This window comes from Aulonocara stuartgranti, assembly GCF_965226115.1.
Source record: "Aulonocara stuartgranti genome assembly, chromosome: 3".
Classification (NCBI taxonomy): Eukaryota; Metazoa; Chordata; class Actinopteri; order Cichliformes; family Cichlidae; genus Aulonocara; species Aulonocara stuartgranti.
Window position 1 is genome coordinate 67,041,012 of NC_138941.1, and position 70,325 is coordinate 67,111,336.

General features: G+C 40.9%; 4 protein-coding genes across 5 annotated transcripts in view; all 4 read left to right on the forward strand.

Moving 5' to 3' along the window:
• LOC309694968 (uncharacterized protein) overlaps positions 1-11,643 on the forward strand; it is a 23,508-nt gene extending 11,865 nt beyond the window's left edge. The window contains exons 6-11 of the mRNA XM_082515280.1: positions 1-229; positions 308-499; positions 646-735; positions 5,321-5,416; positions 7,739-7,822; positions 9,905-11,643. The exon at positions 1-229 is cut by the window's left edge and continues 17 nt beyond it. Coding sequence (XP_082371406.1) covers positions 1-229; positions 308-499; positions 646-735; positions 5,321-5,416; positions 7,739-7,822; positions 9,905-9,948 — 735 coding nt within the window. The 3' untranslated portion in view covers positions 9,949-11,643. The remainder of the gene's footprint in view (positions 230-307; positions 500-645; positions 736-5,320; positions 5,417-7,738; positions 7,823-9,904) is intronic.
• A 10,815-nt stretch (positions 11,644-22,458) lies between these two features.
• On the forward strand, positions 22,459-28,292 carry LOC309694811 (Fc receptor-like protein 5). Its single transcript, XM_082515034.1, has 6 exons — positions 22,459-22,773; positions 22,900-23,163; positions 23,243-23,488; positions 23,575-23,763; positions 25,980-26,091; positions 27,604-28,292. The coding sequence occupies exons 1-6, from the start codon at positions 22,704-22,706 to the stop codon at positions 27,608-27,610; spliced, it is 888 nt and encodes a 295-aa protein (XP_082371160.1). The 5' UTR covers positions 22,459-22,703; the 3' UTR covers positions 27,611-28,292.
• Positions 28,293-33,330: 5,038 nt separating this feature from the next.
• Positions 33,331-41,413, forward strand: LOC309695874 (sodium channel regulatory subunit beta-4-like). Its single transcript, XM_082516843.1, has 3 exons — positions 33,331-33,529; positions 38,871-39,200; positions 39,439-41,413. Exons 1-3 carry the CDS (start codon positions 33,460-33,462, stop codon positions 39,561-39,563), a joined length of 525 nt encoding a protein of 174 aa, XP_082372969.1. The 5' UTR covers positions 33,331-33,459; the 3' UTR covers positions 39,564-41,413.
• An 8,609-nt stretch (positions 41,414-50,022) lies between these two features.
• On the forward strand, positions 50,023-59,716 carry LOC309695188 (uncharacterized protein). Of its 2 annotated transcripts, none has more exons than XM_082515691.1 (7): positions 50,023-50,058; positions 50,185-50,767; positions 50,846-51,028; positions 51,181-51,270; positions 52,680-52,778; positions 58,022-58,108; positions 59,339-59,716. In XM_082515691.1, exons 2-7 carry the CDS (start codon positions 50,563-50,565, stop codon positions 59,380-59,382), a joined length of 708 nt encoding a protein of 235 aa, XP_082371817.1. In that variant the 5' UTR covers positions 50,023-50,058; positions 50,185-50,562; the 3' UTR covers positions 59,383-59,716. The 2 variants fall into 2 exon arrangements, with proteins under 2 accessions (XP_082371817.1, XP_082371818.1); XM_082515692.1 differs by having other exon boundaries at positions 51,184-51,270.
• Positions 59,717-70,325: the final 10,609 nt, after the last annotated feature.

Here is a 70,325-nt window from a genome sequence, read left to right on the forward strand (position 1 = left end):
CAGAGTCCTGTCCTCCCTGTGATGGAGGGAGATGACGTCACTCTGCTCTGTAAAAACAAGACTGGTCCCTCCAACCTCCCAGCTGCTTTCTATAAAGATGGCTCCCTCATAAGCAACAGGACTTCAAATAATATGACCATCCAGCATGTTTCCAGGTCTGATGAAGGCCTCTACAAGTGTGACATCAGCGGTCATGGAGAGTCTCCATCCAGCTGGATCACTGTCACAGGTGACACACTCACCTTTCTGTGTTTCTGCAGCTTTCAACATTCACAATAAACTAATGATTACATGTTGTTTATTTCAGGGAAACCTACAACCACATCTCCATCTACTCCCACACCTGTATCTACATCCACCTCTATCCCTACATCAGCTACTCGCCCTGGTTCTTCTGTTCTTCTTCATGTGTTAATCTCTGTTGGATCAGTGTGCGTTTTGGTGCTACTGGTGTTACTGGTTCTACTGGTGAGACAATGTAATCACAGAAAACCTGAAGGTGAGACTTTCTGATCTTTCATGCAAGGAATTTGATTTGTTGAATAATCTAAACATTTATTACGATTACGTGTTAGTGTTTATATTGTGTTTCTGTGCAAGTAACTTTTAGTTTTTCATACAATATTTATTACTGTTAAATTTCAGCAGATCAAGGCAAAGCTGCACGAGATGATGTCACATACAGTGATGTCAAAATATCACATCGCAGACAGCAGCCTGTGAAACACAGCAGAGGTAATAACGTTTGGTGGGTGATGTGGTTTTCCAGTGTGGAGAAAACTGTGTTTATAAAACGGTATCACTTGAAATTTTGATATTTTGGAAGAGTTCAGAGAAATGCTGAGTGGAAAACTACAACACTAAGAACCAATATTGATGCTGTTTGAGTGACAGTTTCTGTAACATGTAATTGTAGTAAACATGTTGGTCAGTGAACTTACAAGACTGTATATCAAAGATGGAAAAGAGCACCATGACTTCATATACTGGTTTCAGAAACTAAAAGTTAACATTTTTTAACAGCATCATGTTAGCTTTTATAGCCAGGAGAGACTCTATTTATCAGCTATCAGCTAATGTTAGCTAGCTTGGTTATCAAGCTTCTCCATAGACTGTATGAGACAAACAGAAAGGGACTGATAGCTGCTAATTAGAGCTCAGTAACATCAAAATAAGATCCTAGAATTCCACTCAGCAGAGGTGCAGTTCAGGGACTCCAACAGACAAATAGGCCACACCAAGGGCTTGGATTTGGCATGGATGGTAATTTGATCTCTTCAAGTAAAGAAAAACAAAACCCATAGAAAGAAAAAAAACGATCTGTCAATGTCTCAATCACCCAGCGGTGCAGAAAGAGTTAAATTACGTTCTCTACTGGAGTACTACATCATGTGACAAATATGGCCAATGTGATTGGCTGTGCCTCTCAGGGAGCTCTGTTTAGTTTTAGCAGCGACAAACCTGCACTGAGAAGACCTGCAAGGAGGAGAGGAGGATGGCAGCAAAAAGGAAGAACCTGGATATAAGAAAGTATTTTTCAAAGAAGATAAGATAAGATAAGATAAGATAAGATGACCTTTATTAGTCCCACAGGTGGGAAATTTGTTTTGTTACAGCAAAAGTGCAAAGTTATGTAGCAGAAATTAGAAAATACTGGAATGCAATAAAATAAAATAAAATACTATATACAATAGAATAAAATAGAAATACAAATACTATATACAACTGAGTAAGAAAATACAAAAGTACAACTTTGTCAGAAGAAGAATTGTACAAGAATTGCACATATAGCAGTCTTATTGCACATGTGAGGGTTTGATCAGCTGCAAAAGTCTTTGTTGTGGAGTCTGACAGCAGTGGGGAGGAAAGACCTGCGAAATCTCTCCGTCCCACACCGTGGGTGCCGCAGTCTTCCACTGAAGGAGCTGCTCAGTGCTGTCACAGTCTGCTGCATGGGGTGGGAGATGTTGTCCAACAGTGATGACAGCTTAGCCGCCATTCTCCGGTCACTCACCACCTCCACTGGGTCCAGAGGGCATCCTAGGACAGAGCTGGCCCTTCGGATCAGCCTGTTCAGTCTCTTCCTGTCCCCAGCAGAGATGCTGCCGCCCCAGCAGACCACACCATAAAAGATAGCAGAAGCCACCACAGAGTCATAGAAGGTCTTCAGCAGTGGGCCCTCCACTCCAAACGACCTGAGCTGCAGGTACAGCCTGCTCTGCCCTTTCCTGTAGAGGGCGTCTGAGTTATGAGTCCAGTCCAGTTTGTTGTTCAGATGAACACCAAGGTACCTGTAGCTGTCCACAGCCTCAATGTCCATACCTTGGATGTTCAGTGGTTGCAGTGGAGAATGCTTGTGCCTGCGGAAGTCTACCACCAGTTCCTTGGTTTTACTGGCGTTGATCTGGAGGTAGTTCAGCTGGCACCAGTCCACAAAGTCTTGGGTCAGACCTCTGTACTCCTTGTCGTCCCCATCAGTGATGAGGCCGACTATTGCAGAGTCATCAGAGAACTTCTGCAGGAAGCACTGAGTGGAATTGTGGGAGAAGTCTGCAGTGTAGATGGTGAAGAGGAACGGAGCCAGAACCGTTCCCTGTGGGGCCCCCGTACTGCAGACGACCCTGTCCGACACACAGCCCTGAGTCCTCACATACTGTGGTCGGTCGGTGAGGTAGTCCAGGATCCAGGTAGTGAGGTGATGGTCCACTCCAGAGTTCTCCAGCTTGTCCTTCAGAACCGAGGGAAGAATAGTGTTGAAGGCACTGGAGAAATCAAAGAACATGATTCTCACAGTGCTTCCAGCGGTCTCCAGGTGAGCGAGGGAACGATGTAGGAGGTGAATGACGGCATCATCCGCTCCAATGCCAGGCTGGTAGGCAAACTGAAGTGGGTCCAGTGATGAGCTTGTTAGGCGCCGAAGCTGAGCCAGGACCAACCGCTCCAGGATCTTCATCAGGTGGGATGTCAGAGCCACCGGCCTGTAGCTGTTGAGGTCCTTGGGGCGTGAAGTCTTTGGCACTGGTACAACACAGGAGGTTTTCCAGAGCTGTGGGACTCTTCCCAACCTCAGGCTCAGGTTGAAGAGGTGCTCCATCACCCCACACAGTTGGTCCGCGCAGGACCTGACGACCCTCGAGCTGATGCCATCTGGGCCCGCTGCCTTCTTGGCTTTAATCCCCCTCAGTTCCCTCCTAACCTGGGTGGTTGAGAGAGACAGGCTGGAGCCTTGTGTTGAGTGTGTATTGGATGCTTTTGTTGGGGGTGTTGAGGAGTGAGCAGGGTGAATAGAGGTGGTGTGAAGTGTCTGAGGTGTCAGAGGTGGAACAGCAGCAGTGGGGTGGATGAGTCTGCAGCCGATGTTGCAGACTGCCTCATGGCTGAATCAAATCTGTTGAAGAAATGATTCAGTTCATTTGCCCACCTCAGATCCCTCCCAGGCAGAGAGTTCTGATGTTTGTGGCCTGAGATGGTTCTGAGGCCTCTCCAGACTTCAGAAACTATGGCTGTAATGTGACAAAATGTGGAAAAGTTTAAGGGGGCCGAATACTTTTGCAAACCACTGTAGTTTACAGAGGCTGTTAAAATTATATGTTGGTGACACAATAATTTCACCCCAATGGTACTGACATATTCATAGGGTTAATTTTTGAGACAAAATATCATGAGGTAGTCATGAGTAACGTCATTTTTGCGGAAAATGTACTTTTTACTTGTAGGCCTTAAAAGCCTACACTGGTGTTTTTATAAGTCATGTTTGACTTTCTGAATAGTTTCTGGGATGCTTAGAACTCAAATTGCACTGCTGGAAATATTTTATTTTGATGAACCTGCTGCTTTCTTTGCAAATTTGCATTGTTTTTCGTTTTTCCTGCAGTATATAAAAATTGGTGTATCTCAAAAATAAAACTATGAAGACACTCAAAATAAATTTCCTGTTGTTGTAAACTATGTTTTGCAACTTTTTTGTATTTAAAGTTTTGAGGGATAAACCTCTTAACCCTGGAGAAACCATGGGGTCAAATTTGACCCCATAGTTTCTCCAGGGTTAAATTTCTCCAAGTAGAAATATATGTTAAAAAAAACCAAAAATGATTTTCAATTTCTTTGTAGTTTATTGCACTTTTTTGCAATTTATGTCGTTACTATGGACTTAATGCAGACATATTATTAAAATTTGGGCTATAACGGTTGTATTGATGTATAGCAACTTGAAATGCTCCCAAAAATGGCACTGCAGCATGTAAAAATATAAAGATGAGCTCTGGCGGCCTTGGTTCTATGGTAGGTGTACCTGATCTATATGTTATATGGCTGAAGTAAACTAAAGCCTAAAATACTTAGTCATGTGTTTAATAGTATTTTAACATTATATAATTCACATATAAAATTGTAATTTTAAATGGTTTAAAAGCAGGTAGAATAGCATATGTAGGCAAGTATATTTACTTCTCTTTTTTTTTATCAAGAAGCAAAGACAAAAGGGGGGAAAAAAGAAACAGGGAAGGTTTCATTGGTTGAATCATCCATCCTCACCAATGCCAAAACCAAATCTACACCCTTGGGCCACGCCCCTAATTATGCAAACTTTAAGCCTCAATAACATTTAAACAGGTCAGTTATAACAACAATCACCTCATGTACAGCAAATGAATATCAGTCTGTCTGTAGATTTTCGCACCATGTTAAGTTCTGTGTTTGCTGAACGGTGTGTTTGTCGTCTGTGGTTAACACTAACGAGTCTGCGACTGTTTCTGAGGAAGGAACAATAAGAGCTTCATCTGCAGGTGTTTCAACACAGAGGTGTGAATGTTAAATAGAGGAAGAAACACGTGAGTTATTTGTAAGAGTATTTCTGTAAACTCACACAGGTCAGACACTGTTATCATATTCACAAAATATGAAAGACTTAATTATTATTGTAAATTTTCTATTATTGTAAACTAATTTCCTGCAGTATTGTTCACAGTTTTCCTTTTAAGATTTACTCTTTCATATTTATGACACCAGCATAAGAAATTCCTTCTGCCTCACTATCTAAATTCTGAATTTATCTTTTATAAAGTCAATAATTTAACAGTTTGTCTGGCGTCCTGTTATTCTGATCAGCTGACATGTCTGGCATTCAGTTCGTCCTTTATCAGGTCTCTTTACCTCACATTTTAATTCATGTTGAACTATTTTAAACTTTTAAAATAACCTGAGCAGTAACTGAAAACACTCTGAGTGTTTTATATAAAGATTTGTGAGTGGCAGCAGTTTCATGTCTGTTATCAGCTGTTCTGTCTGCAGTGACGTCCTCTGTGTGTGTTTTACTGTGCAGACGCTGATCCAGCTGCAGTTTACTCAGCAGTGAGAACTGAAGACGTCACTTATGGAAAAATCATCACAGACAAGAACAAACGATCACAGACGAGAGGTAAAGCTGCTCTTCATCACTTCTGCATAAAAACGTCCCGATGATGTTCACGTGGTTTTTATCCTTCTGTGTTTGAGTGTGCTTCTGCAGTCGCACAACTTCAGCTGCAGCTCACACACAGGTTGTTAAAAGGATGACTTAGTTGTCAACATGAGTCCTATAAATAAGGCCAAACAGACCAAAGAGTGTTTTCAGCCACACTGTCCTTTAATTCAATTTTACAACATTGTATTTTAGTTTTTGCAAACCACAACAGAATCTTCCTGTTGTTGGCTGCTCTCAGTCTGAAACTGCAGCCATGTTTATCTGCCTGCTCGTTTGGAGCCACCTATAAGCAGCTCTTGAAGTTGACAAAAACTAAGCATAGATTTAGAGGAGACTGTGTGACTGTAGCTGCCCCAGAGTTGTGCAATGATCTGCCCTTCCACGTTAGGCCTCGTCTCTTTCTGAGTTTAAAACTTTCACACTTTTTAAGAGGTTGACTGTAATTTTTTTCTAATTCTCTATTTTAAACCTGATTGACTTCATTTTCTGTTCATGCTTTTTGTATATGAACAGCACTGTGTGAACCCTGGTTTATTTTAAAGGTGTCATGGTACGAGTCTGACAACACTGATGAGAACATGTCACCTTTCGTGCTTGTGTTTAGTGTGTCAGTCTGCACTGAGAGAAGATGGCGGCTTTGCTTTTAGCACAGACACCTCACAAATCTATCCTTTCACTGATTGGCTCACAGCAAAGGTGCTGAGAGGAGAAACTGTGACGAGCAGTTTATAAAAAATCCCCACTTACTGTGTGTGTGATGCTTCATTACAAATACTGTTTACACACAGTAAGCGCTGCAGTGATTAAACATCATCTTCTTTGTCTGAACACAAAATATTTAATGATGAGAAGTTTCCACATTACTAAAGCTGCTTCTTTCACACGAGGATGGACTCTTGCTGCACCAAGGCCCAATGTTGGATTGAAGGATTCTGAACTGTGAATTATTCCCAATCAGATTTTCTGTGGAACATGAAGCTCAACTTAAGTTTCCCACACTGAAAGTTGGAGCACCAACTTCCCCTGAGTTAGTAATCCAAGATGGCAGTACTGAAAACAGCAGTAAAAGTGTAAACTTTAAATCTGTCCTGTCACTGCTGTGTGTTTGTGACTCGCTAAATAATCCAAACACAGAGCAGTGACCAGGCTCTATTCATTAAAGTGTTTTATCAGGACAAATAAGTCAGTATTGTGCTGTTTGCTACTGATACCTGAACGGCTCTAAGAACCAAAATAACTCCTTTATTTTTGTCTCTTTGGCTGTGAAGTGTCTGGAGCCCAGCATTAGTCTGATACCAGCTGCAGCACAAACTGCTTCAGTTAATAAAAGTGCAAGAAGGTGTTTGTGGTTCACAGCAGAGGTGCAGAGAGGAGAAAAAAAACGGTGAAACCCCAAATACTCCCCCACCCTCCTCGCACACAAGTGCAGCCTCAGCATCATGGAAACTATTTAAAAACTGTAAACTATATAATGGATAAAAACTAATGAACAAAGACTAAAGCAACCTTTCTACGTTCTCCCAAACTGCACAGCTCCTTAGTGCACAGAGCTCATTCATGTCGGCACTGACTGGTGACACAGCTCTGCAATAAAAACTGTTTTCCAGTCTGTTTGTCCTTGTTTTAATCGTTCGGTTCTGTCTGTCTGATGGTAACAGTTCAAACATGAGCACAGTCCAAAGAAGCCATGATGATGATATTAGCCTTTTTGAGGCAGCAGGAACTATGTAGGTCCTCCAGAGTTGGGAGAAGCCATCCAGTAACCCTGTAGAGCTCCTTTTTCTGTGCAACAGCAAAACCACACACAAGCAATACACTAACATGTGGAGCCATGGTATGGGGATCTTCCTGAGGACCCTCAGGAAAGTCTCTGCTGTGATGTCTTTACCCAATCCGTGTTTAGACCCTGGGTCATTTCTGCTTGAAGTAAACTTGCAGAAACAGGAAGTCCTGACCCTCTCCTCGTGGTCAGTCGGTGATCAGGTCGTTTGTCCTGGACACTGTGGTGTCATCAGGGTTCACCAGATTATAGAGCAGGGGCTCAGCACACAGCTCTGTGAGGATCCAGTGTTGAGCTGCAGGGCTGTGTCGGCCCACTCTGACCCACTGTGGGTGTTGACAGCAAGTTATTGATCCAAAGATACCAGGTGTGTGGCAGTCACAGAAACACACACAGTGTGTGTCTGACTATTATCTGTAACATGTTTTGTCATAGCTGTAATGTGTCAGCTGTTCTGTCTGCAGTGACAGTGTGACTGTGTGTGTTTTACTGTGCAGAGACAGATGCAGCTGCAGGGAGAACTGAAGACGTCACTTATGGAAAAATCATCAAAGAGAAGAAAAAGCGATCAGACACAAGAGGTAAAGCTGCTCTTCTTCACTTCTGCAGTCAGGTATTTTTTTAGAGCTAAACATTAGAGTGCTAATGTTCCCCTGGAGCTGTCCTGGACACGTCAGGGGATAAAACCTTGGGATCAGGAGGAAGATGACTCCATGTGATCTCATGACCTGGTGGAGCTCCTACCTCCGTGTTCATAGTAACTGAGCTCTGAAAACAATGTTTGGAGATAAACTCTAATAAGAAGTTTGTGCGTAACTAAAGCTGCTTCTTTCACAGTGAGGATGAACTGAGGTGCTGCACCAAGGCAGATTAAAATATTGTAAACTGTGTCCAAAGCTGCACAGACAGACAGGTTTCAGAGTCTGCTGGTGGTTCCTGTTTTTTAAGTAAATGGCCTGTATTTGTATAACGCTTTACACATCCAGTCATCCACCCATTCACACACTGGTGATGCCAAGCTACATTGTAGCCACAGCTGCCCTGGGGCGCACTGACAGAGGCGAGGCTGCCAGAGACTGGCCTCTGACCACCACCAGTAGGCAACGGGTGAAGTGTCTTGCCCAAGGACACAACGACCGAGACTGTCCAAGCCGGGGCTCGAACCAGCAACCTTCTGATTACAAGACGAACTCCCAACTCTTGAGCCACGAAGTCTCACAGCTCAGCCTGTTGAGGTGGAGAGAAGAGAGACTTAAGCTGATGAGCTCTGTGGGTTAAAGGTTTGAGTTTTGTTTATTTCATCGATGTCTCACAGCTAAACTTTGTGGAGCGTGGAAGTGCTGTAACTTGTTGCTGAGATGGTTTCCAGTAAAGTCTGACTTACGTGTTTTCAGCTTGTCAAACAATCTCTGCGGTAAAGTCTTGAGCAAAGTTTGCAGCTCGGTTGATGGCACCTTTGTTTTTCTCAGAAACACTTCATAGTTCTATCCGATCAGTCATTGGTTGACAGCACAGGTGTTAAGAGGAGAAAAAAACTGTGAAACCCCCATCAGTCATTAAAGTACTCCGCCACTCAACTGTGCAATGATCCATCACAACAGTCATGACAACTACTGAAGAAGTTTACAAAGAAAAACACCTATAAACTCAAAAGTTATCCAAATTGCACAGCCCCATGAAGCACATGCCTAGCACGGGAATAAAAAGGGTAGAAGGACACCAAGAGCCCTTATCCACTTGGACCTACTCAGGTCACCTCGACTTGGGGTTTTCATTTGGTGGAAGTCCCTGGTACTGTTTATTATTATTATTATTATTATTATTCTGTTTTAGCACCTGCTAGAAGCCAGAGTTCTAAGCAATCTGAAAAGAAAGAAGAACAAAGAAAGTACAAAAGAAAAAATAAACAGTCTCAGGGGAAAATATTCTTCATGAGGACCCTACAGAAGTTAAATCTCTGCTTTGCCTTCTTAACCACACGTTCAGGCTCTTGTTGTTGTAAAATCCCAGAAACTGGACGTCTGTGACCTTTTCCACACAGTTCCTGCTGATAATTACGTGCTTAATCACAGTGAAGTCCATGGTCCTGTCTCGTGTCCTGGACATTTTGGGGACCAAGTTGTTGTCTTTAAACCACTGAGACAGTCGCTGGGTAGACTCATTGTCCCCAGAAATGACACCGACCACCGTGAGTCAACTGCAAATCTGATGAATGTGTTGCTGGGAGGGGAAGAAAGTATGGAGCAGGGTGCTCAGCACAGCTGTAGAGGTCTGAGGTCATACTCTCACCCTCTTTGTGCATCCTGATGGGAAGCCGTCGATACAAAGTCATAATATGTGGCGTCATTTTCACACAAAAAAATAAAATTCTCTAATAATAAGACGGAAACTTTGCTTAAATATGAGAACGAAGCTGGAAGCAGCAAATCATTCATCTTTTAAAATGTGACTTAATGCACTTTCTTAACAAATTGTTGCAGCTCTGTGGGCTCCAGGCTCAGTTCTGTGAATCAAACAGGCACCTAAAGTGTGATTTGTATCTGAACTGGTTCCCAGTAAAGTCTGAACTGGGACTGTGTGTGATGCAGAGAGGTTGGAGGTCTTTATTGAACTGCAAAGCTTGTAATCATGTTTCCTGTTGTTTGAACTGTGTTTGTGTTCAGACTTTAAACCAGAGCCAGACATCATCTACTCTTCACTGAAGTAGTCCACCAGTCCAACCACTGATGTCCAGCTGCTGGTCTCTAACTGGTCCTCCCAGCACCTCAGAGCAGAGGACATCCACAGATTTCAGAGATTTTTACATGTTTCACTTTCATTTCTCTGTTAATTCGACTCAAACAAGTCATACTTCCTTAGTCTACGAGAAACAAACCATAAAGCAGCTGACATGAAAAAAACAACAGATTTAAAAGTTGTCAGTTTCTGGTAGCAGCTGAAATGTTTTCATGAGTAAAAACTAATTTTTTCTCCTTTTTGTATTTGTTTGTTCTAAACAAAAACAGCAAAAAAGCCTAATTAAAATGTTACAATTACCAGTAAAAGAGGAGAAAACCCGGCTTCTGTCACCACGTGGTCGCCACTGAAAAGGTTTTTTTTTAAATCTGCTGCCATCTACTGGCTACACTGAGTGTTACAGCAGAGCGGCTGCTTTATAAATGAAAAACAGAACAAGAAACCAGCGTTACTCTGCCATCCAGAGGAAATATCTGGCTGTGCATCATGTTTCTGAGATTTTTACAGTAACCTCAGTTTTCTGTGAATTCCTTTTCTTTTGGATGTTCCCTTTACTGGTCTCCATAGTGACTCGTCAGCCTCCATCCCAGCATCCTCCTCCTCCTTCTAACCAACCCTCTGTTGTATTTCTATTCTCCTCCTGCCTGCAGCTCCATCTTCATGGAACGCCAGGACTGCCATAATGAATTAATTAAATACACCATTAAATAGTTAATTAAATGTGGCAATAATTAATTAAAATCAGAAATAATTAATTACATAAATATTTACGACACATGTAAATAATTAATTATTGCCACATTTAATTAACTATTTAATGGTGTATTTAATTAATTCATTATGGCAGTCCTGGCATTCCATACATCTTCACCACCCTTTGCCCAGTATATACACTCTCCTTCCTCTGCACACGTCCAAACCATCATAACCTTTTTACGTCTTTAAGATGTGGCTGTAGTTTAGCTAGCTTGATGTTTTTCTGTTAGTATGTTGACACAGGTGGACAGTTCCAACCTGCACTGAACTCTGTGTTGTAATTGTGATGGTTTTATAATTTCATTTTCTTAAATTTCACACATGGCATCACATCTGAGTAGTGTTTACCTGCCTCGTCCATCTTTGTCACAGCTGCAAAATGAAATAGATAAACACCGTGGAGCATGATGCAGGGGCTTTATTTAAGAGGTCAGTACAGGTGTCAAAGCAGGTTATTTATTCAAAACTAAAATTTGTTTTCAATCCCACTGTTGTGTAGTTTTCTCTCAGTGAGAAAACTACAGGATACAATGATATGCAAGGCTCTTAAATTTTACTTACAGTAGAACATAGAAAATATCAAATTATTAATCTGAGATTTTTGTTCTGTTTCAAAAAAAATATGAACTTATTTTGAATTGATGGCAGCAACACGTCTAAATCTCTGGATCCAACATGCAGGCAGGAAGTAGTCTGAACAGGGCAAGCAGCATAATTAGTAAATAAACATACTTTTTGAGGGTCCATGTGGACCTAAAATGTGGACACTGACTGTAAGGATGTTTCTGACTATGTGCTGCCCTCTAGTGCCTGAGACCAATTCGGAGCTGCCTTGTTTTGCTTTATTAATTTATAGTTCTGTTCTACTTTGTAATTCGTGTTCTCTTTATTAGTAAACCACACTGACACAGCACTTGACTCTCTGTAATTCTTACCTGGATGATAACTGGAACCTGTAAAACTTTATAAGAAGAGGTGGTCGTCGAGTTAGTGGCACACTTTTTACTGTGGAAACAAAGGCAAACAAGCAAAGGATGAAGAAATAAAAGATAATAAACACTAAATCTGAACTCGTTATGTGCTGCGAGGGTCTCTGAAAACACTGAATATAAAAAGTTAAAAATATAAATATTAACCTGCAGCTACGGTGGCCTGAGAGGCCAAATGGACTGCAATGGACTGTTTTCTTAAGTTGCAGGTTTTTTCCCCGTTCAATGCCTACAGTCTACAGCTAATTTCAAACAACTGCTGTGATATTATTGGCTTAAAAAACAAGGTCGACCTTCTGGGTTTTTTTCTTTTTAAAAAACAAGTTCATATTTGATTTAAATTCACTTTGCAAACATTTCATTTCTCTTTCACGATGTTTATTCCTTCTTATTTAAACTTCCAGCCTTTTGTGTGACCTGTGAAACCTCAGTTCACACAATCACCAACAGGGGGCAACGATGAGCTGACCTCATGGGCCAAAAGGTCACATTGATTATGAAATCGCTCCAATGCGACACTTTTCCATCTGTTCAGATCCAAAATAACTTCTCACTGTTGTGTAATGATTCTTCATCCCCAGCAGACGAGAGAAACGCTGTAACAAGAAGGTTTTACCGTCTGTGTCAGTTTCACTTCCTCCTTCCTGTGACGGTGTGAGGCCTGCATCAGCACCACACTGCAGCGGCAATGATTGATAACACAAACACTCAGACAAACATCCTCAGCAGCCTGATAACACAGTGTGAAACTACCCACAACTGTGAAACAATCAGTCTTCATTGTTTCATAAAACCACAGAAAGATTATGAAACAACCTCCGTCTGAGTGACACACCGAGACATGAAACACACCGAGACCCGAAACATCAGAGCTGTGAAATGTAGAGAAAGGGAATTCCCGACATACACTGAAGGGGTTAAATCTGTAGATGGTGCAGGAGGAGAAGCTGGAGATGACTGATATGCAGTGATGGGAATAACGGCGTTACTTTTTTCAGTAACTAGTAATCTAACTAATTACTATTCCTATCGTTACAACGCAGTTACAGTTACTAACAAGAAAATGTGGTCCGTTACTATTTTTCAACAAACAGACGGTTGAAGCTGTGTTCAGCTTACCGCATCATCACGATCACTGTCTAGCACATGATCAACGGTTAATTACGGTACCGGCCGGAGTACCGGGAGCAGTTTGGAAGAACAAAAAGACGCGGAGACTGTTCTAAATTGTCATCCCAAACTAACTCAAAGTTTATTCTTTTGTGCAGCAGTTTTTATAGGCAGAAGGGTTCGTGTGTCAACAAGTTTCAAGTTACAACCATATAAGGAAGTTCCCCCTAGCTCTGAAAGGGGCCTTCTATAATCTCAACATACCTTTGACAGGTCCGTTAAACACTAGACAGTTAGAATCCTTTAGTGATATAAGTTTGCACATGGTAGAATACTGCATGTAGTTATTTGCATTAGGAAATGTTTAACCATATATACCTAGAGGCACACAATCAATTGTGTGTGATCTCTAGCAGGCTGCAAGCTTGGTGTGCACTCCAGGAATGCACCCCCACGTCCTGTGAGCATGAGAGCTTGCACCTTGTCCCATTGTTCCACGGCAGGATCAACGCAGAAATGCCTTCTTTACATATAGATCAACTGTTGGATTTTCCAGACCAGCAGGCCAAGGAAAGTCGCCCATGGGGTCACAGCAAGAGGAGATGAGGTTCAAACAAAGGGCATTGCAGAAACAGGGTCCTTTGTATAATATCATCAAAAACAATACTCAGCAAATGCTACCATGGTATCAAAATATCACAACAGTTACAGTTACTAACAAGAAAATGTGGCCCGTTACTATTTTTCAACAAACAGACGGTTGAAGCTGTGTTCAGCTTACCGCATCAGTTGCAGGCAAGTACAGTGGGGCAAAAAAGTATTTAGTCAGCCACCGATTGTGCAAGTTCCCCCACTTAAAATGATGACAGAGGTCAGTAATTTGCACCAGAGGTACACTTCAACTGTGAGAGACAGAATGTGAAAAAAAAAATCCATGAATCCACATGGTAGGATTTGTAAAGAATTTATTCGTAAATCAGGGTGGAAAATAAGTATTTGGTCACCTCAAACAAGGAAAATCTCTGGCTCTCACAGACCTGTAACGTCTTCTGTAAGAAGCTTTTCTGTCCCCCACTCGTTACCTGTATGAATGGCACCTGTTTGAACTCATCATCTGTATAAAAGACACCTGTCCACAGCCTCAAACAGTCAGACTCCAAACTCCGCCATGGCCAAGACCAAAGAGCTTTCGAAGGACACCAGGAAAAGTATTGTAGACCTGCACCAGACTGGGAAGAGTGAATCTACAATAGGCAAGCAGCTTGGTGTGAAAAAATCAACTGTGGGAGCAATCATCAGAAAATGGAAGACATACAAGACCACTGATAATCTCCCTCGATCTGGGGCTCCACACAAGATCTCATCCCGTGGGGTCAAAATGATCATGAGAACGGTGAGCAAAGATCCCAGAACCACACGGGGGGACCTGGTGAATGACCTGCAGAGAGCTGGGACCAAAGTAACAAAGGTCACCATCAGTAACACACTACAACGGCAGGGAATCAAATCCCGCAGTGCCAGACGTGTTCCGCTGCTGAAGCCAGTGCATGTCCAGGTCCGTCTGAAGTTTGCCAGAGAGCACATGGATGATACAGCAGAGGATTGGGAGAATGTCATGTGGTCAGATGAAACCAAAGTAGAACTTTTTGGTATAAACTCAACTCGTCGTGTTTGGAGGACGAAGAATACTGAGTTGCATCCCAAGAACACCATACCTACTGTGAAGCATGGGGGTGGAAACATCATGCTATGGGGCTGTTTTTCTGCCAAGGGGACAGGACGACTGATCCGTGTTAAGGACAGAATGAATGGGGCCATGTATCGTGAGATTTTGAGCCAAAACCTCCTTCCATCAGTGAGAACTTTGAAGATGAAACGAGGCTGGGTCTTCCAACATGACAATGATCCAAAACACACCGCCCGGGCAACAAAGGAGTGGCTCCGTAAGAAGCATTTGAAAGTCCTGGAGTGGCCTAGCCAGTCTCCAGACCTCAACCCCATAGAAAATCTGTGGCGGGAGTTGAAAGTCCGTGTTGCTCGGCGACAGCCCCAAAACATCACTGCTCTCGAGAAGATCTGCATGGAGGAATGGGCCAAAATACCAGCTACTGTGTGTGCAAACCTGGTAAAGACCTATAGTAAACGTTTGACCTCTGTTATTGCCAACAAAGGTTATGTTACAAAGTATTGAGTTGTATTTTTGTTATTGACCAAATACTTATTTTCCACCCTGATTTACAAATAAATTCTTTACAAATCCTACCATGTGGATTCATGGATTTTTCTTTCACATTCTGTCTCTCACAGTTGAAGTGTACCTCTGGTGCAAATTACTGACCTCTGTCATCATTTTAAGTGGGGGAACTTGCACAATCGGTGGCTGACTAAATACTTTTTTGCCCCACTGTAGCTGTAAGTAATCTGGGCGCTACAGCTTTAAGCAGCTGCGAGCTCCCACGGACGGTAATCACGATCACTGTCTAGCACTAGCATCTAACACCTGGAGCTCAGGGGGGCAAAACAATCGCGTGAGCGCTGCTGTTTGACTGAGGAAGAATAAAGTAGTCGTGGTAAGTCAATCACATGACCACTTAAAGACAAAGCAACAAGGTGATAGATACCAGTTTGTAAACTGTGTTGATAGGCCACGTAAAACCAGAGCCATGATAAACAATACGCTGCGTTTTTTCCTCAATAGTTTCGTCACGTTTACTGTCGGCAACCTGCGGCTCTTTAGTCCTTATAGTACAGAACCTGCGGCTCTGCGTGGTTTGGGAAAATAAATTAGAAGTATTTAGCTGAAGTGTAATTTATTTATGTTAGTTCTTTTTTTAACTTGTAGTTCTAAATTGGAAGATTATTGTGATATTGAAATAGAAAAATAAAATTATATTTTATTTTTCTATTATTTTTTCATCGCTCAAAATAAGCGTCACACTTGCGGAAGCCAATTATGGATCTTCGGATCCACATTATGTCAGCAGCTGTTCTCCACCGTGAACTATGTTAAAAACAAACACCGCTCACATCTCACAGCTTACAGTTCTGCGTGAAGATGAAAGTGACTTCGTACAGCCCCGATTTGCAGACGCTGTGCGCAGAGGTTCAGGAGCAGAAGTCTTATTGTAAACGGCAGACCCGACGATGTTTACATGAACTCGCTTTTCAGCATCTCTTTATTGACCACTTTTCACACACGGTTGCTGTACGCATACAGCCGGCTGTAGCTTTTCAGCTCACAGCCCGACACACACCAACACAACAGCAGAGAGAGCACAGACGTTAAGGCGGCGAGGCATGATTGCTGGTGCCGCTCAGGTGCGTCCGCCTCCCCTACAGCGGCGCTGCAGACTGCGCTCCGCCAGACACACTAAACCCTGGTAAAATATATATTTAAAAATTCTATTATGAATAATAATATATTATTATTATTATCTATTATATATAATAATATATTATTCATCTTTTAGCAGCATAGTGTTTTTGTTCCAATTATTTTTTAAAAGTCAGGTCAAGGCTCCAACAGCCCAAAGGCGATATAAGGGTGGTGGCTCACAACAGTTTTGTTTGCTGGATCATTTTAGTTCAGCATCTTTCCTTTTGTTATATCTCTTTAAGAGTTCAAAATGTGTTAATTACATAAATAAAATGTAATTTTCTCTGTAGCACTTCATGGATTTCAAAAGCAGCACACCTTAGTTGTTCACACAAAGCATAAAAAGTAAAAAACAATATATACAGTGTTATCTTCATTTTAGATGTCAAAAAGCCCGGTCATATGCTCGGGCTGTGACTGCTGGCAGTAAAGAGGAGCAAGGAGATCTGGATGGGAGCTCTGCGGAGCAACAAGTAGCTGGTTTCTTGCAGTCGAAAGGGATCGACCTGGACTGTAATAACATCGAGGCATGCCACCCCTTGCCCAGGAGAAATGCTAGTGATAAACCAGCTATCATCATAAGATTTGTAAACAGGAAACACAAGAATGCACTGCTGAAGCAGGGGAGGAAACTAAAAGGATCGAACGTCTACATGAATGACCATCTAACCAAATCCAATGCTGACATAGCGAAGAAAGCACGATACCTAAAGAAACTGGGTAAAATTCAGAACACCTGGACTGCAAACTGTAAAATATTTATAAAGCTCAACGGTACACCGGAGGAAGCCAAGGTGCTGGTCATCAAATGCATCCAGGATCTGGAAAAATATTAACAGGTCACTTGACTACAAAGGCAAGGAGCGGGACAAACAATCTACAGTCATCAAAGCAGGTAATAGAAGACAACAACGGAAGCTAAAGCGTAACGTATTCAAGGATGAAACAATCAATTAATTCATTATCTGGGAATTATACATTGCTACCACAAAGGATTGCTAATCAGGAGATAAATTCACCAGTAAACACGGAATACAAAACACACTTCACAGAGCAGGACATTGATCCAGAACTGAACTTTTTTAACATCAAAAATACCTGCTACTATCATACTGAAGAACAATTCAACAAAACTGTCAAGGTCGACGGCAAAATATCTATAATCCACTTTAATAGTAGAAGTTTATATGCAAATTTTCACAAAATAAGGGAATATTTAAGCAAATTTACACATCCATTCAGTGTGATTGCAGTATCTGAAACATGGATTAATAAACAGAAAGGAGAGGACTTTGTAATAGATGGATATGAATTAAATCTTACAAATAGAAAGAATAAGAATGGCGGTGGTGTGGCCTTGTTTGTGGATAAAAATTTAAAATACAAGGTGGTAGAAAAAATGACGGTGGCGGTAGATAATATATTAGAGTGTGTAACAATAGAAATTAGTATGGGAAAAGAGAAAAATGTCATTGTAAGCTGTATATATAGAACACCAGGTTCTAATATTGAAATTTTTAAGGAGTGGGTAGATAAAACATTCATTAGGACAAATCAAAAAGTCATGTTCATTTGTGGGGATTTTAACATAGATCTACTAAATCCAAACAAGCAGAGAGCGACAGAGGAATTTATTAATACAATGTATAGCTTGGGACTTTTTCCAGTGATCACTAAGCCCAGCAGGATTACAGCACAGTCGGCAACCCTAATAGACAATATATTTACTAATGAAATAGAAAATAGAACCATAAGTGGTCTCCTAATTAATGACATCAGTGATCATCTACCTGTTTTTATAGTGTATAACAGCAATTACAGGAAGGTTAAACAGCAAAACACAATAAAATACAAACGAGTGAGAACAGAAGAGTCAATAAACGCATTCAAAAGTGATTTACTCAAGCAAGAATGGGAGATGCTGTATAAGGAAAAAAATATTGATAAAGCTTATGAGATTTTTTTAGGAAAATTTAAACTGTTATATAATAGTCATTGCCCAGTAAAGAAATATAGTAAAAAACAAAAATATGCAGAGTGCCCATGGATTACAAAAGGATTGCAAAATGCATGTAAGAAGAAAAATACCTTATACAGAGAATTTATAATGAACAGAAGCACAGAAGCTGAAAATAAATACAAGAAATATAAAAATAAATTAACGAGTATTTTAAGGTCATGTAAAAAGGAATACTATGAAAAATTACTGATTATGAATAAAAATAATATTAAAGGGATCTGGAAAACATTAAATACCATCATCAAAAAGGGCTCGGGGCAGGCAGACTATCCTTCGTATTTCGCAAATAATGATAGAAATATTACTAATATGAGAGATGTGGTAAATGAGTTCAATAAATTCTTTGTAAGTGTTGGGCCAGACTTGGCTGAAACAATTCCTGATATAACAGATTCTGTAGAGAAAGAAACTAGACTCATTGACCGCAATCCTCATTCAATGTTCTTAACGGTGGTGGAAGAAATGGAAATCATTGATATTGTTGGGAAATCACAAACAAAAAACTCTACAGACTCTGACGACATTGATATGGAAATCGTTAAGAGAGTGATAGAGGGCATTTCCAAACCCTTAACACACATTTGCAATTTGTCCTTACAAACTGGTACATTCCCAAAACAAATGAAAACAGCTAAAGTAACACCACTGTTTAAAAATGGTGACAGACACCAATTCACAAATTATAGGCCTGTCTCTCTACTTTCTCAATTTTCAAAAATACTGGAAAAAGTCTTTAGTAATAGACTTGACAAATTTATAGATAAACACAAAATAATAACGGATAGTCAGTATGGTTTCAGATCAAATAGATCAACATCATTGGCATTAATGGAACTGATCGAAAATATCACCAACAATATAGATAAAAGACAATGTATAGTTAGTGTATTCATTGACCTAAAAAAAGCTTTTGACACAATTAATCATGACATATTACTTGATAAACTGGAGTACTACGGCATTAGAGGAGTGGTGTTAGAATGGGTAAAGAGTTATTTGAGAGACAGGCAGCAATTTGTGAAAATTGGGGAATATCAATCAGAGTGTATGGACATTGTTTGTGGAGTTCCGCAGGGGTCAGTATTGGGACCAAAGCTGTTTATCCTCTATATCAATGATATATGCAGAACATCAGATATACTACAGTTTATTCTATTTGCAGATGATACAAATATTTTTTGTGCTGGAGAGAACTTACAGCAGCTTTTGGAAATCGTCACACAAGAAATGATTAAACTGAAAACATGGTTTGATAGAAATAAGCTATCATTAAATTTGGAAAAAACTACACTTATGTTATTCGGAAATTGTAAAAAAGATGCAGGAGCAAAATTATTAGTAAACAATGTTGAAATAGAGCAAGTTTCGGATACAAAATTTCTGGGTGTGATAATAGATAACAAAATCTGCTGGAAACCTCACATAAAGCATATACAAGCCAAACTGTCAAGAAGCATCTCCGTACTAAGTAAAGTTAAATATTTTTTGCCTTCCAAATCACTCCGGGTACTTTATTGTTCACTTATATTGCCATATTTGGAATACTGTGTGGAAATTTGGGGAAACACATATAAAACTGCACTTCAACCAATATGTAAAATTCAAAAAAAAGCAATCAGGATGATTAATAAAGCAGGATTTAGAGACCATACTAACATCATGTTTTTGAAATTAAAAATACTGAAGTTTATGGATCTTATAAAATATAAAACTGCAAAAATTATGTACAAGGCCAGATACAATATGTTACCAGGAAATATACAGAGGATGTTCTATGACAGAGAAGGAGACTATGAATTGAGGGGGAAATTGAATCTAAGGATTCTTAAAGCACGGTCAAAGGTTAAAACCTTTTGTGTCACTATTTATGGGGTAAAACTGTGGAATAGTTTTACTATAGATCTACAGCAATGCTCAGGAATTAGTAAGTTCATGAAAATACTTCGAAAACTGATTTTGGAAGAATATGATACCGATAAAGATGATCACCCATTGTATGTATAAAAAATATCAAATTATATCCAAATTATATCAGTCACGGTAGCCAAGTTTATATAGGTTCTCCTCGTGTATCGTGTGGAGTATGTGATGATGGGAATTAGGTGAATTATGTGGGATCAATAAGATGTTGAGCAGGGGTAGGAATTAATAAGTATGTTCATACTTCTTCCTACTCCTTTTCAGACCAAACATTGTTACATTATGTCAGACGATTTTGTTTTATTTCATTATATATTTTTTGTTTATCTGAACACATACGTGTGTGTGTGTATATCTACATATATATTCGTATCTGTAAATGAAAATATATGTAGTGTGTATATATTGTTTTTTGTTTTATATGTCTGAAACAAATAAAGATACAATACAATACAATACAATACAATACAATACAATACAAAAGTATTTGTGCCTCCCAGTGTTTTCTTTTGCGTGGAAACCGGGTCCAAATGGCTCTTTGGGTGTTAAAGGTTGCAGACTAGCAAGCATTCTCTGCTTATGAGCAAAACAAAAAACAAAAACAGGGGAAGTTTTAGGAGTGAGGGCGAGAGAGAGAGAGAGTTTAGAGATGTGAGAGATTTGTGATGTTTAGCATGTTTTGAGTGTGTAGTTAATGTGTTGTCTGTGTAGTTAGTGTGTAGTGTGTGGATAGTTTTGTGTTGTGTGTCAGAACAATGAGGCGACTGCTGTCTCCAGGTAGAAACAGGAGTGATACACCTGCTGCTGTCAGACCTGCAGGTATCAGGCTGTGATGTTCTCCTTTATAGTGGACAGAAATTATGTTTTTGGAGTGGCACAAATAATTTGTGGCATCTTATTGAAGAACAGCTGATTGTTCTGTAAATAGTTTGAAATGGTTATTTAAAAAAGGGTAAAAGGTAAATTTATGCAAATAACTTTGTTTGCAAAACTTGTGCACAGGATTTTAAAATTGACAATTTATATTTGCATTTAAAGTTATGAAAGATGATTCATTAAACATATTTGTGGTTGTTACAGTAAAAAATATCACTTTTTCTACTCTGATTTTATGTTTTTTGTCTGATTTTAGATCAATTGTGTTAATACAGTATATCAACATGAAAACATAACTGTAGATTCAGACACGTGAGGTTGTGCTGAAAAGAATGATACCAAACAAGGCAAAGAAAAGAGTTTTTAGGGGTAAAATATAGAGGGAGAATCAAAAGTAGTTAAAAATGGGCAATTATACCCTGGACCCTGGCTTAAACGTTTTTTTTTTTTTTAAGTAACGCAATAGTTACTTTTCAAGTAATTAATTACTTTTAGAATTTGTAACTCAGTTATTAACTCAGTTACTTTTTTGAAGAAGTAACTAGTAACTATAATTAATTACTTTTTCAAAGTAACTTGCCCAACACTGCTGATATGTAGCCGACACAGCGATGAAACAGACCTCCTGTGATACTGTGGAGAAAGACTACGAGTAGCAGCTGTGAGCAGCGTCACCTGCAGGTAGATGAGCTGATCTCAGTGCTGACACGTGTTGACACATGCTAGTGTTTCTAAGACAAATGACTTTAGTCGTAAACACAAGAGACAGACAGGGGGCGTAACTGATGCCTGACCAGCTTCAAACTTTGTCCACCAACAGGATGGTGTTGGAGGATGGAGGATTCTGTTAATTATATCCCAGCTACAATTATCACAGAGACAAGCAACTTAATATAAAATGTTTTGCAATAACAAGTTTATATTCTGAAATAGATGTATCACATGAATGAATCATTAAGAGGTTAGGAATCCACCACTATCGCTGTACAAATAGAGGAAGAAACAGACTCAGAGGAAGAGGGCGGGCTTTACTTGGTGTCAGTGACAGAAATGAAAAAAGCTTAAATGAGTGAGAAGGACGATGAAGGAAACATCTGTGCTGTGTCTGCTCTGTAAGTAGAATCTCTGTGTTTGTTTGAATTCTTGTACTTTGACTGTCTGCTCTCCTGATAACTGATGATGGAGGAGAAGACATGAAAAACAAATCAGGCTGAATTCAAGTTCAAACACCACGAGGACCAACTGCAGGTCTGAAGTTTCACAGAGTTACTGATGAATTTATGAGTGAAAAGCTGAAATAAAATGTTGGTGTTTGTGTGAACAGAGCAGAGGACAGACCTTAGTTCAGTACTAGTTGTTTGTATGTATTCAGTGTAACTATAATGTAACTTGAAGTACTTCCTTGTTCTACAGTAACTCCAGAAGCAGCTCATGAAGCATGAAATGATGTGATCAGTTTTATTTAATAATTCTGATCATCGAGAAGTAGAAATTGAAATCCTGGAGTCTCTGGTTTAGTACGAGCAGCTTTTTGCTGACCTGGTTTAGATCCACGTTTCCTCTGACAGGAAGATCAAACTGGGCTGTAGGCGACACAACATGGAGAGTTTGATGTTTCTGTCTTAGAGGGAAACATCAAATAATACAAAGTTGTTCTGAGTGATCACCTTTGTGTGTTTATGTCAAATCAACCTGAGTGTCATTTCTCTTTAGTTCTGATCTCACTGCTGAGCTGCACAACAAACCAAGGTCAGTAACCTTCTTCTGTCACAGTTTAAACCTGATCAACTCTGACAGGTTTTACACATTTGGATTAAAACTTTCAGTAAAGATCTCAAAGACGTGATCATCAGTTTTTCATTGTAACCCTCACAGCTCGTCTGACTGTGAGTCCCAGCAGCTCTCAGTTCTTTAAAGATGACTCTGTGACTCTGAGCTGTGAGGAGGACGACAGCTGTGCTGGATGGACTCTGAGGAGAAACACAAGCAAACGACAGAGGACTCAGTGTGGAGTTGAGTGGGGAAAACCAGCTGGTTCTTCCTGTAACATCATTTTGATGATACCTCATGACAGTGGAGTTTACTGGTGTGAGTCCAGAGAGGGTCCCATCAGTAACATGGTTAACCTGACAGTCACTGGTAAGCTGAGTGTGTGGAGTTAGTGTTGATGAAGCTGTGTGTAAATGGATGAAATGCTGTAGTTTGTCTCTGTGTTGAGGTGGATCAGTGATCCTGCAGAGTCCTGTCCTCCCTGTGATGGAGGGAGATGACGTCACTCTGCTCTGTAAAACAAAGACCACTCCCTCCAACCTCCCAGCTGCTTTCTATAAAGATGGCTCCCTCATCAGGAAGCAGCCTACAGGTCACATGACCATCCAGCATGTTTCCAGGTCTGATGAAGGCCTCTACAAGTGTGACATCAGCGGTCATGGAGAGTCTCCATCCAGCTGGATCACTGTCACAGGTGACACACTCACCTGTCTGTGTTTCTGCAGCTTTCAACATTCACAATGTGACGACAACTTAATGACTGTGTTTGCTTTGTTTTAGGGGAAGACACCACCACACCTCCACCTACATCCACACCTCCACCTACATCCACACCTCCTCCTTCACTCTCTCCTCCATCACTCTTTCCTCCTGTTTTCTCTGTATTGTCTGTTGGATCAGTCTTTCTTGTGGTTCTACTGGTGTTACTGGTTCTGCTGGTGAGACAAGATGTTGAGAGGAAAGTTGAAGGTGAGACTCAGACTTTTGTAAATTTACATTTTACGCACACTTCAATGTCTCCAAATGTAGACGTTTTCTTAGATTAAAGGACCATTTAGATGATTTTACAGTAAAATATTTTTGCTATTAAATTTGAAAATGTCAGCAGATGAAGGTAAAGCTGCAGAGCATCAGTCGTGCCAGTAAAACAAAGCAGAGGTGATATTTATGGATTTTACAGATTTGAGAAGCATTCTTTTTATACTCTTTGGGAAGTAAGAACATTTAATAATTTAACATTGAGCACATTTGTAAATACATTCTGACATCTGTGTTGCACTGTGGTGCAGTAGATGGGTTTGATTCCAGCAGCTGACTGCTTCTGTCTGTGTGGAGTTTCTTAGCGTGTTCTCCCTGTGACTGAGTGGGTTCTCTCCGGGTACTCCAGCTTCTCCCACAGTCCAGGAAAAGTTTTTGTGTGTTAGAAGACAACTGACACGTGTGTGAGTCAGCGTTCACTGTTCTGTGTCAGCTAGTTCAACAGTGCAGCTCACTGATGTGTTGTAGCATGAATAAAATATCTCAGTTGTTTGATTCAAATGAGACTTGTCTACATTTTCTTAGAACCACGTGTGGTTGCGAACAATGATGTAGGTCCACCGCTTATGAACCAGTCTGGATGTGTTCAGATTGTTTCCAATAGGAAACAATCTGAACACATCCAGCATCACAGATGCTAACAGAGTATACTCTGTTAGCATCTGTGATGCTGGATGGCTAATTGTCATACAGGTTTTAAATTATTAACCTTTAATATCATGATTTTTGGGCCACATCTGGATCACAGAGTATTTGGCAGTGCAGTAGCGGCACATATGAGGCCCAGATGTGGTTCACAAACAAGTGGTTGAGATGAGACACATAAAGAGGCCAAAGATCATCAAATGTGTGTTTTCAGCCTCTCAAATGGTTCTTTAGTTAAAGCTTCATTTCTAAAGCTCTGCATGTAAAACACAGAAGCAACATGCTGCTGACAACCGCAGTTAGTCTGAACCTGGTGAGAATTCTCACTGCACCGGGTTTTTCGAGCTTGTGGTGAGGCTTCTCAGGCTGCACTGAAAGAAGCTTTGTGGATGCCACCTTCCTGTTCACACAAACTCATGGCCGTTCTGTCGGTCATTCATTGGTTCACAGCAGAGGTGCTGAGAGAAGAAAAAAGGTGTGAATGGCTTCTGCATTTTTTAAATTCAACACTCACTCTCTGCAAGATGCAGTTTTAAAAACTGTGTTTTGACACAGCTGTGCTGCAGTAATTAAAATGTTTAATTCTTCAGAGAGTGATGCAGTTCATACCAGTTATGAACAAACAGCGTTCAGATCGAACAGACCGAGATGTGCATTTGCTCTTCTCATTTAACTTTTAAAAGAGTCTTTAATTCTCATTGCAGTCACTGAGTGACATCATGACTCAGGTTCAAGCTTAGATCAGACCTGTGGATGATATTAAACTGAGATATAAATAAAAGCCAGCCTGTCCTTTAAAGAGATATGAACAACACAGTCACTTATAGATTTGCTCTAAAGAGGAAGCAGCTAAACAACTTCCTTTCTGTCTTTAAATGTTCCTCTCACACACAAGACTAAGCAGCCTTTCAGCTGTAGATAAAGATGAACCATTTTGAACAGTGAATAATACAAAGCAGCTCTGGTAGAGCTCATATATATATATATATATATATATATATATCATATAAGATAAAGAGCAGGATTTTGGTCTGAGTGCAGCACAAACTTGAAACAAAATCAACCAAATAAAAAGCAAACATCTGTGTCTCAGTCCAGATGTTTGCTTTGGTACACCACATGCATACATGTACTGGTAGTTGTGTCTCCAGTCAAACAATGGAAAGTGTGCACTTTACTGGACTAAACGCCTGCAGCATTTCACTGTGTATGTGGTATTCAGGGAAGGAACTTTCAAACTTCTCTTGCAAGTGTCTGTTTATCCAGGCTAGGGGCCAGTATTATGAAGACTGGGGCCAGTGGGATTATGTTAAATGTCTGTTATACTGACTACTGCAGTTTCTCAACATTCAGAGATGCATTCAGAAAGCAGTCCTACATATTTGTTTAATATGTGCATTGAAGGACGGCTTTATGTCTTTAAGACATTCCTGCAGTTTAACTAATTGGTGTGTGTTATCTGGCTACATGGACAGATAAAGCAACTCTGTTTCATTTTGCAGAGACTGATACAGCTGTGGTCTACTCAGCAGTAAGAGCTGAAGACATCAGGAATGGACAAACAACCATCAGAACAAGGCCATCCAGGTCTTGCTGCCTTTTAACAGAAACAAGGTGGCTGTCACTCCGTTTCCAGCAATCACGCTAAGCTAAGCTAATATAACCAAATTAAACTAGATCATCTAGAATACGCTCTCATTAGCATAGCGTTGCACCAGGGCAACAGAAAGTTTCTTTAAGCCTCTTATCCAGTACATGTGAACTTAAATGATGCCAACCAACCTGAGTGTTTGGAAAAGTTCAATAACATGTAGGAAGCTTGGTCCTTTAAGGGTGAAGCCTGATGGGAAATGTATTGGGGGTGTGTGTAGCGGGAGTGCCTGTGGGTGTGTGTGTGTTTCAACATCCTCGTGATGTTGAAACAGCTTTCTACGCCAGAGACGTGTGGATGAGCAAATGTTGCCAATTAGGGGCAAGAGCAAATTCAAGCAGTACCTGCCCAGTAAATCTAGAAAACAGGGTTTCGGAATATTGCTGGATTATTTCAGTTCAGTTCAATTTTATTTACACAGTGTCAAAACACAGCAATTCACACAGTTGTGAAATTTACATTGGGTTGCTGTGCAACCAAGCTTGGGCCAAGTGGAAATGTGGTCCTAAACTTGGAATTACACAAAGTCCAAATCCAAATCCAAAAAAGAAAGCAAGAAGAGAGAATGAAACAGTAGTGGGGTATATGTAAAGAGAAGTGGAAGAAGCAGAGACCCAGAGTTCTCATTCAAAATCAGATTGAGACATTATAATATAATATATCACTCTGGCCAACAACATATTCACCAACCCCATCACCCAGCTGGTCCTGAAGATGGCCATCCCTCCCTGAGTCCGGTTCTGCTGGAGCTTTCTTCCTGTGAAAAGGGAGTTTTCCCTTCCTACTGCAGCCAAGTGCTTGCTTATAGGGAGTCATCTAATTGTCAGGGTTTTCTCTACATTGTTGAATGGTCATTACATTACAATATATACCACCTTGAGGCAATTGTTCTTGTGATTTGGGGCAATGCAAATAAAAGTGAAGTGAATCAAACAGGGCATGGTGCAGGGTTCCTGAGTGGACATCTGTTTTACAGCACAGAGGAACTTTTTGGGAAAGTTTCACACAGAATAAAAACAATGTCTCAAACCCTGAGAATCAGTATGACATGATACTGTACTATTCAAACCTGAGTCTGTATCATGTTATATAAGTAAACGCGTTTTAAGTGTTTTTTTATGTTTTTATTCCTTAACCACAGTTGTGTAATGATGTGTGAGTTATAATTTCTCTGTTATTTCTTTAGGGGATTTCTGAAATATAACATTTTTCTTTTGGCAATATAATTACCCAAAATTAGTGAGATGTTGAATAATTTTCAGCATGTACCGTCAAAATGTGTGCAGTAGAGGGTTTAAATGAAAAATATGAAGCAGGAAATGAGAAGAGTGAATCTACTTCAGATGTAAAGATTCAGTTTCTGTTATATCATGTTAGATTTAAACAGAGAGGGAAAAAAGTGGAGACAGAGCTTGTGAACGTCGTGAAGCACAATCGTGAATCAGATTGTTTGAACTGTGTGTGTTTGTGTTCAGACTTTAAACCAGAGCCAGACGTCGTCTACTCTTCACTGAAGTAGTCCACCAGTCCAACCACTGACGTCCAGCTGCTGGTTTCTAACTGGTCCCCCCAGCACCTCAGACCACAGGACATGTTTGAAGATTTCTTTATATATTTCATATTTTTTATGTTGTTTTTTTCACTTTCTAGACCAAAATGACTCAAATGCAAAATTTTGTTATGTTACTATGTCCCATGTCCTCGGTAACTGGTTGGAATTGTTGTAGTTCATTCATGATTGTTGGCTCTTGTTTCCCGTCAGTGATCTGTTTTCACTGGTTTTCTTCATGTGCTTCTGTGGGTTTCAAAAAACTGTCACATGGAAAATCTGACTAGTGTGATTGTTGCTAACACACACACAGCTTTAATGCAGAAAGCAAAGAATAAACGTTAAACTACAACCACAGACTGAACACAGCAGAAGCATCATTCAGTGGCCGCAGAAAACCTTCATGATGTTTGTGTTTGATGCTGCAGAGTTTTTATTTCAGGTCTTTATTTCAGGTTCAGGTCTGTTCATGTGTCTCTGCACAGCTGTAATTAAAATGTGTTCAGAGGGCCTCAGTGTCTGAATGGTTCCAGTTCAGCTCCATAACAGCAGCGTCCCTGGTTTGATTCCTGTGTTTCAGCTCATATCTGCCTCTCTCACTGAGGGACACACACACACACACACACACACTGACACCTCACTGTCCTTGAACCAATAGAAAGCTGGTGCTCAGAGGAAGAGGGCGGGCTTTACTTGGTGTCAGTGACAGAAATGAAAAAAAGCTCAAATGAGTGAGAAGGACGATGAAGGAAACATCTGTGCTGTGTCTGCTCTGTAAGTAGAATCTCTGTGTTTGTTTGAATTCTTGTACTTTGACTGTCTGCTCTCCTGATAACTGATGATGGAGGAGAAGACATGAAAAACAAATCAGGCTGAATTCAAGTTCAAACACCACGAGGACCAACTGCAGGTCTGAACTGACTCTTTATCTTTGCTCAGGAGTCGAGGAAACACAGCAGGCAGTGAAAAGATCAAATCATTCACTCATTATATCAACACAGCTGAGAGTCTGAAATACGACATTTAACATTTTCATCCATTTAGTCAACTATATACTATAACTGCCTTTAAAGTTTTTGTGCTGCACAAAGTGACCGTTACTGTTTGTGGTTGAGCCGTTTGTGGCTTAAACAGAAACTAAAGGAGCTCAATTTTTCTTTTTCTGGGGACAGAAAAAAGAAGTTGCAGGTGTTTCCTCACAGGGTTGCCAATCTTATAAGGGGAAGTAACATGTCTGTGACCACAGGCCATGACTCTAAAGCAGTTTGGTTAAAAACCATCTTTTAGTTAATTTAGACCAGTGATCACTGCTCCTTTTGACGGACTTCACTCATTTCTCTGAATGGATTTGACTTCAGTGACACCGGATCAAAAACAGGAAAATGAAAAATCAGAAACTGTCTAAACATTTAATTTCTGTTTACAGATTGTTTATTCCTCTTTGACTAAAACTCCAACCTTCGTAATGAAATCACATTTTCTCTTTTATTTTATAAAGAGAAAAATATTTCATTTTTCTTAAATGTAATTTTGTAATTTTACTCAGTTACTGTAACTGAGTACTTTTACTCTTTTTCTAGTCTATTCACTGACATCTTAATCCTGGGTTCTCCTGAGCTTGAACCTGAACGTCAGACCAACCATCGACTGCAGGAGACATGAGCCTCAGACCATCTCACCATCACTATCTTCATCATCATCATCATCATCATCATGATCATCATCATCAGGTGTGTCATTTTTAGTTACAGGAGCGCAGCGACGACAGCCATGTTTGAGCTGTAACTCTTTTCTGAGTTTATGTAAACAGACACTTGTTCACATACACGAGTCAGCTATAACTAAATAATAATGATAAAATAAGTTGCAGTCGTTGTAGTTTCGCCTCTGCTCACCACCAAAGTAAGATTTCAGTCAAACAATCAAAGTGTAAGTGAAGTGCAGGCATTTTATAAAGTTTGACTGTAATTTTAAATGTAAGGCCCTCAGAGACGTCATCAGAAAAACAAAACAGTTTTAATGAAACTGCTGCCAGTCAGTCGTTCAGTTGCTTCATCCCCCCTGAGAACAGAGACCTGTATCAAAGCTGAAAGTCTGACCTGCATCACAGTGTTGCTGTATTAAAATCCACTGTGGTGCTGTACAGAGACATTTTACAAAAACATATGGACCTAATTGCATTTTCATGTCTTCATATCAGGAACAGTTAACTGAAGACCATTTTTAAAATTAAATAAATATCACAAAGGTCCTGGGTTTGAGTCCTCCATCTGGTCAGGGCCTGTGTGGGTTCCTCCCACAGCCTGAATCACTAAGTGTGAATTGTAGCCCGTCTCTTTGCCCTGTGACTCGCTGGGTACCTCGTCTCTCGCCCGATGGCAGTGCCCCTGAATTAGGATCCCCAGCCTGTTATTTATTTATTTTAATTTAAAATGTGAATTATAGTGTTCTCTCAGTCATCAGAACCAAACAGAAGGATTTCATTTTTCAGAGTCATAAAATACTTATGATAAATTCAGCCTATGAAAACGTATCTTTTCCTATAAACATGTCCTCTGGGATCAAACTGTCATTAGAAGCAAGAATTCAGTCATATGTATATATTATTAATGCTGTTAGTCTTACTATTATTGTCCCTCTCTGTAGCCCACCTTTCAGACAATCGCTGGCATGAGAATCACGGATTGTCCTCAGCTACTTTGTCATGTTACCTCTGTCTACGTCGTGCCTGATTAGACTTGTAGCATTCGTAAGAGACAGTCCTCAGGTACACCACGATTCCGAAGAAATCTCAGAAGCGGGCTATCAGTGTTTGTGTCCATGTTGAAAGCAGGGCATTCAAAGTTAAGTGCCAGTTCTGAAGAGCGTGAGCTCTCCACAACTACCATGGATTTGGGTTTCCGAATGCAACACGTTTTACGTTCTTACAATAAAATTTTTTATTGTAATGGTATTTTTTTTACGTTTGCACAATATATGATCACGTTCGTACAATATGATATTTATATTGTACGAACATGATAATTATGTATATTGTAATAACGTGATATTATGTTGTTCAAACGTGAAAAGTATATTGTACAGACAGGAAAAGTATCTTGTTAGAACAATAAACTTTTCACGTTATAACGTGATATACTTGTATTTTTCCTTTGCCTGGGTGGCAGCTCATACGCTTCCGTACCCTTAACAGATACTCTGACTCATAACTATCGTAAAACGCTACGACCGGAAGTAGAAACCTTTCGCGCATGCGGGGTACCGATCGGGTTTCCGGTGTTGTGCCAAAGTAGTTACCCCCGTCAAAAATTGTTTCCCCATTCACGGGAGCGCGCAAAGTAGGAGGAGCCACTTGCCCAGCTCCGTTCTGTACGCTACTTGTCACTGATCTGCAGTCGACACGATAAAGAGTAAAAGCTGGAAAACTCGATGAATTTAATATTAGTTTCGTGACATTGTAATGTGCCGTGTGGAAGACAGTTTACCTTATACTGTACACTGAAATAACCTGCTGGGAATACTTTGTCTAGAAAAAGACTTTGATACTATAATACTGTAAAACCAGATGCGATCATGGAAACACGTTCCTCTCCAGTGACAGTGACACTGACTCTCTTTAGCTACTTGCATGCCATATGTCTTTGAGGATGATGTAGTAAGATGACTTAAAATGATATTAAAGTGTTTTAGGATGATAGTTTAGGGGATATTTGGTGTTTTAAAATAGGCAGTTTATATGTTTCAACTATTTGTGGATTGGCTACAGAGAAGGACTTAAGTGGGTCAGACTAGTCAAGCTCCTCTTTTTGTCAGTGTAAAGATGTTTTAACTAATCCCTGATATATTTTAGTGTAAGAAAACAGAGCAGTTTCTTTTTTTTTGTCCCGTTTGGCTCTTTTGCCATCAGAATTATTGTCTAAAGGCGAAGAAAGATGCCCAATGGATTTACTTTACCAAATTGACCATCCCAGCCTTGCCATAATGGTCTATTTGATTCACCTTTGCTTTTATTGTTTATTTTATTCTATTTTATTTTCACTTGCTACACACGGGACAGACATGACTGGGGGAAAGAAAGAGAGGTAGGGAAAGAAAAACAGCGAGGAAGAGGAACGGTGATAAAGGACAAAAACAAAAACAAACAGACAAAAAATCCATATATCGATCACCTGGATCACCTGTCGAGCAAAAAATAAGAGAAACCAAGCAAAAAAAAAGCAACATAATAAACAACATCACAATGATATATGGGAATATAACAGTAAATACTAAATATTAAACATTATTGTGCAGCACGTAAGATCGACAGCGCACAGTGTGCTTTGAGGTAGGAGCCAAAAAGGGTGTAGTTTGTGGGTGTGAGCACCTGTGTGTACACCTGTGAGCATGGACGCGCTTGTTTTTAAAAGGTTCCTTCATGCAATAATCTGCTAGAGGGTGTGGGGGGGCCACAGCCCCATCCTCCAGGGCATGAAGCAGGTGTGGAGGAGATCCAAACTCCAGACATCCAGAGGCCCCCAGAACACAAGAGACCAAGGAAGACCAACAGAGGGGCAGCCGCGCCACTGTCCCAGAAAGAGCTGAGGGGAGCCCCAGATGAGGGGTCATTCAGCAGCGGAGCAGAAGCCAGGGGGGGTTGCAGTGACGTGCCCGTGAGCTCCGCCGGCAGCCAGCTGTGCCAGAGTCACAAAGCTATACTCTAAGCCCCGGGTCTAGGTACCCTTGCCCCTGGAGGGGGAAACTGCACCCAGACCCAGGTAGTGTTACCCTTTTCTCTGGGGTGGAGAGAAGCAGACCGCCCCGACTCGGCAGCAGCAGGGAGGCCCCACACTCCAGACCCCAGTCGGATGGCCAACTCCTCCTCCCAGCCCCCCCGCCCCAACAGGCAACAGAGAACGGGGGTGTGTGAAGACTCCAAACCTCCCTCCTCCCGCTCGTATGTAGTGTTGATGCATGTGTATTCTAAGGTGCATTTAAAACCCAGGAGGGCATGGAGCTACCTGCCAGAGAGCAGCAGGTAAGCACATAGCCCCTCCTGATAGCCCTCAGTGTCTATATGCACTTAAAATTGAGAGGTGGGCAACGACGCCAGGGGTGAGACCAGAAGTTTTGGTCTAAGTTAACCAGACAGAGAGCAATTTGAACAATACCTCTTAATTTTTTACTACATGATAAAGAAATTCTGTTGTGGTAAATGAAAGAAATGTGTCAGCATGATTTAAATTGTAAGAAATAAATGTTTAAAATTAAGGAAGAAGAGAAAGTTTCTGTCAACTCACAGAAGATATCCTGTTGGGTTTTTGTTTTACTGTGAAAAACAAAAAATAAAAATTCCACGACACATTCTCTAGAACAGGAATCGTGGTGGAGCCTGTCAAAATAAAAGCCCCCGCACTGCTTCGTTTTGTGTTCCAGGGGAAATTTAAAGGCGTGGCATAAAATGATGATAACACGAAGCACTCAGCCCAGACACGTGAACGCATGCGCATATGGATGCGCACTCACTGATCCACCGTATATGACATTACCGATTATTTTACATATAAATCCTTTATAAATATACATTTCGACTGCAGAATATTTACATTTATAAACATTTTTAGAGATACAAAAAAAAAACCCCCCCAAAAAAAACACGCACTCAGGAACACCGGAAATACACGTATTTCCGTAACAACAGCATCGCTCAGTGGTCGCGTCTACGGGTTCCCTCCATTGTTAAAGTGGAATTATTGAATCCATAGAGTGTGTTGGTGTTTGGGATGTACCGGGATAAACGGGAATGGCTTCACTAACACTCCCGTCTCTCTGCTGGGCTCTGCTGTTCCTCTTTGTCGTGGTTTTCGCTGAAGGTGAGCTCTCCTCCAGCTTCCACTTTCTCATCGGTTACACCACAACGGCAGTACGCGAACATTCCTGTTGTTTACTGTAAACAACTGTCACGTATTTAAAAATAAAATAAAATAGAAACATACAAGCTGCCTCAGGACACAGCGAAACCTCTGAGGCCCGAGTTTCGTTCACATAAAGGACACAAACAAACAGAAAGCCTCCTGTCATAATCCCTTCACCCTGCCCGCCATGACAGACGTCACGACGCGAAGGACGGAAGTGCAGGAGACTTGATAAGGAGTAGCTCAGCGAATCAGACTGATTAATAATTTTAATATAGAAGTGGATGAAACTACAAAACCCGAAAATGCACTTTGATCTGGTGGTTTGTTTTTCAGGAATCATGCGGCTGCATTTTCCTGTCTTTTCATTTCATTAAGGATGCTCCCAGTTTCTCCTCTGCTAAAGGAGACAATGAAGGAAGCATTATTCGCGAGCTCAGCAGAGTCAGGTGGTGTAGCTGGCAGGTAGACTGTTGTGCACGGAGGTCCAGTCCCAGTTACCAGGTAAAATATCCTCTGTGGAAACCCAGCAAACATTTAAAAAAAATCTCAGATGTTAAGTCTTTAGTGTGATTTGGCGCATCTCAAATAAATGAATGAATAATCCAACAAGCAGCTATATTAATACTGAAACAAACAAGAAAAGAAGGTAAAAATATTCCCTCCAAACAAAACGTATAAATTCTAAAAAGGCAAATCAGTCTGTGCATGAACACATTGCTCCGCCCATCAAAAAGTCACCTATCCGGTCGTTAAGTCTGACGTCACTAGCCGTGTCTGGGCCTAAACTCCGCTGCAGGTCCATATATCAAACGATCAGTAAACTTTAGTTTAAACTAATTAAACTTTCATTTAACGGAGTTAGAAGTTAGCAGGGAGTTAGCTCGCTAGCTTCTATCTAAATACAATATAGCATGTCCTGACTGCGGGGTTTTGGAAACAAATTAAAACGTACAGCTCTGCTATCACTTCCAGCATAAATGAAGACAGAAAACTAAACAGCAGTGACGTTTGTAGGGTTACTGAAGTTTGGCTAGCTGGTATATAATGATGTGCTACGTGACCGCTAGCGACACAGCTATGTTAGCATAATATAAACAAGCTAACTTTTTTTCCACTCGATAAAAGTGGAACAAATGTAATCACATGGCAGGATGCTGTAAAAGGACCAAACTTCAGCCAGGAGAACAACTGAGATAATCCATCCACAATACGAGGTTAGTCATTCATATACTGCTGCATGGGCTGGGCTGTAGTTACATCCTAAGGTTTTAAAAACTGAGCTTAAATAAATGATTAGCGGTAATAAAAGCCTATGGAGGTCAACAGTGATCACTGACTGTTTTAGGAGCTTTTTGAGATTAAATAGAAGAAAATACAAAACATTGAACATGTCTGTTCAGCCTCCTGCCCTCTGGAAAGAGATACAGAAGTCTCCGCTCCCGCACTACCAGGCTCACCAACAGCTTCATCCACCAGGCTGTGAGACTGCTGAACTCTCTTCCCTCCCGGCTCCCAGCCAGCAGAATCACCAGATTGGCAGAAGTATAGGAAGACAGTTTGGACGTGTTTGCATACATAAGATTTTCTGGAGGAGGACAGACATTTGTTTAGAACTCTTATAGATGTCGAAGAAGCTCCTTTAAGCAATTACTTTGGTGTTCCTCCACCTCCAAACAAATGTCAGGAGTCCGAACCACAAAAGAAGCGCGTATTCTCGGAAAAGTGGTTGCAGGAGGTGAGCTGGCTTGAAACAAATGATGAACGCACAGAGATGTGGTGCAGAATGTGCCGTGAAAATCCCACTCTAGCGGACAAAAACACTGCTTTTTATATGGACGCAAACGCGCGTTGCAACTTCTTATCTGCTGCGCGTCTTTTATTTTGACAGCGATGCGCACATGCGGACCACTTATGTGCACCCGTGTAAATAACATAATGTTCTGCCGGGTGTGTTGTTGGTTTTCTCTCGATTTCTGAGTCGACAAGCGCCTTTGTTACTGGGACCAGTCATTTTAAGAAAGGCCCCATTAGAACCCATGAGAAATGCAAGAAATGCATTATTGCTCAGTCTGCAATATCTTTCCCAGAACAAACACCAATTGCAAATAACATACTAAAAATAAACCTGAAAAATCTGTTTATAACAGCGTACTATGTTGCAAAGAGTGAACTACCACTGGCAAAATTTAGCAGTCTTTGCAAACTTCAAAAAGCAAATGGCCTCGATCTTGGTTCCACTTGCCTCTTACCGGTGACTTCAGTGGAAATTTCAAATTCAGGATCTGACACAGACTGATTCATGTCCTACACAGTTCTTACAAGTTCATAGAAATTTCTGTTCAATTAGAACCAAGTATTTGAGTTGATGATTGTAATTTTTATACAATGTTGTAATTTGTTTTTCAACAATTTTTTGATTAATGTTTTGTTTCCTTTACAATATTAAACATTAAAGTATAATATTATAACGGAAACAAAACATCAATCAAAAAATTGCTCTCTTTTTTATTCGGGCTACTTAAATTTATTTTGGGCTACCAAAAACTGAAGAGTCCCTGCCCGAAGGGCTACCAGGGATTTTGAAATTTCGCGAGCCCTGTTAAAGAATGGAGAACACAAACTTTGTCCAAAAACCTCTCGTGTTCAGCTGTTTTTTTGTAAAAAGATAACAATGTTAGCCTTTTCTGCAGCTATGGGGCATATATGGTATCACTCTTGGCTGGAAGCAGTGCTTAAACAATGGAAAAAACACAAACTTTGTCCAAAAACCTCTCATGTTTAACTGTTTTCCACTTTTTCTTTGGTCATTTTGGCCAGGGTGAAGGGAGTATCTGTCATCAAACAAGAATACAGCTGCATGTAACTACGACGGTGTTTGCTAGTTCACCTTACATGCATTAATAACGTGGTTAGCCTACTCAACGTAAATTACACACGAACAACATTAAGCTACTCACGCAGAGAAGAACGGCTGCTGCTGCATCATCATCCGTCATCATTTCTGCTACACTGGCAGGGCTAGGGGCCAGGACTCTCCTCTTCGGGTTTTTGGGGGATGTTGCTAACTCCGGGTCCGATAACAGGCACCTCACCCGCAGTAGATGCGCTCGGTGTGAGGTAGGGCTGAACGATTATGGAAAATAATCTAATTGCGATTTTTTGCCCCAATATTGCGATTGCGATGCGATATGCGATTATTTTTTAAGGTCTTTGTCTTCTGTATTATTAAACAAAGACAAGCAATACATCATATAGTATGGCCAATACTATATTACATTAATTTTAAACTGTTCTTTCCTGGAAGACAGACCTCTGTTATGATGACATGAGGTGATGCATGAATTGATGACTGACATTTTTATTTAACTTCTTCAATCACAACAGTATATTTGAACATACACAATAGTTTATTTTTAGCTTACAAACATCTGAGCATAAAGTGCTGACAAGGAACCCTGGTGTAAACATTAAAATGAAAGTCAGTACAATGTGCAGATTGCAGAAATATACATAAAAAAAATCAGTGGCTTTACCACACTCAGTTTTTCGACATCTGTGAACTACTAGACAGTCATTCAATTAAAAAATAATATTAAATAAATAAAACTAATAAATAAAAAATACACACATCTTACTGATCTCTGCAGTCAGTAACATTACACATAAAGTGCAAACATAATAGCAATTGTATAAACACACACACAAACACGCCTTTAAAGTTTAAAGGCGTGAAATGGACGGTCTAGTTCTGATTAGCGTCACCGCTGTCTCGGTGGAGTTTAATAAACTCGGCCGTCTGCTTCTTGCTATCTAAAATATAACCAGACACTGGTGTAAATTCTCGACTGTCTCATACTTCTGTTTAATAAGTTTTCTGTTTGACGTTTAGTCAGCTGTGTGAAAACCAAGGAGGAACCCACCCGGGGGATTAATAAAGTTTTATTTTATCTAATCTAATAACTTTAATCTCAGCCTTATTTTGTGACCCAGAAAGATTAGTATGAGTAATTTTAAAACTTAGTAGCGGCCGCCATTGCTGGAAACTGGAGTTTGGCTGGGCCGCGCTATGAATTCTGGGATATGGTAGTAATTTGGACAGCCTTCGGCGTGTCGCTGTGACGTAATCGGTCTACAAATGCGGCCTCAGGAGGATGCAGCCCATGAATTTGGACATGTCCAGAGTATAATCGCAGCCTTTGCGGTTAGAAAATTGCACTTGATCATGTCGCGATATTATCGCAAATGCGATATATCGTTCAGCCCTAGTGTGAGGTCTCGCAGCAAGCTATGAAATACGGTGCATTTCTCGGCTTTTAACAAAATGCTATACCAGGTGTTTCATCAGATTCGAGGAGTTGCCTTCTTTGCACAGTACCAGCTTAAAGCACTTGTTGCAGGCTGCTGAGTTTGCATCTTTTGCTGTGAAGTACAGCCAGACTTTGACCGCTTTGCTTTGGGCATTTTTAATCTGTAGCTCTGCTCTAAAAGAACATACGTAAAAGAGCCTACGTACCTGGGCCCGCCTACTACGCTCGCAAAGGTAAAATGATTGGCTAGAATCCAAAGTGTATGACATCTCAGGGAAAAAAAAATCACTGAAATAAAGCACCGAAATGTGCGCTGCTTTTCGGTCTGGTTACTACGGTTTATGTCAGAACAGGTGCCATAATGGCACCGGATACCGGTACCCATCCCTAATTGTCATTTATTGGATTGACGAATGTCGGTTGGAAAAATTTCACTTAGTGCCCAACTGTAAGGTCAAGTGTCTTCTGTTCTACTTCCACCTCCACAGCAGCCACAGGTGATCAATACCCACTCCTTTCTGTTTTTCCCCATACACACAAATAAATCAGGTCCATCCTCTGTGCTTTCTAGTGAGCGTTACCGCAGTGATCTTCTTCACTGAGAACTGAAACTTCGCCCAGCTGCCCACATCTACTTATTTCTTCCTGTTTCCCAAAGAGCCAGATCATCAGATTCTCCTGTGTCTTAAAAATATCTATCATTTAATACTTATTATGCAACTAACTGCATGTCTCTGGACTGTGGGAGGAAGCCAGACTACCAAGAGAAAACTGAAAACTGCTTGTATATAACAGGAGTCTGATCTGACTCACAGCTTCAAAGGTTTGGCGACTTTCTTCTAAAATAAAGTACAAGAAGTTTTGGGGGTTGTTTTTCCTCTTATCTGTTTCAGCGGAGTTCACTGGTCTCTCTCTGATTAGCTGATGTAGAAGTGAACAGTTGTACTTTGACCTTTAACCTCTCTGCTCTGTGTTGTTTCCTGTTTCAGCCCAGAACACCATCACAGCTGAGCCTGGACAGGTCGTAGTTCTACCATGTCGAATTCCGACAGGCAAAATCATCCAAGGTATGAAGTGGAACAGAGCTGACCTGGATGAATATGTGCTTTTTTTCCGGGATGAGCGGCTGGATCCAGATGGCCAACATCTGTCTTTTAAGAACCGGGTGGATCTGCAGGACAGGAAGATGAAGGATGGAAACGTGTCTCTGGTTCTGAAGAATGTGACGACTGCTGATGGTGGATCATACAGTTGTAATATTTTCAACAAAGAGACAAAATCATGGGAGACCATCAACACAGTCAGCCTGACTGTTTCAGGTGAGTGAGTAGAGTTGAGTGTGTGTGTGATCAGAGGTGAAGCTGCTTCCTGGTTGTTGATGTTTGTTTCTAAAGATGTTGTTGATGAGACTTTGTAGAAAGCAGCTGGTCTGAGTGATGTGATCAGAGTGCAGTAGATAATGTCTGACAGCAGTTTGAAGAGGAAATGGATTCTGTTCTGTTCTTCACTCATCACCTACCTGACAGCTGACACCTCACACCTGTTTCTCACCTGCAGGTCAGACAGGAGGATCTGTTGGACTGATCGTCGGTCTGAGTGTTTCTGCTGGGGTTTTTGTTGCTGCTGTTGTTGGTTTTTTGATCTACAGGAAACATGAACGAAAGGAGCGGGGTGTTAACTAACATCCTGATGAACAGCAGGTTTCAAATGTCTCTACGGTTTAGTACGTGTAAACTAACAAAACACTAAACTTACAAAACAACACTGGTTTAAAAACTAAATGTTTAATTTATTCCTGGGTCACACTACATGACATCACTACAGAGTGCAGACAAATGATGCATCATTTACCCGAATCGCTATAATTGAGAGAAATCCGGGAAAAAAATATTAGGACATAATAAGTGACAAGTTTCACCTGCTCTATTTGTACTTCAAAGGCCTCTAACACCTGAAATCTTTTATTGTATGAAGGTAAAATATTGTGTAGCTTCAATGTTCATCATCTATCCAGATCTATCACAATGACATGGAACCGCCCACCGTATTATAAAGCCTTTCCATTTAATGTATTTAAAAGGTGGAGGTGTTGCTCTTCCATCACTGTCACTGGCAGGTCTGAATGAATACTGACCTTAAAGGTGAAGGTGAACCCTGTTTGAATGACAGCATGTTGTTTACCAGTTCATTGATATTAGTGAATGACTCTGGGTCAGAGATGTCAAACTGGTTTTACATCGTGGGCCACATTAAACTCTTTCTGTCCATGTAAAGTAGTTTAAGTGCACATTCAATCTGACATATCTCTGTGTAGGAAGGAGAAGTGCAACTTTACCAGCACCTCTGAGCTTTCTCTAATGCATTTCTGTACCAGATGGTGAAAAAAACTGGAACTTTCTGTAACTTATCAGCCTGTTTATTGTTTATTTACTTTGGTGTCGTATGAATCACCTTTGATGAGGTCGGCAGCTGTAAAGGAATATGTTTTTTCCCCAATAGCAGCTTATTTTATTATTTATTCATTACCATAGAAAATGATAGCAGGTTATGATATGGATGAGTTACTCAGAGAATTGAATTTGTAATCTCTGACCTTTGTGAAGCTTTTCAGCTTAAAATGTCAGAACGACCAGACACAAACCCACGGCGTACAGGAAACTTTACTACACTACATAAGGAGCAGAAGACGCTAAAATACTAAATAAAAACTAAAACATTTTCATGCTATAACTTAAAAACTGACCTCGCGCATGTCAGCTGATCCTTTTGTCATTTTTAGTTTGTCATAGAGACAAAAAGTGACGGAGCATTTAGAGCAGAACATCCTAAGAGGAAGTTCGACTCTGTGGTTTTACAGTTACGCTGTGTGCAACTGTGAATAGTTCAAAGCAAAGGAGGAGTGATGCCAGTGTAGCTTAGAAAACAGTCGACAGCCAGGATCACAAACACTACACAGTTTCTGATTCTTTTCCTGTAAGTAACTCGTTAATGTAACTCTTCTTTCTAGATAACAATTTGATGTCAAACGTGACTCGTGTGTGCAAATTAAAGGCTTTACTATTTTCTATCCATCCGTCCGTCTAGTGGCTCTAAGCACTCGCTGCAGTTGTTCGTAACTTCATCAGTGATGATGGTGAAACAACGGAGTAAACAAATGACATTAAATGTGACTAAATAAAGGGACCAGTGAGGAAGCGTCAGTACAACAAAAAGATGCAGAAAACAAAACGATGGAGTAAAAAAAAAAAAAACAAGGTTAAAAGGAAAACACAGCAAGTCTGGTACTGATGTATTTTGTTCTTTGGGGTCAGGAAATGACACTAAACATATTTACTTTGCACACAGGAACATGTGAGATATGGAAAATGTTCAAAACAAAGTTTTGACTCGTATTTGTTGATTGATTCATGACCAGCTGCTGCAGTTTGGAGCATTAATGTGATTCTTTGTTTATTTTCACTTGAATGTTCACTTGTTAATGCTTGTTTGCAACGTTCTGCACTACAGGAATAAAAATAAAGTTTAAAAATCATCACTTACTTGCTTTGTTTCTCTTCCTGTGGCGTTTGTGTCTCATGAGCACAGAGTTTCTTTGTTAGCAGGATTCATGCCGGCTTTCTTCTCTGTAGAATAGAAATTTCAAACAAAACTTCTTCGACTTCCAAGCTGCTCAGAAAAATAAAGAGTGTGCAGCTCCACACTGGGAGCATGGTTCATTACCTAGTAAGGCTATTTTCTGAACATTTGATTGGTCAGTGGGGGGTGATTGCAAACCTGCGCATCATAAGTTACCATGGTAATGTACCCAGGTAAGGAGTGAACCCCCTTTGTAGTAAACCCCAAAGTTAACCCTGAAGTTATCCGAATAAGCCAAAATCCTGCCTCACAGCACAGACCTGTGACGAGAACGTTGTTTTTTTCTTATTCTGTCGGCAGTGATGTCATTGGAAGGCGGCGTTAAACTAATCGAAAGTACGCCGATGAGTCAGCGTGTGTCCGTTAGTTTTCTCCGTTTATACCTGCACCATAATGACTCTGTTAACATCAGCCTGTCTCTGCCTGCCTCTGTTGTTGGTCTGTGTCGTGGATTTGGCCTCTTCAGGTGAGCTCTGTCCTATTATTTCAACTCAGTGATCAAAAAGCCTCGCTTACCTTCTTTTCTAATAAGGTTACCCTGACCGCTGTGGAACAAATTTGGGCTCAAATCGCCCCATAATATACTTTATATTCTCAATTCAGGAAGGAAGTACAGATGTGATGTCTGTGTGGATCAGCAGCCTTTACCTGTATTTACTTCTGTGACATCTGAGTGGACTAAGCCATCTCGCGTGGTTTGTAGTGACGCATGTCATGTTCTGCCATGTCCCACTTGTTCCTGATGAAGTTTGTTTGCCAGGATGATTCATCAGGAGCTCAGCTCAGATAAAGCAAATAGGAGTAAATCGTAAAAACTGCAGTGAATTCTGATGTTCACTTCAATCATCTTCATCTAATCTTAATTTAGAGAGATTCTGTGTGCAGCAACAATCATAACAGCAGCAAACAGCTGTATTTATCTTTAACCTCTGACAGAAGTTCTGAACATAGAAATACATCAGAGGAAAATTTATATTACAAATTAATAAAATTACAACACTAAATAAAAGCATCAGCATCACCAGATCAAATTAAACACGGTTTTAAAAAAAAAGTAAATAAAATAAACATCTCAAACTGTCTCGGATGCCAAGCAGAAGAGGTCAGTCTTAATGACAAAGTGTAAAAGGTCTGTAGCGTGAAACGGTTTCCACAGTTTGGGAGCCGCTACAGCAAAAGCCCCGTCCTCTCTGACCCTCTGCTGTGTACCAATGCTACATTTTATTTATACATAACTCTTAAAAAGGGTTTACTGAGTGGTTTGACAGGCTAAAGCTGAAGATTTACACAGAGAACCGAACATTCAAATCACAAGAAAAGAAAAAAAGAATATACAAGAAAACACCTGAAAGTAAAACATGTCAGATGTAACCTCATCAAATGAAAACAATCCATTAGAAATTAGTTTTAAAGCTGATTTAAAGGAGGCCACTGACTCTGAGCCTGATCTGCTTCCAAAGCCGAGGAGCAAAACCTTCACTGTAAAACAGCCGGGAGGCCTTGTGTGTATCTGCTGTACAGCTGGGAACCAGACCAGGTGGGTCTGTATAGGATAAAGAACTTTTATATCAGATATTAGCAAACTGCAGGCCTCTGCAGCCCAGTCAAACGTAACTTGTTTGACTTCTCAGCAAGCTGATCATTTTCAGGAATCAGGATCTGAATACTTTATTAATCCCCGAGGAAATTATGTGGTCACAGTTGCTCCAAGACTATAATATATTGTATTATTTAATTTACCTTTGTTAATTTCTCTTCTTACTAAGTTATTAATATAACAAATTTGTGTCTAATTATAAATATACACGCAAATATGTAGAAATGAAAAACTCTCTAAAACCCACAAGTTGAGAGAAAGGTATTAAAAATGAACTAACATTCAATAATGATAAAAATGTCCTTTGTTTGTTTTCCATGAAAACGTCTTTAAGACAAATTAACAGTTGGTTTGAATAATAATGACTTGCATGCCCTGGGACAGACTGACAGAGGCGAGGCTGCCATATCGCACCATCGGCCCCTCTGGCCATCACCAGTAGGTGAAGAGTCTCGACCACGGACACAATACTGAGAGTGTCCGAGGTGCCGAGGCCTCTTTCTGTTCAGGAATGTTGTGAATACTTTGAGATTCATATTAATTGCAATTCCTACCTCTACATTTATTTTTTAAAATATATAATTAGCACAGCGTGGCCGTGCAATGTTTTATATGTGGTTTTTTTTAGTTTTTATTCCTATTAATTATATTTTCACTTGTTACCTCTGAATTATTGAATCAGACCTACATGACATTTTCAGCACAATTATAATTCAAATACTCCTTTAATTATTGATTATTCTCATTAATTTTCGATCATTTTATATATTTTTCCATAGTTTTACATTTGGATTTAACAGATGATTCTCTCACATAACAGACAAATATTTGTGAAATTATGATACATTTCTGGACATATTTTTGCAATCTAAATATGCATATGTACAAAAATATATATTTAAAAAACAAGTAAATTGTGTTTTACTATATTTACAGTGATGTTATGTTATTTTACCTTTGACATGTAAGATCACAGTGTACTTATGTAAATTTCATGATATCCTAGAAAGACAGTACAAAACTGAAATATACAGTAAGATACTTTGACATTACTATTTTTTGGAACAGTGTAACTGAAAACACTCTGAGTGTTTTCATATAAAGATTTGTGAGTGGCAGCAGTTTCATGTCTGTTATCAGCTGTTCTGTCTGCAGTGACGTCCTCTGTGTGTTTTACTGTGCAGACACTGATCCAGCTGCAGTTTACTCAGCAGTGAGTAAACACAGCAGGAACTATGTAGGTCCTCCAGAGTTGGGAGAAGCCATCCAGTAACCCTGTGGAGCTCCTTTTTCTGTGCAACAGCAAAACCACACACAGAAGCAATACACTAACGTGTGGAGCCATGGTATGGGGATCTTCCTGAGGACCCTCAGGAAAGTCTCTGCTGTGTCATCTTAACCAGCTCTGTGGTGTTTAGACCCTGGGTCATTTCTGCCTGAGGTAAACTTGCAGAAACAGGAAGTCCTGACCCTCTCTTTATGGTTCCAGCTGTCTGTTACTTTTCTTCTTGAAGTCAGTGCTCAGGTCGTTTGTCCTGGACACTGTGGTGTCATCAGGGTTCATCAGATTATAGAGCAGGGGCTCAGCACACAGCTCTGTGGGGATCCAGTGTTGAGGCTGAGAGCTGCAGAGCTGTGTCAGCCCACTCCAGCGTGGGGACTAAGTAACGCGTTACAGTAATATTATTGTGCTAACGAGCACGGTAACTAGTTATTATGACAAAATCAGGAACACGTTAGTCGTTACTGGGTTTAGATAGGCTCGTTATTCGTTACTTCGTGTGGTGGCTATCGCGGAGCTTCCACAGATTCAGTAACATTAGCAAGTGGTGGAGGCAGCAGGTGGAGGATGGAAAGGGGACGCAGAAGGAAAAGAGACCCGAGGCGGCCGCCGGTCCAAGTGTGAACTGAACTTCAGGTAAGAAGCTATGACCTGCAGTCTATCTGAGTCAGATATAAACCAAGACGTCATCTATTCTTCACTGAAGGAGTCCACCAGTCCAACCACTGACGTCCAGCTGCTGGTCTCTAACTGGTCCTCCCAGCACCTCAGACCAGAGGACATCAACATGTTACAGAGATTTTTACGTTTCACTTTCATTTCTTTCTCAATTCGACTCAAACAAGTCAAACAATGTATTCTATAGTTTACTTACATCACTGTGTGTTTGATGCTGAAGAGTTTTACTTCCTTACTCAACAATAAATATACCAGGAAGCAGCTGACATTGGAAAAACAAACAAACAACAGATTTAAAAGTTGTCAGTTTCTGGTAGCAGCTTAAATGTTTTCATGAGTAAAAACTAGTTTTTCTCCTTTTTGTATTTGTTTGTTCAAAACAAAAACAGCAACAAAAAAAAAGCCTAATTAAAATGTTACAATTACCAGTAAAGGAGGAGAAAACCCGGCTTCTGTCACCACGTGGTCGCCACTGAAAAGGTTTTTTTGTTTTTTTTACTTCATTCCTCCTCCTGGAGGAGAAGCTCAGTATAAATCTGCTGCCATCTACTGGCTACACTGAGTGTTACAGCAGAGCAGCTGCTTTATAAATGAAAAACAGAACAAGAAACCAGCGTTACTCTGCCATCCAGAGGAAATATCTGGCTGTGCATCATGTTTCTGAGATTTTTACAGTAGCCTCAGTTTTCTTTGAATTCCATCCTTTTCTTTTGGATGTTCCCTTTACTGGTCTCCATAGTGACTCGTCAGCCTCCATCCCAGCATCCTCCTCCTCCTTCTAACATACCCTCTGTTGTATTTCTCTTTTCCTCCTGCCTGCAGCTCCATCTTCACCATCCTTTGTCCAGGATATCCACTCTCCTTCCTCTGCACACGTCCAAACCATCATAACCTTTTTACGTCTTTAAGATGTGGCTGTAGTTTAGCTAACTTGATGTTTTTCTATTAGTATGTTGACGCGGGTGGACAGTTCCAACCTGCACTGAACTCTGTTATAATTGTGATGGTTTTATAATTTAATTTTCTTAAATTTCACACATGGCATCACATCTGAGTAGTGTTTACCTGCCTCGTCCATCTTTCTCACAGCTGCAAAATGAAATTACCATGACAACATCTCAGTACAGCCAGATAAACACCTGATACAGGGGCTTCATCTAAGAGGTAACAAAGTACAGGTTAGGTGTCAAAGTTTACTTATTAAAAGCTAAAATGTGTTTTCGACCCGACTGTTGTGCAGTTTTCTCTCAGTGGGAAAAGTAAAGAATGCAATGATCTGCACATCTCATAAATTTACTTACAGTTAAACATGTAAAACATATCAAATCGTTAAACTGAGATTCCTTTTGTGTTTCATAAAAATAATTCAGCTTATTTTGAGTTACCAACATGTCGAGAGCTCTGGTTCCAACATGCAGGCTGGAAGTGGTCTAAAAAGGGCAAGCAGCATAATAAGTAAATAAACAGGCCTTTTGTGAACCACTAAAACATGTATGAAGGGCCATGTGGGCGTATGTGCTGCCCTCTAGCTGCCGAGACTAATTCAGAGCCGCCACCTTTGGCATTATTAATTTGCAGTTCTTTTCTACTTTGTAATTCGTGTTCTCTTTATCGGTAAACCGCACTGACACAGCACTTGACTCTCTGTAATTCTTACCTGGATGATAACTGGAACCTGTACGACTTAATAAGAAGAGGTGGACGTCCATTTAGTGTGACACTTTTTACTGTGGAAACAAAAACAAACAAGCAAAGAATAAAGAAATAAAAGATAATAAACACTAAATCTGAACTCTTTATGTGCTGTCTCTGAAAACACTGAACATATAATGTTAAAAATATAAAGATGTTTATTCCTTCTTATTTAAACTTCCAGCCTTTTGTGTGACCTGCATGAAACAGTTCACACAATCACCAACAGGGGGCGATGATGACCTCATGGGCCAAAAGGTCACATTGATTATGAAATCGCTCCAATGCGACACTTCTCCATCTGTTCAGATCCAAAATAACTTCTCACTGTTGTGTAATGATTCTTCATCCCCAGCAGACGAGAGAAACGCTGTAACAAGAAGGTTTTACCGTCTGTGTCAGTTTCACTTCCTCCTTCCTGTGACGGTGTGAGGCCTGCATCAGCACCACACTGCAGCAGCAATGATTGATAACACAAACACTCAGACAAACATCCTCAGCAGCCTGATAACGCAGTGTGAAACTACCCACAACTGTGAAACAATCAGTTTGTCTTCCTTTTTGTTTCATAAAACCACAGAAAGATTATGAAACAACCTCCGACACACCGAGACCTGAAACATCAGAGCTGTGAAATGTAGAAAAAGGGAATTCCCGACATACACTGAAGGGGTTAAATCTGTAGATGGTGCAGGAGGAGGAGAAGCTGCAGATGACTGATATGTAGCTGACACACCGATGAAACAGACCTCCTGTGATACTGTGGAGAAAGACTACGAGCAGCAGCTGTGAGGAGCGTCACCTGCAGGTAGATGAGCTGATCTCAGTGCTGACACATGTATGTTGCTGTGTGGGAACGAGTGTAGTCAGTTCTCTGTGTGTGCTGACCTCTTCATGGTCTGACAGAGGCCAGGGTACATAACTGGCTCTTGACCAGCTTCAGCCTGTGTCCACCAACAAGGTGTGTTGGTACAATATTTGAGCGTTGATGGCCCAGTGCTCCTCTGCAGACTCAGACACACATTTTCTACACTTATAAAAATTTGAAACAGAAAGAATAAAAAGCAAACAGCACTCAAAAGTCAAATATATTTAAACCAAGAGTTTAATACAAAAAATCTGATGACCGTGACAACAAAATATGAAAGATTTTGTTGTCATTGTACCAATGGAAATATTTTGGGGTCATTCTAGACCCAACATTTCCTTCAAGAGTCACATAAATAAAGTGTCCCAGGTACTTAAATTTAATAATCGACATTTTAATCATATACGTAATAATTTAAATATGAATGTTGCAAAAACATATTTTTACTCAATGATCATCTCCCATATGGACTATTGTTTGACGTCCTGGTCACTTGCTTGTCCAACAACACTTAAAACTATTGAAAACATTTATAAAAGAAGTTTAAAACTACTTGGCAAAAAAAACGACTTCCCACGACCACTGTCATGTGTTAAAAAATAAATAAATTACTAAACTTCAATAACTTAGTTAAACTTAAAAGAGTGAGTTTAATATATAAAGTCTTACACTCCCTTGCTCTGCCACCACTAAAGCAATTTGTTTAAGGCACAGGTTAAAAACTGGTTATGGACAAATCAAGTGTGTGATCATGTATAAGTTGTATAGTTTAAATGTTTTATTTGGGAATAGAAAAGTGTGTATGTGTGAGTTTGGTGATGGAGTTTTTATTATGAATGAATTATGAATTATCATGTCTATTTTTTTATGTTTTACGGACAAAAGATGGAAATTCGCCCTTGGCTATAATCTGGTATTTTTTATATTAATGGAATTTTTTTTTACATTTGTGTTCATTAACATGCACTGGCCTAAATAAATTAAAATAAAATAACAATGTTAGTATTTAAAGTCCAACATCTCCCTCTAGTGGTCATATATAAACCATGTGGGAGGATGGTGTTCATTATATTCCAGCTACCACAGCTTAACAGGCTGGATAAACTCTGCATGTCTCCTGTCAGTCTTGTGTCTAACACAGACACACAAACATTCACATCTACGACCAATTTAGACTCACAGGTTAATCTAACTGCCTGACTGTGGACTGTGGGAGAAGCAGAGTGCCCAGAAACAGCCATGCAGACCCCACACAGAAAGATGGAGGCTGGATTCAAACCCAGCACCTTCTTCCAGTCAGACAACAGCATCACCATGCTGCCCCAGGGGGACGTCCACTAAATGGTTATAATGGTTGTAGTTTGTTTCATTGACTAAGCTGCAACACTGACAGCAGACTGAAGTAGAGTCGACGTTTTAAATGATATTTTTAATTGATTTCTTGTGAATAAAGTCATAAATGTCATTTATTGCTTATCACAGAGAAACTCAAATATCATGTAATCATCTCAGTTAACCTCAAATTATGTCAAAACAACGTTGCTGGTTTCTTAACTTTTGAAAGCACAAAAGGTTTTATGTATTTCTGTGTGTTACACTTAAAAAAAACAACTTAATTTTAAAGGTTTTGCAACAAAAGAGGAACTGCAGAGTGTCTAAGTTCATATTCTGGAATAAATTTATCACATGAATCATTAAGAGGTTAGAAATCCACCAATAACTCTCAAATAGAGGAAGAATACGTGCTCAGAGGAAGAGGGCGGGCTTTACTTGGTGTCAGTGACAGAAATGAAAAAAAGCTCAAATGAGTGAGAAGGACGATGAAGGAAACATCTGTGCTGTGTCTGCTCTGTAAGTAGAATCTCTGTGTTTGTTTGAATTCTTGTACTTTGACTGTCTGCTCTCCTGATAACTGATGATGGAGGAGAAGACATGAAAAACAAATCAGGCTGAATTCAAGTTCAAACACCACGAGGACCAACTGCAGGTCTGAAGTTTAACAGAGTTACTGATGAATTACTGACTGTGAAGCACTATGGTCAACACTGTTGTTTTAATATGTGCTATATAAATAAATTTTGATTTGATTAGATTTTGAATTTATAAGTGAAAAGCTGAAATAAAATGTTGGTGTTTGTGTGAACAGAGCAGAGAGGTGCACTCTTACGTGGACCTCAGTTTAGTGCTAGTCTTTTGTATTTACTAATACATACAGTTACATATTATTACAACATAACTGTATGTGATTCCTTGTGTAACAGTAACTACATTAGAGCATGAAATATGAAATGATGTGATCAGTTTTATTTTAGAATTCATTATTATCAAATATTACGAAGTTGTTCTTTACATTCACCTCAAATCAACCTGAGTGTCATTTCTCTTTAGTTCTGATCTCACTGCTGAGCTGCACAACAAACCAAGGTCAGTAACCTTCTTCTGTCACAGTTTAAACCTGATAAACTCTGACAGGTTTTACACATTTGGATTAAAACCTTCAGTAAAGATCTCAAAGACGTGATCATCAGTTCTTCATTTTAACCCTCACAGCTCGTCTGACTCTGAGTCCCAGCAGCTCTCAGTTCTTTGAAGGAGACTCTGTGACTCTGAGCTGTGAGGAGGACGACAGCTCTGCTGGATGGACTCTGAGGAGAAACGCAAGCAAAGGACAGAGGACTCAGTGTGGAGATGGGTGGGGAAAAGCAGCTGGTTCTTCTTGTAACATCGATGTTTTCACCCATGACAGTGGAGTTTACTGGTGTGAGTCCAGAGAGGGTCCCATCAGTAACATGGTTAACCTGACAGTCACTGGTAAGCTGAGTGTGTGGAGTTAGTGTTGATGAAGCTGTGTGTAAATGGATGAAATGCTGTAGTTTGTCTCTGTGTTGAGGTGGATCAGTGATCCTGCAGAGTCCTGTCCTCCCTGTGATGGAGGGAGATGACGTCACTCTGCTCTGTAAAAAGAAGAACTCCTCCAACCTCCCAGCTGCTTTCTATAAAGATGGCATCTTCATTGGGAATGAGTCAACAGGTCACATGACCATCCAGCATGTTTCCAGGTCTGATGAAGGCCTCTACAAGTGTGACATCAGCGGTCATGGAGAGTCTCCATCCAGCTGGATCACTGTCACAGGTGACACACTCACCTGTCTGTGTTTCTGCAGCTTTCAACATTCACAATAAACTAATGATTACATGTTGTATGTTTAAGGGAAATCTACAAACACATCTCCATCTACTCCCACACCTGTATCTACATCCACTTCTATCCCTACATCAGCATCACCGCATCTTGTTCTTCCTGTGTTAATCTCTGTTGGGTCAGTCTGTGTTGTGGTTCTACTGGTGTTACTGGTTCTGCTGGTGAGAAAACATAATCACAGAAAACCTGAAGGTGAGTCTCACACTTCCTGATCTTTCATGTGTGGAGTTTGATTTCTTGAACAATTTAAACATTATTATGATTAGATTTCAGTGTTTATTTTATCTGTCTGTGATAATAACATTTGCATTCATACGATAAATCATATTACTGTTACATTTCAGCAGATCAAGACAAAGCTGCAGGAGAAGATGTCACATACAGTGACGTCAAGATATCACATGGTCGACAGCAGCCTGTGAAACACAGCAGAGGTAATGTTTGGGGAAATTTTGGCGGGAGATGGTGTCAGAAAGCTGTATGTTTACGATAAGGGAGATGTGCCAGTTTTATACCACTACAGGATTTTCAAATATATAAAGAAAATCTTTGAAAAGCATGTAGAGTTCACTTCATGTGACAGGAACAGTCGCCTCAGATAAAGACCTTCAGTAACAGATGATCCTCTACAGGAGAATCTATGACACAGTTCAGTAACATGGAGATTGTTTGAGAAACAAGCATCAGCTGAAATAGGAAACAAATGACTTGTTACTTTTGTAAAGATTTACGTGAGTGCACTTATCATTTTTCTTGGCATCCTGTGTCCATGTAGCTTATTCGATAGACTGTATACCAAAGATGGACAAGGCTCTATGACATCATCCACCAGTTTCTGAAAGTCTGCAGCATTTTCAAGCCTTAAAGTAAATGTTTCTGACACGTTAGTTTTATTTAGACTAATGTGACTCTGTTTTTTATGAGAAGGAGAAGTGCGAAGTTATCAATGCCAATGCTAGCTAGCTCATATAGCTACATCCACAGACAGCATGGGGCAGATAACTGGGCACATGTTTAGTAGAAGCGTGACCTGCTGGAGGGAAAGGGGTCTAAGCAGCTTTGATCAGATTTGATTGGCTCCAGAGTGGTTAGATTTGGGCTAACGTTTCAGGAACGTAAAATCGAGGGCACATAAGAAACTGGAAGCATGTGACAGTGTGTGTTTTGAGCCCTGGATCATGAGGAGCTTCATCTTTTCAAGAGGTTAAGACTGTGCGTTAGTCTAACGTTGTGCGTTTATGATAGATCGCGAGAATATTATGAAGCATGTTAGGCATATAGCTCACCTTCATATTTTACACATTTAATGATAAAGATCATTCAATTAGTTAAATGACTTTTTCATAGGTAGTTAATTCATAGGTAGTTAATGTTGTTTAGTATGCAACACCATCTTAGTTAAATATATCTGTATGTAAAGTTTCACACCATACTAAGTGAGAATTGTTCTTTGCATGCTGGACGGTCTGTTGTCTGCGGTTAGCTGAAGCTAACAGCTCCGCAGTTGTTCAGCATCCTGTTTGTGACATAAAGAAAACACTTCAGCTGCAGGTGTTTCAACACAGGGCTGTTAGTTTAAACATCTTTAAACACGAAAAACACTTATGTGATAACATCTTAAATTCCATTAATCTCAGTATCTTTGTTTAGGCTCTGAATCTACCTTTTATGAAGGTAATCATTTGTTAGTTGTGTGATATCGTGGCACGTTTACCTGATCTGTGGTCACTCAGTTACATTTTATTTGTCACAGAAGCTTTTCACCTTTTCAGTGATTCTATCTTCTGCTTAAACTATTTTAAACATCCTAAATCATCTAAATAGTTTGTGTTTTATTGTGCAGAGAGTGATTCTGCTACAGTCTACTCTGAAACGAGAATTGAAGACGTCAGTTATGGAGAAATCGTCATCAAAGACAAGAAGAAAAAGTCAAAGACAAAAGGTAGAGCTGCTCCTCTTTTTCTCCATCTGGGTTCGTTTCTACATCCAATCACTGAGCTAAATGCTAACATATGAATGCTAACACTTTAATAGTTCATAACATTTGAACTTCACATGTTCACCATCTTAGCAGCATGCTAATATTTAGTACTTACCAAGCATCGTGAACACAAGAAACAAACAACATACTGCTGCATTTAAACAGTGAGCTAAATTGGATCTTTGAGGTTTTAAGCAGCAAACGGTTCTTTTTACGTACATGTGCCAGTTTCCTGATTGGCTTCCTACGGTCATGTGATGATGAACATTTTCTCAGAATCCTCAGCTGTTTCATGAAAAACTAAGTGCACCTCATTGATTTATCTTCTTTTCTTCATCTTCTTCTTATCTATATGACTTTCACAGTCTTGTCATTGTGAAGGAATTTTGGCCCACTTTTCTTTGCATCATTGAATCAGGTCTTTGAGGTTTGTGGGCATTTGCGATGCACAGCTCTCTTAATAAGATCACTAACGGTCTCCTAAGCGTTCTAATCAGACTGAGGTCTGGGCTCTAACTGGAGTGTCACAGCTTTGTTTTTTGGGTTCACATTAAACTCTAGAACACTTTGGAAGTTACTGGTTGGTTCATTTACTGCAAGGTGCTCAGGTCCTGTGCTTCAGAACAGGCCCAAATCCTCACACCTCCACCACCATGCTGACAGTCGGTATGTGGCGTCAGTGTTGATGTGCAGTGTTTGGTTTTCCCTCAAATGTTGTCTTGTGCATTATGGACAAACATTTACTCTTTGGTCTCATCTGTGTACAAAGTTCCAGAAGTCTTGATTTTTGATTTCTTGGTTTGTTCAGATGCGAAAATCCCAAAACAAAACATAAAGAGAGAAGACGTTTTCCCCTGGGAAGTCTTTTTTTATTTGAATTGTTTTAATTTTACCATAATGAACTTTAACATTTAGCATGTAAAACCTGTAGAGTCTGAGGTGTAGCTGTTGGATGTTTTGCAGTTTGGGGTCAATTTGCTGGGATGTTGACTGCTGGGGAAACTGCAGTAAACACTTGCTGATGATCAGTTAATTAAGTGCATTTGATTAGTGTTTGGCTGCTTATCTTAGAAATTCCTGTGGACACAATGAGGTTGTACTTAAACTTGTTATGTGACTGTAAATCCAAACAGTGGCTCGATTATTTACAGGAGCTTTATGAGGGAGGAATAAATCAGCAGCAGTTATATCCTGCAGTTCACATACGTTAAGGTCTGTCACTGTAAGACTAAATGAGGATTTTGTGTGAAGAAAGAATAAAAAATAAACATGTAACTTTTATTCCCCTGGAAAATCTTGTCTGTCAATATTATCTGACATAACCAGACAACAGACTCACCTTCATGACACTAAAACAAATCTGGCATTAAGCTCAGCTCACTGTGGCAGTCTCTCTTCACAACAACCGCTTTAACTTGTGGCGTCAGCCCCAAACAGTCGCTGTAAGTTGTAATTTTGCTGTCAAACAATCCCAAACAGCTGCCGCTGGTCATGTCATTACCCCAAAAAAGGCACATCAGATTGGGCAGGTAGTAACATCTGAGGATGTCAGCAGGGTTGATGCTACGATTTGAGCTAATTGTCTACTACTACTCAGCCACAAGCTGTGAGTAGGATCTGGATACAAGATGCAGAGCTGCCCGTGCTCGCTCTTAGACAAAGAGTTTTTTTATTAATGTTTTTTATTCATTCCTGTTAACAATAACCTTAGAGAAAGGCCAAAGATAACAATGTATTATTGGTTCTTTCAACACTTCCTGACAGCATGACTGTCTGTGGTGGCTCATTGGTTCCAACCGAATACATAAAATGTTAAAACACTAAAAATCTAACGTTCAAACTTCCTCTGTGTTGCTTCACTCAAAGAAACAGGAAACGCTGCACTTGTTGTCGATTTTCTTTAGCAGCAGATTAATCCACACTTTTGCGGGATGGTGTGTGTAAGCATGTTGTCATGATGATGAACAGACATCCAGCTCAATAGTTCTGCTTTCTGATGTGATTTTAGCACAAATATGGCACATCTGCCATTTTCTTTGAGCGACATGTGGCTCTCAGCGTCTGCCTCAGCTTAGCCACAAGTGCCCTGTGAATTGACCAGATGCCATGTGTGACATTTGGGCCACTTCTCTACCACAGAACATCCGCCATGCTGTATAATAGAGCGATACATGCCAAAAGCAGCCCACATTAGGCCCAGATGTGCCTTGGTACACACACAAGATAGAGAAGCAACGTCCTGTGGTTGAAACCAGTTAGTCTGAAGCAGGTGAGATTTCAATCTGCTATGTGCTCTGGCTTGGATAGTAATAGTGTTCATGTTGTGAGACTGTAGCTTGTGGTGAAGTGTGTCATTTAGCATTGTAGAAGCAGCAGCTTGGTGGATGTCACCTTTCTTTTTCACACAAAACATCTCACAGGTTTATCCAGTCATTCATTGGCTCAGAGCAGAGAGGTGTTAAGAGGTGTGAGGTGCTGCTGCAGTGTATGAAGTACATGTACTTTCTACATGATGCAACATTGCAAATACAATTTTGACATATTTTTCGTGACCTAACAGTTATTCCCAGTAATCATATCAAAAGCAGTTCTGGAATCAGTTTTGGAAAAAACTAAGCAGGTCGGATCAACGAGGCCCAGAGATAAAGCTCCTGGTTATGTTTAACCTTGAACAGAGTAGATTTACGTCCTCTTGCAGTCACTATTATGAGCGACATTATGACTCACTTTCGGGCTTTGGTCAGAATTGTAACTGAAATCAAACTTCTCATCTTTCTCTGAAAGCAACCTTTTAATAAAGACATGTGAGCAGCATATGAGGTTAGTTATAGATGACCAACACCAAACTGGACCATCTCTACCCCCAACTGTCACTCAGCAACAGATCCCCACAGCGCTGCCTTCTCAGCCCCCTACTCTACACCCTGTACGACTATGACTGTACACCAACTCAGCCAACCAACATCACTGTCAACTATGATGAAGATAAAACCGCACACAGGAGGTAGTGAACATCTCCTGGTGGTGCTCATGAATGAACCTCAAGCTGAATTCCCTTAAACACCCTGGTAAAGAAGGCCCAGCACTTCCTCCGTGTCCTGACGAAGAATAACCAGAAGCTGCTGCTGGCCTTCTACGCTCCTCAGTGGAGAGCCCGAGAGAACATGTTTGCTGGGGTGTTGTTTGAACACAGGTAGCTGTGCACTTACTGGACACGCAACTGTAGCTCTCATGCTGACACAGTGAACATTACCATTCAACAAGCATTAGACGACAGCTGTGCTTCATTTAGCTACATTAAAGCTCTACACAGTACAGAAACTTGCCCACTCAAGCTGACAAATAATGTTCATTTAAAAGCTGAAATGGGAGAAAAAGCAACTGTAATTCAATCAAAGTAAAACATGGACTGGCATCAGTGAGTTTTGGGGGTATTTTTTTCTTTCCTTTTAGGAAGAAACTTTTTGGTCACCATGGATTACTTCTCTTTATCTACAGCTCACACTGTCTGTGGTGCACCACAAGGTTCAACCTTAGGTCCTATTTTTCTTTCTATTTAAGTTCTTCCATTTAAAAACCCCCCCACAACATCTCCTTTATTGTTACACCAGAGCCACACAGATATCACTTCCCAAAAGACCCAGCAGCTGTTTTAAATGATCTCAGTCACGTGACTGTAAATGTTGTCATAAAGCTGGCATCAGCTTAATACTACAGAGATGAGGCCGACTGAATCAGCTAAAAAACACATTTATATAAAACTCATTTTGTGTGATTCCATTACTTAATCTGTATCAGTAGGATCGGACGTCTGTGGCTGTGGTAGAGTTGGGTCATACCAGTCAGAAGGTCAGCAGATCAACCCATGACTTCTCCCTGAAACATCGATCGGAGTGTGACTGAATGTGTGAATGCCAGAATGCTTAGGCATAGATAAAAGTACTGTATGTGCTTGTGACTGGGTAAATTAGAGTTGGACAAAGAAGTCAAACTAACAACTGAACATCTGCCTAAAGAACAAATGTCTGAACATACCTGTAGAGTCCTAGTTATAATTAGACCATTCAGGCCTGTGGTACAGCAAAAGTTTTCAGTGTTGACACAATTGTACAATTGTAACCATGCTCTCTGGTCTTTCTGGGCTATGGGTGTGTGGTGGGCTTTCTCTTAAAATTATATTTTATTTAAAACAAACAAACAAACAAAAACACCAACAGGGCAGGACGGTGTGCACTCAACCTTTTACTCTGTCGTCTCCTCGACACACATGGCACACAGGATACGTTACTCTCCATAAAACAGTCCCTTTGTAACCACTAGGTAGGAACAAAAATTACCTCCTACAAGATGCCTTGTATGAAGTAGTTAAATATGTAAAACAAATATGTAAGCCGGCTCGTTTTCTGTCTGAGACACGAGTTATTCCCATCATAAAAACAGAAGACAGATAAAGTTAAAAAAAGAAACAAAAAAATGGTCTCGGGATGGTTTCTTGTGAGGAAGGACGTAGTGTCTTTAGAAAATCTTGCTGACTCTTGCGATGCAGACAGGCAGCAGACTTTAGAGGTGGTTCCTGTTTTTACGTCTCACACCTCCGCCCATCTGTCAGGGTGGAAAAAAAGAGAGAAGTTGGAATCAACAAGTGTTTGACGTTTTAATGTGGCTTTTTGTTAATTTCATGGATGATTCAAGTAACAGTTAAAGTGTGGGCAGCATGGAAACTGTGATTTGTATCTGAAGTAGTTCCTAGGAGCTTCTCAAGCAGTCCTTTAATACGATTCATTAACTTATCTTTTTTTAAATTTGCATGTCAAACCACAGCAGAAACTTCCTCCTGTAGCCTGAGGCCAGCTGCAGTGCAGTTTGCTTTGGGTTGGCTAACAGCGGAGTGTTGCAATAAGATGTTTGCTTCATGCACTGTGGGGAAAGTGTGGCAGTTTGCAGTAAAAGAGCACGGCGGTTTTGTGGATGTCACCTTTGTTTTTCTCATAAACACCTCACGCTTCTATCCAGTCACTCATTGGCTTACAGCAGAGGTGTGAAGGGGAGAAGAGATGTGAAAACCCCTTTGGAGTTTAAAAAATACTCATCACTTGTATCACTTGTATTCTTCATGATGCAACATAACAAATAAAGTGTTTTGTAGTAGCTGTGGTGTTGCAGTTGTTGTACCTGCAGTAATTTAAATGTGTTTTATTTTACAGAGAGCGACAGCATGGCGGTCTACTCCTCAGTGAAAACTAAAGACCTCAGTTATGAACAAGTAGCCATCAGCCCAAAGAGAACCAGAGGTACAGCTGCTCTTTATGTCTCACTTTAAACAGAGCAAAGCTAGCAGTGTCATGCTAAGCTAAGCTAACCATGTTCTCACTCAAGCTCAGGATATCAACCTTCGCATCTTGAAAGGCGCAGGAACCAAACAACTTCCTCCTCGTCTTAGTGTGATGCATAAGCATACTACACTGATAACAAGTTTTCAAATGACTAAACCAGGGTGTTTTTAGACAGAAGACGAACCAATCAGCTCAAGGCCCAACGTAAGATAAAGAAGCATTTTTCTTTTTTGAGAACGAGTTTCAATTTCAAGTGCTGCACCAATTTGAGACAAATTTAAGAAAACTAACAAAATAAACAGCCAAAATCAACCCACACAAGAAGGAAATATCTCAGTGGTCACATTTTAGTGAAGGGCAGGGGTTAATGTGTGATTTGGCAGGTGGGGAAACCTTAAGATTGGCTGTAGTGGTGCAGCACATAGTAATGTATCATGTGGTAGACTTTACTGTGGGTACAGGCTGTGACTGATATTCACTGATCGTTGTGAACTGAGCCAGCTGATTTAATCACGTAAAAGCAGATGTTTCATGAGCTGTCATAAATTTTAAACCCCTGATAATAGACAGCTAATTTCAAAGGTAGAATTTACTGAGTGAACATCATCACCTTGAATTTAGATCGATGCCTACTGCCTTTGCTGCAACCTACATGAAAACCACAGCCTGCTGTGTACAGTGCAGCATAGAGTATATATGGATACTTAAGTCTGTTTGCAGGATATTTCATGAAAAACAAATCAACAACACACCTAGTTACCAGTGGACCATCCTGGTACATTGTAGACAACATGTAGCCTCAGCTTTTAGTGTCAAACTGCTAATTTTGTCACCACAGACCTACAGACTAAATAGGGACGTTGATCATTTGACGCTTAAAGTTTGTTTCAGTCGGTACAAAAGTTAAAGCAGGGTAAAACAGTAAAAAAAAAAAACCCAGCGATGCCTCAGATGATGGTGTGGAAACTATTTCTGTGTTTCATGTGAGGATTACACTGTTTCCTCTGAAAATCTTGCTGAGTTGCAAACAGGCGGCAGACTCTGGAGCTGGTTCCTGTTTTTAAGCGTCGCTGCTCGTCCTGTCTGATAAAATCTGTCAGTTTAAATTTAAATGTCATTCAGTGACGCTGATGAGCTCATTACTGATCATTAATCGTGTTTCCTGTTGTTTCAACTGCTTGTGTTCAGACTTTAAACCAGAGTCAGAGGTCGTCTACTCTTCACTGAAGTAGTCCACCAGTCCAACCACAGATGTCCAGCTGCTGGTCTCTAACTGGTTCCCCCAGCACCTCAGACCAGAGGACATCCACATGTTACAGATTTTATTAAATATATTTTATGTCTTAATCTCCTGTTGTTGGACCCGTGATTCATAATTTGCATTTTGATGCAAAATCAGCAATGTGAAATATTTATATAAATAATGTAAAATAGGGATATTTGTATGTAACATTAAAAAGTTCCAGATGTTTTGTGGTATTTATTTACATTTGTCTTGCTCCTGTTCCCACGCAGCATGGGGTCGGTGGTATCTCTGTGGCATTGATTAAATTTTGCTCTCTCATGCTCCCCGTGTGGTTCTGTGGGTTTCAAACACGGGGGGAGATGGAAAACTTGATTTGCTCCACTTTTGTTGTGGCTTACCAATACAAGCCTGGCTTCAGTGCAGAAAACAAAACAAAAAGATGTATATTAAACCACAGCCACAGACTCAAAGCAGCAGGCACTGCAAACTGCACAGAGCAGCGTCAGCATGCTTGATGGAGGAAGAGGTTTACTGCTGTAGGCATCCAGAAACCACCTGCACAGCAGCTGGCATGGAAACACTTTTACATTTAAATCAATATGGTTTCTGGCAGCAGTTTCTCTCAGTTTTCTCTCAAACATGAACATGTTTTGGGGTCAACAATATAACAAACCTGAATAGTTAGTTTTCATCATAGTTGCCATTTTACAGTTATGTAGAGAATGAAAGAAGAACCCCCTGTGCTGTCAGTATGTGAACCATGTTTGATGGTTAATTATTTATTATTATTGTCACACTCAGTATTTTAGGATAAAACATGAAACTGAAACATTTTGGTGTCTAATAAAATGCACACTTATGACCACGTGACTCTGACTGGCTCCTGATCCAGCACAGAGCTCAAACAGTTACCTCTCAGTAAAGCTGAAAAGCAAAGGCAGATTTAAAGTCTGCTGCCCTCTACTGGTTAAACCTGGTGTTACAACAGACTGCTTTAAAAAACTGCTTTAAACTGCTTTAAAAATGACAGCACTTGAACCTCTACTAGAAGATGTCACATTTTAAATCAGTTATCTTATACTTTCAAATTAGGTACAACACATAGATAGAAAAAAATCAATGACGGTAAAAGGATCACCAGTGTGTGGATAGCAAATTTCCCACGTGTGGGACTAGTAAAGGTTTATCTAATCTAATCAGGAGGTTAGAGTCACTAACATGTGAGATTTTACTGTTTATCTCACCTGGTCTTAGAATAACTGGGAGTTGCTGGAATAAAGCCCGTCTGTCCCTGATCAGCCTGCTGCACATCATTCTTTTGAGTTTTCTTTAATAATACAATAGAATCTGCACATTTTTTCTCCATCTGACTGTACAATGTAAATAGATCTAAATCTAAAGATATGAAAAGGATCACAGATATGTACTCATCCAGGTCTTTAAGACATCCTTGTAACTAACTGATTAGCATCGTCTGGCTTCATCGATAAAGATGGCTGGGTATCTCCATTGCAATGAAAATAGGTTTTCAATGCCTAAAGCAGGGGTGTCAAACTCAAATACACAGTGGGCCAAAATTCAAAACTGGAACAAAGTCACGGGCTAATGTTAATATTTATTGAAATATATTTATTCCTCCAGATATAAGAATGAATCTTTTCTTATGGACTCAAACACGTTTTGCTGAAAAACTGAATATGGAACAAGCAAAGCTTAATACTAAACAATATATATATTAGCTGTATAATACCAGTAGGCCAGCTCTAATAGTAATTTGGTATGGCTTCGCGGGCCAAATGTAATTAGGCTGCGGGCCAAATTTGGCCCGCGGGCCAGAGTTTGACACCTAGGTGGCTGTGGCTGGGTGGCTGTGGCTCAGGTGGTAGAGCAGGTCATCTCCTGATCGGAAGGTTGGTGGTTCGATTCCCGGCTTCCCCTAGTCTGCATGCCAAATATCCTTGGGCAAGATACTAACCTGAAATTGCTCTCCGATGCATTCATCGGAGTATGAATGTGTGTGAATGTCAGTTGTGCTTGTGTGAATGGGTGAATGCACAAGTTGTGTAAAGCGCTTTGAGTGCTCAGAAGAGTGGAAAAGCGCTATATAAGAACCAGACCATTTACCTATGGCCTAAAGGAAAGTGTGTATAACATAAAGCATATTACTGGAGCAAAAAACCCTGTAATTAATTAGTTACTAGTTACTTCTTCAAAAAAGTAACTAACTGAGTTAGTCATTGGGTTAAAATATTCTTATAGGAACTAGTTACTAAGAAAAGTAACTATTGTGTTTGTTTTTTACTCTTATTTTTCCAATTTGACATACTGTATTAAAGTAAAACTGCATTGCTTGCGTGCTGGTTTGGCCTATCAACACAATTTAAAACTTGGTGTGTAGTTTGAAGTCAACACTTTTAACACAAAATTGGAGACTCAGGGTTGACTTGGGTTGATGTAGCATCTTGTTGCTATGTCATCTTAAATTGGTCATGTGATTGGTTTACCATGGCTACTATGTTCCTCAGCCAATCAGCAGCACTCATGTGCACTCGCGTTACTTTTAACGCTGTTATTCCCATCACCCTCTGACTACAGAGGGTAACAGTGAGCAGTGGTGCACAGGAGCAACTAGAACATAGGTGTCAAACTCTGGCCCGCGGGCCAAATTTAGTATGGAAATTTTGGTTAAACTGGTGAAAATATTGCTTTCATACTTTATTCACGTGTAACCTAATAAAAAGGGCCAGTTAGCTGCAGTCTATGCAGCCAGTTATTTTCATTTTACATACAGTGAAATTGTAAATTGAGCCCCTTGTTTTCAAGCCTTCCATTTTGGTCATTAACTGAGCAATTAATCTCACTGTAAGAAATATAAAGAGAAAAACTTACCAAACATTATTTTAATACAGTGAGTATTTTTGACTTCTTTAAATTTCTTAAGCTAAAACCACAGTGCTTTTGCTGATTCTAGTTAACTAACCCCTGAAACTGGTGAGACCTGTCACCATTTTTTCTGGTTTGGCTAAGAATAGTCTTCTTGTTGTGAGAACGTGTTTGCTTTGTGCTTTGTGGTAAAATCTGCCAGCATACACTGAAAGAAGATGGTAGCTTTGTAGCTTTGGGTGTTTCCTTTTCACACACATGGATATTAATTCTAAACTGGCAGCCTTCTTCTTCAGAGGTGTTAAGAAGAAGAAGAAGAAGAAATGTGAGACCCTACTGCTTTAAAATAAAGTTATCACTTAGTCTCTTATTTCACCATTGCTGTAGTATAATATTGCAGTTGTTTTAAAATGTAAGATACACAAGAGGGATCCAGGCACAATCTACCTAACAGAGAGAACTGTAGATGTCAGTTGTGGACAAATTGTCGTCAGACCACATACCACTTTCCAGTATCATGAATGGTCATGATTTTGGGAATATTCCACCTTGTAGTGCAGTTTGCACAAATTGTTTTAAAAATGCACTCACAAACATTACTGATGAGTCAAAATCTGCATAAATTGACAGAAACACTGAAGCAGCTCCACATTTTATTCTTATTGTCATCTATGTCCTATTTGTCAGATGACAGAAGAACCAACACAGAGCTCAGAGAGTAATGGTGACACAAGATCACAGGTGAAACTGGATGAAGACTTGTTGGTTCATGACTGTATTTGAAGCACATGTGTGACTGCATGTATGTGGAATGTCTCACTGTTATTCATCAGGTGACAGAGGCAGCTCTGCCATGTTGTAGCTCGGACAGAGGTGAAGAGGCGAGCTCACAGGTGACTGACTGATGATTTGGTGCTATAGATTAACTAGTATTTATTATCATGACAGTTGTCAGGCTGCTGATGTAAATTGTTTCATTAGTGTATATTTGACAACGAATCTGAATTGACATGGGGGGCGATTGTGGCTCAAGAGTTGGGAGTTCGCCTTGTAATCGGAAGGTTGCCAGTTCGAGCCCTGGCTTGGACAGCCTTGGTCGTTGTGTCCTTGGGCAAGACACTTCACCCGTTGCCTACTGGTGGTGGTCAGAGGGCCCGGTGGCGCCAGTGTCCGGCAGCCTCGCCTCTGTCAGTGCGCCCCAGGGTGGCTGTGGCTACAATGTAGCTTGCCATCACCAGTGTGTGAAAGGGTGGATGACTGGATATGTAAAGCGCTTTGGGGTCCTTAGGGACTAGTAAAGCTATATAAATACAGGCCATTTACCATTTTTACCATGTCTCACTTTTATATGGCACGAATCAATGTGTTATTTTATCAGGTGGCAATATGTCCTAGTGCAGTCAGAGGGGAGGAGCCAGGGCCAAAGGTGAGGCACATCAAGCACAGAATAATAATTTTAATCTGAGGATAAAACACATGTACAGTGGCTATAAAAAAAAGCTACAAACCCATGTTCAAATGCCAGGTTTTTGTCATGTAAAAAAAATTACAGCAAGTCAAATAGTTCCAAAACTTCTTCCACCTTTATGTGACCTCTAATGTACAATGCACCTGAAAAACATGCAGAAACCTTTAAAAAGGGGGAAAATAAAATAAAAAACTTAAAATAACCTGGTTGCACAAATATGCACACCCTTATCAAACTAATACTTTGTAGCAGCACCTTTGCCTTTTATTTAATTCACATATAAAACTATGAATTGTAATTTTAAATGTAATATTTAAAGCATGTAGAATAGCATATTTAGGCAAGTATATGTCTCCTTTTTTTATCAAGAAGCAAAGACAAAAATAATTTTTAAAAAAAAGGAAACAGGACAGGGTTCGGTGGTTGAATCATCCGTCCCCACCAATGCCAAAACCAAATCTACACCCTGCTCTGGATGGACAAGAGATTGTTTTATGTGTCGGTTTGTGCAACAACAACTGTAAAACCAGCTCTGCTATTTGCTTGTTTATTTTTTTTATTTTTTTACAAAACTTTTCACAATAAAAGCAACATATCCTTTTGAATCTTTTCAAAAACAAAAGAACATGAAAACATGAAATAACTATAAATGGTGCTAACATTCCAGCCCCTAATTGTTACTGATGAGGCATGACAATTACACATTAACACAATAAAGTGTGATTTAATATCAACAATCAGAATTTAACTGGCTTCACCAAACACTATATGAAACGCAAATAATATGTCTTGAACATAAATCTGTTACACATGAGGCTAAGATTCAAACTGTTGCCTCCATTTCAAGCAATAAACATAACTTGTCGATAGGCCCCTCCAAAATGCTAGTTTTGGTTTTGACAAACACACGTCTGAAAGGTCAATATGAATCAGCAACTGTTCTCTTCTTGGAACTTCTTGGAGCACTGTCGTCAACTAAGATTTTTCTTAGTCACTAACCATTTCTGTCTTTCTTGTAGAAGTGGCAATACTCTTTAGTCAAACACTTCCAAAAAATGCCTGAGGACCCACCTGTCCTCTCTTTGGAATAATCCAGGTGGCAGTACTGGCTTCTCTTTAAGAAGAAGTAGATGATTGGATGTAAGTGCGTCTAAATCGTTGGAGTCATTAGAAGTTCTGGTAATTGGCCTGCTGTTGACAATTGCCTCAATGAGTTAGCAACATCCCCCAAGAACCCGAAGAGTACAGTCCTGGCCCCTAGCCCTGCCAGTGTAGCAGAAATGATGAGGATGATGATGGCAGCAGAAGCTGTTCTTCTCTGGGCGAATAGCTTAATGTTGTTCATGTGTAATTTCCGTTGAGTAGGCTAACCACATTGTTAACGTAATGTGTGTAAGGTGAACTAGCAAACATCATCATAGCTACATGCAGCTGTCTTCTTGTTTGATGGCAGATACTCCCTTCACCCTGGCCAAAAAGGCTAAAATGACCAAAGAAAAAGTGGAAAACAGCTAAACACGAGAGGTTTTTGGACAAAGTTTGTGTTTTTTCCATTGTTTAACCCTTTAAAGCCGGTCGGAGCGGGCTTTGCCTAACTTTTTTAAAATCCTGGTAGCACTGCAACCACGTAAGCTAGCGGAATAAATTTTTTTGCATATGAAACCGGAGGAGTTGTACTTACATCTTATGCCATCAGCTTGTCCTCGGTCACAGTTTCCTTCCACATGTAGCTTTGCAAAAACTGCATAAAAAGCACTTGCAGCAACAAAAACATAATATTCCAGAAACACGCTTTACCGATCCATCAGCTGTTTGTAAAACTTCCTACGTCCATCAGCGTGAACTATTGCATGTCCGCCATGACCTGCCCGAAACCGGAAGTGACATCATTTTGCGGAAATGTAGTCTTTTACCATCAGGGCCTTATGAGCCTATACTTGTGTTTTTAAAAGTTATGTTTGACTTTATGACTTTCTGTGTCGTTTCTGGGATGCTTAGGACTCATATTGCACTGCTGGAAATAGTTTATTTTGATGCAAATGCTGGTTTTTTTTTTGCAAATTTGCATTATAATATTGTTTTTCGTTTTTCCTACAGTAAATAAAAATTGGTGTATTTCAAAAATAAAACTATGAAGACACAATTATTTATTATTTATATAAATGATATTTGTAAGGCATCTGATATATTAAAATTAGTATTATTTGCAGATGACACAAATATTTTTTGTTCTGGGGGGAATCTAAAGGAGCTGCTGGATACAATTACTTCAGAAATGTGCAAAATTAAAAAATGGTTTAACAGGAACAAACTATCGCTAAATCTAAGTAAAACTAAAATTATCTTATTTGGGAATTCCCTTAGAAATGCACAAGTGCAGATTCATGTAGATGGTGTGGAAATTGAAAGAGTACTTGAACATAAGTTTCTTGGTGTGATTATAGATGATAAATTAAACTGGAAGTCTCATATAAATCATATACATAACAAAATTTCAAGAAGTGTCTCAATCTTGAGTAAAGTAAAACACATTCTGGACCACAAATCACTCCACATTCTCTATTGTTCCCTGATTGCACCGTATTTGAATTACTGTGCAGAGGTTTGGGGCAATACTTACAAATGTTCGCTATCATCAATCTTTATATTACAAAAAAGGGCCATAAGGATAATCCATAAAACTGGTTACAGAGATCATACAAATCCACTATTCTTAAAATCAAAAATTCTAAAATTCACAGATCTGGTTCATTTTCTCACAGCACAAATTATATATAAAGCCATCTTCTTCTGTTTGTCTTCTGTTTGTCTACCACCACTATGTCCGGTTGGTTAGCCACCACCATTTTGTCCGTCTGTATCTGGAAGTCCCAAAGGATCTTAGCTCGGTCATTCTCCACCACCCTTGGGGGCATCTCCCATTTTGACCTCGGGACTTCCAGGTTATACTCGGCACAGATGTTCCTGTACACTATGCCGGCCACTTGGTTATGGCGTTCCATGTATGCCTTGCCTGCTAGCATCTTGCACCCTGCTGTTATGTGCTGGATTGTCTCTGGGGCATCTTTACACAGCCTGCACCTGGGGTCTTGCCTGGTGTGATAGACCCCAGCCTCTATGGATCTTGTGCTCAGAGCTTGTTCTTGTGCTGCCATGATTAGTGCCTCTGTGCTGTCTTTCAGTCCAGCTTTGTCCAGCCACTGGTAGGATTTCTGGATATCAGCCACCTCCTCTATCTGCCGGTGGTACATACCGTGCAGGGGCCTGTCCTTCCATGATGGTTCCTCGTCTCCCTCCTCTTTCTTGGGTTTCTGCTGCCTGAGGTATTCACTGAGCACTCGGTCAGTTGGGGCCATCTTCCTAATGTATTCTTGGATGTTCGTTGTCTCATCCTGGACTGTGGTGCTGACACTCACCAGTCCCCGGCCCCCTTCCTTCCGCTTAGCGTACAGCCTCAGGGTGCTGGATTTGGGGTGAAACCCTCCATGCATGGTAAGGAGCTTTCTTGTCTTTATGTCAGTGGCTTCTATCTCCTCCTTTGGCCAGCCTATTACCCCAGCAGGGTACCTGATCACGGGCAGGGCGTACGTGTTGATGGCCCGGATCTTGTTCTTACCATTCAGCTGACTCCTCAGGACTTGCCTGACCCTCTGCAGGTACTTGGTGGTTGCAGCTTTTCTAGCGGCCTCTTCATGGTTCCCATTCGCCTGTGGGATCCCCAAGTACTTGTAACTGTCCTCTATGTCTGCAATGTTGCCTTCTGGTAGTTCAATCCCCTCAGTTCTGACTACCTTCCCTCTCTTTGTTACCATCCGACTACACTTCTCCAGTCCGAACGACATTCCAATGTCATTGCTGTATAGCCTGGTAGTGTGGATCAGTGAATCGATGTCTCGTTCACTCTTGGCATACAGCTTGATGTCATCCATGTACAGGAGGTGGCTGACAACTGCTCCGTTCTGTAGTCGGTATCCGTAGCCAGTCTTGTTAATGATCTCACTGAGGGGGTTCAGGCCTATGCAGAACAGCAGTGGGGACAGAGCATCTCCTTGGTAGATCCCGCACTTGATGGTGACTTGTGCTATGGGCTTGGAGTTGGCCTCTAGTGTTGTACGCCACATCCCCATTGAGTTCCTGATGAAGGCTCTTAGGGTCCCATTGATCTTGTACAATTCTAGGCATTCCAGTATCCAGCTGTGGGGCATTGAGTCATAGGCCTTCTTGTAATCAATCCAGGCAGTGCACAGGTTGGTCAGTCTGGTCTTGCAGTCTCGGCTGATTGTTCTGTCTACCAGTAGCTGGTGTTTTGCGCCTCTGGTATTCTTGCCAATTCCTTTCTGTGTCCCGCTCATGTATTGACCCATGTGCCTGTTCATCTTAGCCGATATGATGCCTGACAGGAGCTTCCATGTAGTACTGAGGCAGGTTATTGGTCGGTAGTTGGAGGGGACCGGTCCCTTCTTGGGGTCCTTGGGGATCAGGACCGTCCGGCCTTCAGTTAGCCATTCCGGGTGTCTCTCGTTAACTAGCAGCTGGTTCATTTGTGCTGCCAGACGCTCGTGGAGTGCAGTCAGCTTCTTCAGCCAGTAGGCGTGAACCATGTCGGGCCCTGGTGCTGTCCAACTCTTCATACTGGAGACCCTTTCTTGGATATCTGCCACTGTGATGGTTACTGGACCCTGTTCAGGGAGGTCGCTGTGGTCAGCCCTCAGATCCTCTAGCCACTGAGCATTGCCGTTATGGGTTGCATCCTTCTCCCATATGCTCTTCCAGTATTGCTCCGTCTCCAGCCTTGGTGGTGCTGTTCTCTTATTGTTCCCTTGCCACTGAGAGTACACCTTTGCTGGTTCTGTGGAGAACAGCTGGTTTATTCTCCTGCCTTCTATCTCTCTGGTGTACCTCCTCAAGCGGCTGGCCAAGGCTGTGAGTCTTTGCTTGGCAGTTTCCAAGGCCTCAGGTATGGACAGCTTGCTGTATTTCTTAGGCACCTTATTTGTCGCACCTTTCTGCAACTCCGTTAGTTGGCTAACCTCCCTCCGTGCTACTTTGATCTTGCCCTCTAGCCTCCTTCTCCATGGAGGGGCGCTCCGTCTCTGGGCTGGGACCCGGACCGGGCCTCGGGGGCTTGGGTCCTGGTTGGTGTGTTGCCGGGGTTGTGGGCGGGTGGGTGCATGGGGGCCCAGCCCTGGAGCAGGGTGCCGCCGGTGCGTCGAGCCACCTGGGGGGCTCTTCAACTGGTGGGGGAGATTGTCACATCTTGCAGGAGCTTTCCTCTCCTCAGGAGCTGCCTCTGCAGGAGGGGGAGATACAGGAGAGGTGGAGGAAGATCTCAGCCTGGGTGTTTATTGTCTTATGTAGTCTGGAAGATGAGTGGATGGTGGGGTGGGTGCAGTTTTCTCTGTGGTGGGGTTGGGTGGACTGTCCCGGGCTCTGTGGGGCCGGGCGGCGCTGCTGCACTGGGCCCGGTCTGGATGGGCCTGGGCCCCCTTTCCCTGGCGGGTCGCGGAGTATAGGAGTGCCTACTGGGGTCAGCGGGGGAGCTGGCCCCAGGGAGGGGTCACCTGCCCCTCCCTTCCTTCCCTCCCCATCTCCAGCTGCCTCCCTCTTCCCGCTCCACCACAACCACCCACACATGCAGGGCCTTGGAGTAGGGGTATGTCACCAGGGTGCAGAGGAGGCTACCCCCCCCCCCCCCCCTCTGTCCCCTTCTGGCTGCCTCTGCCTCAATTTTATCCCACAACTTAGACATTCACATTACTCACACTCTCATTACACATACATATAGGATCTTGGGGGTGGGCACGATACACGGAGTCCAAAGTACCATCAGGGTGTACACCCCACCCCTGGCATCGTTGCCCACCTCTCAATTTTAAATACACGTAGACATTGAGGGCTAGCAGGAGGGACCATGCGCTTACCTGCTGCTCTCTGGCAGGTAGCTCCAAGCCCTCCTGGGTTTTAAATGCACCTTAGAACACACATGCATCAACATTACAATGAGCGGGTGGAGGGAGGTTCGGAGTCTTCTCTCACCCCCATTCTCTGCGACCTGCTGGAGCAGGGGGGCTAGGACTAGGAGGAGGAGTTGGCCGTCCGACTGCGGTCTGGAGTGTGGAGCCTTCCTGCTGCTGCGGAGTCGGGGCGGTCTGCCTCCCCCCACCACAGGGAAAAGGGAAACACCACCTGGGTCTGGGTGCAGTTCCCCCCTCCAGGGGCGGGGGCACCTAGACCCGGTTTGTAGAGTATGCTTGGGGAGTGTGATCGTGTGTACAACGTCTCTTTATGTATGTCTCCACGTTGGTTGAGTGTGGAGTAAGTGCATATGAGAGCATGAGGGTGGGAATGGATGTTTGTATCTGTGTGTGCCTGTATGTCTGTGTCTATATGTCAGGTTGGGTGTCAGGCGCCACCTCTCTGGGGACATCTCAGGCCCTCCAAGGTTTGGAGGCCTATCTCCCCCTACCACCACTTCCCCTGCCAGTGGCGGACCCCCTCAGACATCGGTGCGTTGGTGGTTCTTTGTGTCCGGGGATGGGCGTCCAGGTACACACCGGCTCACTCCTTGGCGGCCGCTT

Excerpts from the sequence above, each read along its gene's own strand:
- LOC309695188 (XM_082515691.1), top strand. The coding sequence starts at position 50,563 with ATGGAGGGAGATGACGTCACTCTGCTCTGTAAAAAGAAGAACTCCTCC. Across the intron at positions 51,271-52,679 it reads GCCTGTGAAACACAGCAGAG|AGAGTGATTCTGCTACAGTC; the intron begins GTAATGTTTGGG and ends TTTATTGTGCAG. Across the intron at positions 52,779-58,021 it reads GAAAAAGTCAAAGACAAAAG|AGAGCGACAGCATGGCGGTC; the intron begins GTAGAGCTGCTC and ends TTTATTTTACAG.
- LOC309694811 (XM_082515034.1), top strand. The coding sequence starts at position 22,704 with ATGTCAAATCAACCTGAGTGTCATTTCTCTTTAGTTCTGATCTCACTG. Across the intron at positions 22,774-22,899 it reads GAGCTGCACAACAAACCAAG|CTCGTCTGACTGTGAGTCCC; the intron begins GTCAGTAACCTT and ends TAACCCTCACAG. Across the intron at positions 23,164-23,242 it reads GGTTAACCTGACAGTCACTG|GTGGATCAGTGATCCTGCAG; the intron begins GTAAGCTGAGTG and ends CTCTGTGTTGAG.
- LOC309695874 (XM_082516843.1), top strand. The coding sequence starts at position 33,460 with ATGGCTTCACTAACACTCCCGTCTCTCTGCTGGGCTCTGCTGTTCCTC. Across the intron at positions 33,530-38,870 it reads TGTCGTGGTTTTCGCTGAAG|CCCAGAACACCATCACAGCT; the intron begins GTGAGCTCTCCT and ends TTCCTGTTTCAG. Across the intron at positions 39,201-39,438 it reads AGTCAGCCTGACTGTTTCAG|GTCAGACAGGAGGATCTGTT; the intron begins GTGAGTGAGTAG and ends TCTCACCTGCAG.